This window comes from Staurois parvus, unplaced genomic scaffold (assembly GCF_062004578.1).
Source record: "Staurois parvus isolate SC_StPar_1 unplaced genomic scaffold, SC_StPar_1.0 ptg000813l, whole genome shotgun sequence".
NCBI lineage: Eukaryota > Metazoa > Chordata > Amphibia > Anura > Ranidae > Staurois > Staurois parvus.
The window spans coordinates 4,375,837-4,447,925 of NW_028318609.1; positions in this window are offsets into that span (position 1 = coordinate 4,375,837).

The following is a 72,089-nucleotide window of genomic DNA, read 5'->3' on the forward strand; positions in this document are numbered from 1 at the left end:
GTACGATTTTCGTATAGTGTATACGGGCCATAAGTCACCGGTCACACCTCTGCAATTTAAAATCACACAATTTGTGTGTGATTTCAGAAGACTTTATTGCTACTTGTGAAGATTTTCAACGATTTCTTGCAATTTGCAGTGCTATTTCCATTATATTCTATGTATGTGTAATCGCAACAAAACTGCCGAAAAAGTAATGCAAGAACTACTTTAGAAATTGCGCTGCAGAAATCGCAAATGTTAAGACACTGACATTCACATTTATTAGATGCAATTTCAATTCCCAAATCACACAGGTATGATCGGGCACAAGGTTGGACTGACAACTCATGGGGCCCCCGGGTAATAGGGGATCATGGGGCCCCTGTGTCCTTGCCCAAACTCAAAAAAGCCTATGAAAAAGGTACCAGGCTCCCCGTTTTGTTGGTCCTTTCCGCATCCTCCACAGGGTGAACCCGGTTGCCTATGCCCTTGCTCTTCCTCCTGGGATGCGTATCTCCATTGTCTTCCACGTATCCCTGTTGAAGCCTCTGGTCTGTAATCGCTTTACTGCCTCTCCGCCTCGGCCTCGTCCTATCCGGGTTGACGGTCATGAGGAGTATGAAGTGAGCCGCATCCTGGACTCTCGGTTGGTCCCTGGTCGGGTGCAGTTCCTGGTCCATTGGCATGGTTATGGCACCGAGGAGCGTTCCTGGGTTCCTTCCGCAGATGTTCATGCTCCTGCCCTCCTCCACGCTTTTCATTCCCGATTTCCTCAGAAGCCTTTTGTGGAGCCGTGGAGGGGGAGGGGTCCTTGAGGAGGAGGTACTGTCAAGGTCCTACCTTTCCTCAGAGATTGTGTTGCTCCATGTGCTGGCATCCATCTTACGTTCCTGCAAAGCATGGTGGGAGCCTTTATGCTTTCAGGCCTTTGCGGCTCCTCCTCCAGAAGGGTGTGGCTGATCACATTTAAGCCTACTGTCTGCAGTTGCTCTTTGCATTCGTGTCCTGTATGTTCCTTTGCAGCAAGCTCTTGTTCTGTTCTCGTTGCTCTCCTGGTAACCGACTCGGCTTGGACAAGACTATTCTCTGCTTTATCCCATTACCTGACCTCCCATTGCTGAACCCGGCCCCTGACCTGAGTATTCTTGTCTACCGTCTTGTACTGTTTGCTCCGTTATTATCGACCCGACCTGTCCGACCATGCTATACGTTTTCCATCTGGCTCCCACCAGCTGTACGCCATTGGCGGCAGTCGTTACCGCAGCTGCGGTTACTCGGGGGCCGCGACCTGGTCTCAGGCTGCGTCAAGTCCATCCCCACCATCAGGGGCACTGGTGAAAGGCAGCCTGGGGCTTAGACTCCACGCCCTGAGGGACTCTGGTCTGTGAGTAGCGGCTTTTGTCAGTCGCTGCGTGACCCTACCATTAGGCCTGCCTGCCCATTCCACCGCTCCTGCCCTGACACCCCTACTGACCCCGGGCCCTTGGGCAGTGTCCAAGTTTCCAAATGGTCAGTCCGCCCCTGACCGGGCACTAAAAAGAGGAGAGTAATCATGACCACCCTGAGCAATGCTACACAAAGCCAACTCTGAACAGATTTGAATGAGTGGCTGGATTTCTCCGAACTAAACTCTGCCCTGGCCAACAAGAGAGTGAGCCAGATGGATGCATTCCAGCAATTGTTTCCTAGTCTGCCCTTTCAAAATTTGGTGGCAATATCCCCTGTCCTCTGTTACAAGCGGTGCATAGTACAAAATCTCCTCAGAATGCATCTTGCAGCAATTAGCAAATGCTGAGACCAATTCCCAGGTGCAGCCAATCTGATCGTTAGTGCCTTCAGTATTATGTCAGGGATACCACAGGCATCTAGCAAGGATGATCAGATCAGAGGGCTGCTCCTTAAGGAATCAGGAATCAAGCCAAAAAAGCTTAAAATAAGTTTATCAACAGGAAAAATGACATACTTCCAACACCAGTAAATCATAAACAATGCAAGTGATGTTTAAATGTGACAGGTCTCGGGCTTGGGCACGGACACGGCTGGCAGGAAGAATACTGAAGCACTGATCTTCAGTCAAGGGCAGGCTTTTATACCTCCCAGCAGCCCATTTAAGGTGCAGCCTAATTACTTGGACAGACCATCTGCTGGGAGACACCTGCTGGTGACCACCTGAACTGCGCTCTTTTACTATGGAAATAACAGTGCCACCAGCTGGTGACCCAGGTAATAACATAAGTCCTGACATTTAGCAAACAAACAGTGAGAGGTAATGATGTACAGAAACCTTTAGCAACCTATAAGTGGTAATAATGCACAGTAACCTATAGCAAGCAATCAGTGAGTGGTAAGGATGTGCAGTAACCTCTAGCAACCAATCAGTGAGTGGTATGGATGTGCAGTAACCTCTAGCAACCAATCAGTGGGCCATAGTGTGTGCTGTAACCTCTAGAAACCAGTCAGTGAGCAATAAGGATATGCTGTAACCTATAGAAACCAGCCACAATTGCTGCCTGATCTGCTGCAGAAAACTGATTTTGAGTCTAGCTCCTATTTATTGTTTGTCTCAGTGCAGGTGGAGAGTGAAATTGCATGGGGTGGGGGTCAAGAAAATGTTTGCCCAGGGTCCAGTCAATATTAAAGACGGTCCTTAAGCCTGCACCTTATGCGTGGTGGGGTTTCATGCTGCTGCCCGGACTGGTAGTGGGAAATGCTGGACAGATGGTTCAGCATGTCCCGCCTAATTGCAAGGTACAATTGAAAAATGTACAGTTACACCGGGACCCGAGAATAACTGGAGAACAGTTGTTGTGTACATGGTGTAACGTCAGAAGCTTGCCTTAAGGTAGAGTATCTCCCCATGGGTGCCTCAGCCTTGTCTCAAGCCATTGATGAAACGCCACTAAAGCAAAGGTACACCACGTGTAGGAGAGTGACCCTGTCTCAGGCGCCCAACGTAGCCCAGAAGAACCCACCCGGGGGGGGTAGTCCTCTTATGTGACCCAGACTTGGCACCCAACAATTTATTGGGAAACATGGAAGAAGAGTCACTATCACCCGTCTATCCACTTAAAAGCTCTCACAGACCCACTCCAAAATCCTGTGGAAGTCCTTCCCATAAGTGGGGACTGTTACAGCTGCAAAGAGGGGGGCAACTGCATATTGGTACCCAAGCTTTGTCCTTGTCCAACATGCTCCTATAGGTGTAATAGGTGTGCACAAAAGTTTGACATTTCTGAGACATAAGTAGCATGGTCCTTCCTTCTTCCTGACCATTGCTGTTAGAAACAGGAAGCAATTGGAATAAATCAAATTGCCATACTGACCGATATGTTCATGCAAATATATGGTATTAAACAGTGTTATTTTTTACTTGTAAAACTGACATGCCTTTGTTTTTTGCCATGTGGTTGGGCAGCTTCAAATCACAAAGTTTTTAGTACTTAAGCATTGGTTTTACTAAGTGCCTTTCTAAGGCTGATATAAGTCTATGTGGCTTGCCCTATTCCATCTATATGTCAGTTTCAGTGTAGTAAAACACTTACTGCCACTGGTAATTTCATCAAGGTAAGGTTACCCTAAGATGTTAAACAATGCTCAGCACATTTGAAAAAGATCTTTTCCTTGAAATATTGTCCCATATACAATCATAGCTAATGAAAAAAATGTCTGTATAGAAAAAACAATACATAAATATTTTTTGTGAAAATACACATTATTTTAGGCCACTATCATCTGATCAATGTGCCTCCTGGGTCAGTTGATGGATCCCAGAACTTTAGGGACTGCTAGTCCCTAAAGCATTTTCTGGGATGTTTTGTTTACAAGTATAAATCCGTATTTTTTGCTAGAAAATTAACTATAACCCTATAAAAATATACTTTAGTGAATTAAAAAAAACCAAAACACAATATATACCCCAATTTTTTGTAAAATATGAAAGAGGATGTTACAACGAGTAAATAGATACCTAACATGTCACACTTTAAAATTACTCACGCTTATGGAATGGTGACAAACTACGTTAGTTAAATATCTCCATAGGCGATGCTTTAAAAATGTTTACAGGTTACCTGTTTAGAGTTGAAGAGGAAGTCTAGTGCTAGAATTATTGCTGGTGCTCTAAAGTTCACAGTGATACCTCACACACAATACTGGGGTTATGACTGATTTCTTCTTCTAAATGCAACCTTTACATACGTATTGCAGAATTCAAGTGGTATGTAAACCCAACATTTCATATTCCTTCCTTTGTGTGATCCTGCCAGTCCTTCTGCTTTCCTATAAAGAACTGACTACATTAGGCAAGGCAGGACTACATAAGGCAGGACAGCACAGTGTGGTCAGTTATCTAGGTGTGCTTTCCTCCAATGATCAGACTTCTGATCACACGCCCTGCCCTGCACAACCGTTCACTGGGAAGTCCAGTGGTGTTCTGCTGTTTCTCCTCCCCCAGCTCTCTGTTCTCAGCTGCATAAGAATTTAGAGGATATGTGATCGATTATAAAACAGAGAAAAAGGGTATTTATAATGTTTTTTATATCTATACACAAATGTTTTGCCTTTCATTTATATTTTAAACTGAACGTTTTGTTTTACAAAGTGAGGGTTTACATATTCTTTAATGTTATAGTATCCAGTCTCCATAGTTCAAGTAAATATTCATCAAACAGTTCTGGGTGCCATGTACCATAGTACACAAAAGTAGTAGCACTTTTTCATGCGTATGTTTATAATTTCAGGTTTGGTGATGAGGTCTCTTAGAGGATGGTATCTACGATCATTTATTCCTATATTTCTGAAAATATTCTATGGATGAGCCTTTTTTTTTTTACCTTTTATACAATGTCAATTATTTGTGCATATGTGCCACCCCCATTGCATCTGTTTTTTGCACTTATATATATGTATTGCGTTTTCTGATTAATCTTGAGTGAGTTGCTCCAAAAACACTCAATGACATGATGAAGTAAATGCCACATCCAAATAAGTAGGCAGGTACTTGGTTTACTTTTTTCGATCCAAAAATGATATATAGATCATTAAATTGTGTCTGCTGTAAACGGTGATAGAGCATTTCCTGGTGTATGTGAGGCAGGACAACATTTCATGTGTTGGTACCTTACTGATCTTGGACAGATTTTCCCCTCTGTTCTTAAGAAGCTGCCACACTCCACTACTAAATCTTCTAATAGTCACTGCTCAGTCTACACTGACCCTGAGGGTGAATCATAAAAAGGATTTAGGTATCATTTCTCAAGCGGAATCACTTAAAGATGAACTGACAGTGTCTGCTCTCAGCAGAGTTCATTAACCATAGAATGGGAGGGAGAAGCTATTCCGCGATGGCCGGTGTCATCCGCCTGGCCAATATTTTATAACCTGATGCGGTATACTGGATCTATGAGCAATGAGTGATGACCCAGAGATCAAACAACCATCTTTATCTTGTGCTACGGGACAAAAAGTGAAAAACAAATAGTAAGAAGCAATGAACAAATATATACTGTAGGTTTAAATATTTGAAAACTAACTTATTAAGGAAAATATCTACAGTAGTTTTCTGTCAAATTGCACAAGCTAGCTCACTGTCTACCCAGAGCTGGTAAGTGTACAGTGAATAAGTATATGGCTGTGTAACAGCTAGTGAGTAGGGATGAGAATTTCACCAAACTCAATTTTCCTGACGAAGCTGAGTAAGATACGCCCAACAGCGAAGCGCGTTGATGTCACACGTCAGTGACATCACGGCTGGCCACGCACATCGCACTCACGCACCCATTTCCTGTGGGGAGAAGGAGCACCAAGCCTTTGCTCGGTGCAGACCAACCATCACATGTACTCTAAAGGAAGTGGAGCCTGGTCTTTGGAGGTCCTGACATGGAGGCTGCCTTGAGGACTCCAAAGTATGGAACCGAGCAACTAAGGGAAGGTCATACTATTTTCAACTGACGGAGGAGATGGTGAGAGGCACATTTACTCACACCTGGCAGATACGCCAGACAAACATGAAGGCAGGGCTCTGCCAATAGAAGTCCTTACATGGCGGTTGCCTCGCGTACTCCTTACAAGTCATTCTTCATTCCAGGATAGTGACTTTATATTTTGCATCCAGCTGGCAGTAAGCTGCAAATTTCTTTCATATTTGATGATACGGCACTAATTTTCAAGGACTTTATTGTAATATCTACTGCCCTATGCAGGCCTACAATTTTATCACCGCATGCTACACTTTGAGGCTTTGTCTCTTGGTCCTAGAAATCGGCCTTGTGGGCTATACAGTGTCTGGATAGCATTTAGTGACTTACTCACCACTACCTGGATGCAGTCATTTATATGTGGAATGTATCCAGTCATATGGGCATTCAGTCTATTTTCCTACTGTGTATCTTCCCCAACTGGGCTTCTATTTCCATGTCAGTAGAGGTTACACTTGCTCAATTTTGATGATTGGTCTATAGCATTGATATTGCCATTTTCATATGATACATGTATCCCCACTACAGTGGTGCACCCCGATGTATTTTGCTGTATGAGCAAAAGACCCTTGAGTCGTTGTCTCTACAGCATATTACATCGTATGGCCTAGCCATGATGTCTCTCTTTTTATTTTTATCTTTTGGTTTTTACGATGTTTTTTGTACTGTCTTATATTGAGGTGATGGCTACCAGCAGTCTTTACTCAATTGTCTCACATTGCAATTTTGCTAATAAAAGCATATTTTGATTACAAGTTTGAATATTGCATTGTCCTTTATGTAACTGCTTTTTTCTTGTGAATTTTCTGTTCACATTGTTCTTTTATGAGAATTTCACCAAACTCAATTTTGCCTCTAACCAGTTTCACCATGATCAAAATTGCTCTCTAATTTTGCCTTACAACAATGCAAGCAAGCAGATATTAGACAAAAACGAGCAAGCAATTTAAAGCTGCCTGCAATAAGCAGGTATTTTGCTTTGCATCTTCACCTCATGCACTCTAGACGTTTTTACAGCTGCTGTTTTTGGCTTTTGGCGTTTTTTTCTACAACCAGTAAACCCCCATGCACACATAGGCTTTAAAGCGATTCTAAAGGGTAATTTTTTTTTTTTGTAAAATAACAAACATGTCTATACTTACCTGCTGGGTGGAGTGGTTTTGCACAGAGCATCCTGGATCCTGCTTTTCTCGGGTCCCTTGCAGGCTCTACTGGCTCCTCCTATCTGTTGGGTGCCCCCATAGCAAGCAGCTTGCTATGGTGGCACCTGCTGCGCCGTGAGTCCATTCACAAACAGAGCCGTGGCTTGGCCCCGCCCCCTTTCTCCTCATTGGCTGACTAGTTGCGATTGACAGCAGTGGGAGTCCATGGCTCCCACTTGCTGTCTCAACCAATGAGGAGGCAGAGACCCGGAACAGCCAAAGCTGTTACTCACATCGCTGGGTCACGATGAGGCTCAGGAAAGTATTGAGGGGGCTGGAGGGACTGCTGCACGCAGAAAGTTTTTTACTTTCATGCCTCTCAGGGGATCAGGAAATAATTTTTTCCCTTCAGGAGTAAATTGGATCATGTTTTGCTGGTTTTTTTTGCCTTCCTCTGGATCAACTGTGAGTATAGGATTATAACGTTTTTTTTTTTTTTTAATTGCTGAACTGGATGGACTTTTTTCAGCCAGACTAACTATGTAACTATGCATAGAATGCATGAAGGTAAAAAACCTTCAGCCTTTCCAACCACTGTAATTAGCATATTTTGGCAGGGGTGTTTTTTGGCTGCAAAAAACCATAGAACTAATGGGTTTCTAGAGGATTTTTTTTTTTTAGCTGTAAAAACATTCTAACGCTGGTAAACACAGTAAAATGTGGCAAAACACTGCAAAACACTGCAAACTGGTGTTTTTAGGGCTAAATTTAGCAAAATGTAATTTTTTTTGTGTGTAAAATATGCTAAAAAAAGTACAAAAAACACAAACGCAGAAAAACTCGGCTAAACGCTAATGCAAAAATGCTAAAAAATTTGGAAAAACTTGTGTTTTTAATGTGACTTTATACAGCTAACGCTACCGGCATTTTTAAAATTGCCCAGTGTACATGAGGACTGAAGGTCACATTGTAGTAAAGCAAGGAAGCGTAAAGAAAACCCTCTGCAGGGTATTCATGTTTAGTTTACTAAACAGAAAAGCTGCATATAAAACTGTAGAAAAAATAATAGCACACTTGAAATGAACTCTGGACCTTTTATCTGCTCATTGTAATTGGGATAATGAGGGAATAACACACACCTGGCCATGGAACAGCTGAGAAGCCAATTGTCCCATTACTTTTGGTCCCTTAACAAGTGGGAGGCACATATGCAAACTGTTGTAATTCCTACACCGTTCACCTGATTTGGATGTAAATACCCTCAAATTAAAGCTGACAGTCTGCAGTTAAAGCACATCTTGTTAGTTTCATTTCAAATCCATTGTGGTGGTGTATAGAGCCAAAAATGTTATAATTGTGTCGATGTCCAATATTTATGGATATTTATGTATATGCGGTGCGGTATATCACATGTGATTTGCACAGGAACCGCACCGCATTCTTGTGCAAATCACATACGATTTGTGCGGTGTGATTGGAGCCATACATTTTGTATGGCTGTAATCACACCGTATCCGCACCAAAAAGGTGCAGGACCCTTTTTTTGGTCCACACTAGAATCAGATCGCATGGGTATTCACACCTATGAGATCCGATTCTGCACATCGCACCAAGTTTTGCGAACCGCTTTCGGGGTTTTGTTAACATATACACCCACAGCGGTTCACATGAACGGGTTCGATTCTGATGTGGAGTGGAATTTGCACTGAAAACGCTGGGAATTCCGCACTGCATCAGTGTGAACCAGGGCTCATTGAACAAGCTGAAGTTAGAAGCTGATTGGCTAGCATGCACAGCTGCATAAGATTTTGTACTCTTCAGTTGTAGTAAATCAACCCCCATGTGTCATTACTAAGACTACATGAAAAAAAACCTTTGTAAATCTGAAATGAATGTAATTAAGGTGCTGCTGTATGTAGGCTAAGCTAATTGGGACAAAAAAAATCCACAGCCAAATATTTGTTGTCGGAGTACACTGTCTCCCCACTGTGCAGTAATTTTTTGTAAAAAAAAAAAAAAGGCATTGTGCCTCATGGCAGTGCCCAGCTTCCCATGCCTTTTTGGCAATGCTCTGCTTATCAGTGCTAAAAAGGGCCAGAATTTATTACCAGGATACACCCCTCCATGTCAATGATCATATCAATAATAATCATATCAATGGGATTTGCCTCTAAGTTTAGGTTCCCATAACTTTAAACAGGATTCAGCTAATCAGATTTAGCCACATTCACTCATCCCTAGTTCTAAGGCCATGTTTGGTAGTGATTCTCCAACGCTCAGCCTCAGCACAGTCAATTACATCCTGCAGAGTGGACCAGGGAAGGAGCAGAAGGAAACCAGGAAGAATCCAACACACCCCACCTATAGCTTTGCAATACATTAATACGATTATTGCTTAGAGGGGAGTTTAGAGAACTATTATATTTATACATGTAGCACCTTCCGGTGGTGCTAGAGAACTAGGTAAATTTAATGGCTCACTCAATGTGGAGTAAGCATGTCTCAGTAGGGGTCAAATCCAGGTTAGGTTGGATGACTCAGCAGGTTGGGCCTCTATTGCCTCTACCTGGTTCTGGATGTCCATATAACTTTCCAGAAGCTAGTGGGTGGAGGGGTGGAGGCCTGAATATGCACATTCATGGTAGTCTGACCAATCCTAGGCTGGAGGTTCTGGTAGTGTGGCAGACTGCCCCTGGATATAAGGAGCCATCTCAGCAGTGGTCTGGAGTCAAGTAGAAGACGGATTACTATGGATGCTGCTGTGTTGCCTGGGAGGGGACCCCAGGGAAGGGGGGGGGGTAGGTCAGCCTTCAGGCTGGAGGCAAGGAAAGGAAGCTGACAGAGGAAGCTCCACTGCCCTACAGTCCATCAAGGAAGGACAGCCTGCAAGCGGGGCCAGAAATTGGCTCAGTAACAGGCCTTATATATTGGCAAATAATAGTGGCAGACTGTGGCACCCAGCCAGCTTATTGAGAGGCCAAAATATCATCATAGGTTGGTACAAAAAAAATCAAACCTCCCTCTCTTAAACTAATTAAACTGTGCTTAAATTAAAATAAAAATACGTTAAACATATAAGGAGGCTATTGAAGGAAAATTATGCAAATTAGGCAGGAATCTTGCTATGACCTATAACAGAGATACCATAAGGGTTCTGTATGAGTAAATAAATAGATATGTAAAAACAGAAATGTTAATACATAAACAGGTGATCCCATATTATTAAAAATGTGTATACAAGCATTCTAGAGGGTAATAATAATGCTACCTATGCCATTTGGGAAAATGAAAATAATGCAGAGCAAGAGAAAATAAAGAATAGAAAAATAATTAGAATTGTAGAAGGATCGCCAGCTGGGAAATGGATGCAGCTATGTATCAGCTAAAGCATTAGAGGTACCAAGTGAGTGGGTGTAATAGTACAATGTATGGTTATCACTAGCTGGCACAAACAAAGCCTATGGTGTATAAGCAAACATGTAACATGTGGATCAATTGTAATGCTGGGGAAATGAGTGCAAAAAATGATACTAAGAGATAGATGGGAGGGGCTAAAATATTGTCAGTTTGCCTACCAAAACAAGGGAAGAATAACAATGGAGGTAATACTAAGGAGACACATCTGTGGAATATTTAGAGAACTTTAAGTTCCTAATTCAATCCGCCAGGTATAGATCCAAAACATCTCTCCTTCACAGAGACATTTGAAATGTTCTACTGTTGGTAGGTCACGAGATATGGCCTCAATGACCCAGACTGAGTAGATTTTTGGTGAAATGCCTGGGGACACTGTGTTTGTCAATACCACCGTTGACAAATGATGGTGTTCCCCAAAGCTCTTCCTGAGGGTTCCATGGTATGGCCCACGTACAGCAAGCTGCATAGACAAGAGAGACGGTAGACCATGTATTCAGATGAACAGGTCTAACACTCAAAAATGAGGTAAGTTTTACCCTTCATGGTGAAGTCTCTCTGTCCATATCGGACATGCTTGGATATGAGACACCTGGGTTTACAGCACTGATAAATGCGTTTGATGGTAGAGAAGGTTATAGAGGGACCTATCTTGGCCTGAAAACCTTTGACCTTACTCAGGGCTATTTTACTTTTAATATTTCGGGCCTGCTTATGGGAAACTTTGGACATGGCTGTAAGTAATGATTTTAGGTGGGGATCCACAAACAATATCGACCACTGTTTTTAGAATATATGCTACATATTTCTGAATTGCGTATGGAACTGCGTAGTGAGCCTGAGAGGTTGCGGAGTACAAGTGGATGTCTTGAGTCTATCTACTTTGGCCTCATCAGTGAGATAAAGGGAGAAGGCTTCCTACACAAGTGTGCTGGGTAACCTTTCTCCAAGAATTTTTCTTTTAAAGAATTACCGTGAGCAATATAGTCCGTATCACAGGTACAATTGCGTCTGAGATAATAAAACTGGCTTTTCAATATGTTTTGTACCCGAGGTTGGCGGCAACTCTGAAAGTGTAGATAAGCATTGCCTGCTGTTTTTGTGCATCACAGACTGAAGTAAAGCAAGTGTACAATCCAAACGCACATGCTCCTGCGTTAAAAAATGCTGTGTGTATAAGAGGGTGCTGCAGCGACCGCTAGCGCACATTCCAAGCATCTACATGATAGCCTGCCTATTTCACAGGTCAAGAGGGTGTTCCGCATTTGCTCCTGTACGAATGACAGGATAGAACAACTTAAGGCCATATACAGGTATATAAAATTTGTGGAACAAGGTTATCATATTCTAATACTTGACCAGGCATTAGCCAGAGCTGCAGCAAATTTTGAAGGCAGCCCTAGGGCAACCAACAGGCTGCTATTTATACATGGCTTCAATCAGGAATCTGAGCGTATTAAACAAGTGGTCATGCGTAACATGAACATCCTTAGAGCTAATGACACTCTATCATCCAGCTTAAAAAATCCACCGTTGTTGGTACATAAGTGAGGTAGATCCCTATGTGACTTCATGTTGACGTGGACCCTAAGACCAAGTACGCTTAGGAAGTGTTCAAGTTCTCAAAAGACAGGGTTGTTCCAAGTGCTACAATTGTAATGTATGCAACTCATTGATCTGTGGGGAATATTTCACACATCCCCACAGTGGGAAACATTACCAAATACAGGGTTACCTGAACTGTAACACCGATTACTACGTTTATATTCTGAAATGCCCCTGCTCACTAGTTTATGTGGGAAAAAAAGGTCCCTTTAAGCGTAGGTTTCAGAAATACAGGAGTGGCATTAGAACAGCTCTAGTCAAGAGTATCAAGGGTGAACCTATTGATGTGAGCAAACCCGTAGAAGTCCATTTTATTTCAGCAGGACCGAAATATGAGGGGCATGACCATCGAACACATCAGTCGATCAGCGAGAGAAGGAGATCGTGACAACTTCCTCCTCCGTTATGAAGCTTATTGGATCCATACCCTCGACACAACACAACCGAGGGGACTTAATATCAGTACATCATATCTGTGCTTTTTGGATAGTATATGAACTTTGGTTAGGATGATTCCTCATAATTGAAGTATATATAGCTTTATAGATACCTTTTGGTTTAGATTTTTCACATTCGCACTATTCACAGTGGTCTCTCTTTCTCTCTTCAAGCAGGTGAGCTGTGCCACCCCTACACATTGTTTTTGCTTCCAGTTTCTTTTCCATTATTATTTATAATTTTTTTTTCCCTAGTTTCATTTAGTTTTTTTTCATTTCCTTTTTCCCGCTATTGTTTTTTTGTTTCCAGCATTTTTTCCATTTTTTCCTGCCTCTGCCTCGTCCTGCCCAGCGCCGACGTAATGGGTTTCCATGATAGGTAGGTGCCATTACCCTGTCAGCCGCTGCACCAATATCACCACTGTAGTTGTGTCAGGGATCTCCTCGATCCCTGCCGCGATGGTCCCGGCGCAGGCGCACTGCTCCACCTAGTACACGGGCACTAGGTCCGGGCCGGCCGCGGCGTTCGAGCTCGCGCATGCGCAGTAGAAGCCGCGGCCGCCCGCTGGGCACCAATGGCAGCGCAGGGTGGGATATTTAAAGGTCCCTGAGCTGTCATTTCGTTGCCTTCTGGTCTTACCTGCTTCCTGTGTTCCTGTACCTGTGCCTAGTAAGTTATTGACCCGGATTGCTCTTGACCTTGCTGATTTCTCCTGCCCAGACCCCTGCTTGCCTGACCTCTCTCCCTGGATGCCCCTTATTAGATCTGATCTCCTGTTGCTGACCTGGCGTGTGACCCGACGATTCTCTGCCTGCTCCCTTGTACCTTACCGTCCTCTACCTTACCGATTCGGCCTGTCTGACTACGCACTTGCTCAGCCATCCATCCATCCATCCATCCCATCGGGCTCACCCGACCTCCTCACATCTGGCTCTCCCTGGTTGGAACCCCTGGCGAACACCCCTACCACTGACAGGTGTGCTCAGTAGAGGCGACCTGGTCTCGGGGTACTACAAGTCCATCCCCACCATCAGGGGCCCTGGTGAACAAGTACCCTGGGGCTTAGACTCCACGCTCTGGGCACGCCTGACCAGTGGAGTGCTAGTGGTGCCGCTCGGCGGTCCCTCACAGTACCAGAAGGCCATGACTGAGCCTCGAGGAGGACTCTCCCCGTTGGACGAGGTTTGCAGGCACCTGGCCACCCTGACGCAAGCAGTAAACACATTACAGGACAGATGTCTGCAGATCGAGAATCGGTTTCAGGCCTGCACCATATCTGTTCCGGTTTCACAGGCCCCGGTTCCCGCACCACCGGTCGCAGCAGCCCACGAGCCGGCTCCTGGGCCTCCCACATCACTCCCTATGGCGGAACCCCGAGTACCCTTACCCGAGCGCTTCCATGGGGATCGCACACGCTTTCGGTCATTCCGGGACTCCTGTCTGCTCTATTTTGAACTGCAGCCACGGACCTTTTTGACAGAATCGGTGAAAGTGGGGTTTGTTGTCTCCCTGTTGCAGGGTGAACCCCAAGACTGGGCCCACCGACTAAGGGGAAACAATGACCCTCACCTGGTTACGGTCGACAGCTTCTTTAACGCCATGGCCATCTTATATGATGACCCACAACGGGCGGCCTCGGCCGAGGCCACACTATACGCACTCCGACAAGGTCGGCGTGCGGCTGAGGAATACGCCTCTGACTTTAGGCGCTGGATGGGTGACACCCGTTGGAACGAGTTTGCACTTGTGCACCAGTTCCGTATGGGCCTTTCTGAGGCCCTGAAAGACGAGCTCGCCCGGGTGGAGGTGCCCGAGACATTAGAGGACTTGATTGCACTCACCATTAAAATCGACCGTAGGCTACGGGAGCGCAGATTGGAGAGGTCTGGTCAGGGTCGCGGAAATCCCTGGGGGTCATTTCAGGGATCCAGTCAACATACTAGGCCAAGCATCCAGAACCTGCCGTTTGAAGATGCTCCCGAACCCATGCAGCTAGGCCTGGCTCGGCCTAAACTATCGCCTGAGGAACGCCAGCGCAGACGCTCCCAGAATCTGTGCCTGTACTGCGGCGAAGCTGGTCACATGGTGCGTTCCTGCCCGCAGAAGCTGAGTAAGTTCACCTCATCTTCTTTATCTGTTGGCAATATGAATCCGTCCCAGTACTTAGTTGTTCCCCTCTCCTTTCAGCTTTCAGAAAGGACCGTGGAGGTGACGGCCATAGTTGATTCGGGGGCATGCAGCTGTTTTGTGGATATCAATTTTGCTCACCAGCAGGGTATCCCCCTCCGCCCAAAGGAGAAGGGGTTTCACATCTTTTTGGCTGATGGTTCCCGGATAAAGTCAGGAGTTGTTAACCAGGAGACCCCTTCCATTGTGACTTCCATTGCCGGTCAGCACCGGGAACTCCTCCGCCTGGATGCTATTGCATCACCCCTTTTCCCAGTCATTCTGGGGCTCCCTTGGTTGCGGGCCCATAACCCCCAAATTGACTGGGAGACTGGGGTTGTCTCGTTCCCTTCCCCATATTGTCGGGAACTGTGTCGAACTTCGGGCCCGGAGGTCCCCCAGGTCCTCCTGTGCTCTGAAGGGGATGACAGCCTAAAACAAGTGATTCCTGCAGCCTATCATAAGTTTCTTGATGTGTTCAGTGAACGGGGAGCAGATGCTCTACCCCCCCACCGTCCATATGACTGTCCTATTGATCTGTTGCCCGGTTCTGAAATTCCGTTCGGGCGAATTTTTCCCCTTTCTGAGCTCGAATTAGGGGCCCTGAAGGACTATATTGAGGACAGCCTCCGAAAGGGATTCATCCGTCCTTCCACTTCCCCGGCAGGTGCAGGGATCTTCTTTGTAGAAAAGAAGGACAAGACTTTGAGGCCATGCATTGACTATCGGGAGCTGAATAGGGTCACCATTAAAAATCGTTACCCATTACCACTGGTACCTGAATTATTCCAGAGCTTAAAAGCTGCAGTAGTTTTTACCAAGCTGGACTTAAGGGGAGCCTACAATTTGGTTCGCATAAGGGAGGGGGATGAGTGGAAGACGGCCTTCCGCACCCGTTTCGGCCATTTTGAATACCTGGTCATGCTGTTCGGGTTGTGCAATGCGCCAGCCACCTTCCAGCACTTTGTAAACGACATCTTTAGGGACTTCCTGGACATCTTTGTCATCGTCAACTTAGACGACATTTTGATTTTCTCATCCTCCCTGGGGGAGCACAGGGTACATGTAACAAAGGTGTTGGGGCGGTTGCGGCAGCACGGGTTGTACGCTAAAGCAGAGAAATGCTGCTTTGAACAGGCTAGCGTTACATTTCTGGGTCTGATTATCTCCACCACGGGGGTCGCAATGGACCCTCAGAAGGTCTCAGCGATCCTAGATTGGCCTGAACCCACGGACAGGAAAAGTGTCCAACGTTTCATTGGGTTCGCAAATTTCTACCGGAAGTTCATCAAGAACTTCTCGGGTCTGGTCTCCCCCATCACTCAGTTAACTAAGCTTGGGACACGATTCAGATGGACGCCCGAGGCACAGGAAGCTTTTGAAGCACTAAAAAGGTTATTTACCTCGGCACCCATTCTGGGTCATCCCGACGCCTCCCTGCCCTACATCTTAGAAGTAGATGCATCAGAAAACGCAGTTGGCTCCATCCTTTCCCAGCGGAAGGGCGCCAAGGAATTACTTCACCCAGTAGCATTTTTCTCACGGAAACTTACCCCGGCGGAGAGGAACTACGACATTGGGGATCGCGAGCTACTGGCTATCAAAACCGCTTTAGAAGAATGGAGGTACCTGCTGGAAGGTGCCTCCCATCCCATCCTGATATTCACGGACCACAAGAACCTGGAATATCTGAGGACGGCCAAACGTCTACGTCCACGACAAGATGGGCATTGTTTTTCTCGAGGTTCCAGTTCCACATCACATACAGGCCCGGCTCGAAAAACACGAAGCCTGACGCGTTGTCGCGCATGTACGAGGACACCAAGGAGATCCCAGTACCCGACACTATTCTTCCTGCAGGAAATTTCTTGGCCCTTCAGACAAACCTTCGCTCCGAGATCCTGAGAGCGTCCACAGCGATGTCTACCTCCGATGGGGCCCCCCTCCAGAACAAGGGGGGACTCCTATGGAGGGAGGACCGGATTGTGGTGCCGGAGGATGCCCGAACCTTAGTCTTGGGACATTGCCATGACCATCCACTGGCAGGACATTTTGGGCCGGTCAAGACCCTGGAACTTCTCCGACGTTCCTTCTGGTGGCCGGACATGGCCAAGGATTGTAAGAACTACGTGGGCTGTGCCATCTGCCAGCGGAACAAGCCTTCAAGAAATAAGGCGTGGGGCCTGCTACGTCCATTGCCCATCCCTGAACGGCCCTGGCAGAAAATCTCTATGGACTTCATAGTCGAGCTTCCACCTTCACTGGACCACACAGCAATTCTCGTGGTCGTGGACCGCTTATCCAAGATGGCCCATTTCATCCCTTTACGGAAGACTCCATCAGCAGCCGAGACAGCGCAAGTCTTTATTCGAGAGATCGTAGACTACATGGGGTTCCCGAAGACATCGTCTCGGACCGAGGGGTGCAGTTTACCTCGCGGTTTTGGAGGGCGTTGTGCAAAGCCCTGGATATCAAGCTGTCCCTTTCCTCTGCATTTCACCCTCAGACCAATGGCCAGACCGAAAGGACCAATCAGACCCTGGAGCAGTACCTGCGATGCTACACATAATTCTCTCAGGACGACTGGGTACCACTCCTCCCTTTGGCAGAATTCGCGTACAACAACGCTTGCCATTCAGCAACTGGGCAGTCCCCGTTCTTCGCCAACTATGGGTTTCATCCTGTCTTCCTCCCGGACTTAGTCCCGGAATGCCCGATTCCAGCGACACAGGATGCACTGACCTTCTTCACCTCCAACAATAAGAAACTACAGGAAGCCATCCGTCAAGCCCAAGAAGACTACAAGAGGGCTTTTAATAGGAAGCGAAGAGGGGATCTGGTTTTGCAGCCCGGAGAGAAGGTTTGGCTGGCTACGTCTAACTTGAGGATGCTCTGCCCGTCAAAAAAGTTGGGACCTAAATTTATAGGCCCTTTCTGCATCAAACGGATGGTCAATGAGGTGGCCTATGAACTTGTTCTCCCCGAGACACTCAAGATCCACCCTGTCTTCCACGTGTCCCTGTTGAAACCAGTAGTCCCTGATGCCTTCCCGGAACGAGAATCCAGGCCCCCGGAGGCCGTAACAGTTGGCAAGCAGGGGTCTGGGCCGTAACAGTTGAAGAGGAAGAAGAATTCGAGGTGGAGGCAATCTTGAAGTGCCGACGAAGGGGGGGCCAGACCCAATTTCTCATCAAGTGGAAGGGCTACGGCCCTGAGGACAATTCCTGGGAACCAGCCCATAATGTCCATGCACCTAGGCTTGTCCGGAGGTTTCTTTGTGATCACCCGTGGTGGAGAGATTGGGTGGGCATCCGGAGGTTGCCCGTAGGGGGGGGGCAATGTCAGGGATCTCCTCGATCCCTGCCGCGATGGTCCCGGCGCAGGCGCACTGCTCCACCTAGTACACGGGCACTAGGTCCGGGCCGGCCACGGCGTTCGAGCTCGCGCATGCGCAGTAGAAGCCGCGGCCGCCCGCTGGGCACCAATGGCAGCGCAGGGCGGGATATTTAAAGGTCCCTGAGCTGTCATTTCGTTGCCTTCTGGTCTTACCTGCTTCCTGTGTTCCTGTACCTGTGCCTAGTAAGTTATTGACCCGGATTGCTCTTGACCTTGCTGATTTCTCCTGCCCAGACCCCTGCTTGCCTGACCTCTCTCCCTGGATGCCCCTTATTAGATCTGATCTCCTGTTGCTGACCTGGCGTGTGACCCGACGATTCTCTGCCTGCTCCCTTGTACCTTACCGTCCTCTACCTTACCGACTCGGCCTGTCTGACTACGCACTTGCTCAGCCATCCATCCATCCCATCGGGCTCACCCGACCTCCTCACATCTGGCTCTCCCTGGTTGGAACCCCTGGCGAACACCCCTACCACTGACAGGTGTGCTCAGTAGAGGCGACCTGGTCTCGGGGTACTACAAGTCCATCCCCACCATCAGGGGCCCTGGTGAACAAGTACCCTGGGGCTTAGACTCCGCGCTCTGGGCACGCCTGACCAGTGGAGTGCTAGTGGTGCCGCTCGGCGGTCCCTCACAAGTTGTGTCCTCATTGCATCTCACTTGACAATAGGAGACACACCCCCACATCTCTAGGCAACAGCTGTTAGCTTCTGTCAGGGACAGGGGAAGACTGACAACACATGGGGCCCCCGGGCAATAGGGGATCATGGGGCCCCTGTGTCCTTGCACAAACTCAAAAAAGCCTATGAAAAAGGTACCAGGGCCATCTCATGGGGCCCCCTACTGACCCCGGGCCCTCGGGCAGTGCCCGAGTTTCCAAATGGTCAGTCCACCCCTGGTCAGGGACTTATATGCTGCTGATTGTTCTTTACATAATCCAGCGCTGCTTTCAGCTGCCACTTTATTACAATCCGGGCAGTACTATGATACACATGTGACCACAATGTTTATATCCCTGGGAATGCAGTATATGCACATCTGATTATTGTTTTATGGTTTATTTATTTTCGCAGTTTATAATGTTTCTGTTTACATTTATTTGAATGTATTTTTGGAGGGAACATGTCATCTTTGGCAATTGGTGATTGGTGGATGGCTTTCTTAAATAGCTTTCCAGTTTATGCCACAATTTGTCACATGCCTGATGAAGGGGTCCTGCGAGACTCCGAAACGTTGCCTTGCTGTAACTATGTGATCTGTCATTAAAAGTTAAGGACTGTCCCATGTTGTTGTTGTTACAGTGTGCTACGAATTACTTCACTAATGTGGCTGAGCCATCCCAAATGACAATAATATCATCTATATAATGCCCATAAAAAATGACATAGGCTGCAAAAGGGTTTTCTCCCCAGATTGATTGATGTTCCCAAAGACCCATAGTGAGATTAGCATAGCTATGGGCAAAATTTGCCCCTGTATCTGTGCCCTGGGTCTGTAAGTAGCAATCCCCAATTGATGCAAAATAATTATAGGTCAAGCAAAACTCAGTGGCTTCTAAGATAAAATTCGCCTGTCTAGGGTTACGTAGGGAATCAATTGCCAAGAAGTGTTGTACTGCCTTCAAACCAACCTCATGGGGTATGGGTGTATAGAGGGAGTTCACAATGAATGGAAGCCATAGGTATGTGGGCTCCCAAGTGTAGTTCTCAAGCATGTCCAATAGTCGTATTTCATCATGAATGTATGATGGAAGACTGTGGGCCAATGGCTGTAAAAAATGGACAATATAGATCAAAAAATAGTTGATAATACTTTCCATGGCTACTACAATGGGACGCCCTGGTGGATAAGTAGCATCTTTATGAATCTTAGGTAGATGGTAAAAATGAGGTCTTTTGTAAAAATCATTTTGCAGAAAAGCTGTTTCACTTTTGCCAATTATACCCCTCTAGAAGCACAGCATGGGCCTCCTTTTAAAACTGTGGTAATGGGTCACATCTAAGCCTTTTGTATGTAATGGTGTAAGATAGTAGGCATGAGGATTGTTTTAGAAAGTTGGCTTTATTTTGAACTACGATGCCCCCCACCCTTATCAGCTGGTTGGATTATCAGTTCATGGTTCTGAGACATATTGTGGAGCACTTGAGTCTCCATAGTGGTAAGATTATACTGTGAATGTATGGGACTGTTACACATGTGTATGATATCTGCATATACCACCTTTTTAAAAAAAAATATGTTTATTAAGTTTTTTTTGTACAACATAAAAAAAAAGGAAAAAACACATTATCCCCAGGAGGGGGAAAGGAAAAAAGAACTTTCCTCAAAAAAATACAACCTCAATGAAGCCATCATACAAGTTATCATTCAGGATACAGAGTAGACAGCATAACAAATGTGGTGCTATCAAAACCATAAAGGTATCATAGGTTAATTGGGTAGCGATAATGAACAACTAGGGCTCTGGATCCATATGGGCAGCTGTATGAGGGCTGTCTCTCCAACATCCCCAGACATTCTTAAATTGCCTAGGGCATTTTCAAAGTTCATAAATTAGCCTATAGGCTATAGGCAAGCTACTACTGACCATAGCCTTTAAGGCTTCCAAGGTCAAGGGAGGAGCTCCCTTCCAAGACAGGAGTATAATTTTCTTTGCATAGAAATAGGGGAGCCGTAGTAGCCATTTGTTATGCTTAGAAATAAGTGCATCTCCAAAAATATCCAGGAGGCAATTCATAGGGTACATAATATTAGGCAGTCCCAGAGCAGAAAAAAGGAAAGTATTGTTTTCCAACCAGAATGCAGAGACTGTGGGACAGTCCATAGACAATGGAAGAAATCTGTGTCTGCTCCACATAACCAAAAACAAGCTGGGGAAAAATGCAGGCCCAGTCTGTGCACTCTGACAGGAGTGTAATAGCTATGGTGAAATAGCTTGACCTAAATAATACAATCTCTAGAGGCTATAACCGCCTTAGTGTAATACAATTCAAATTCAGACCAATCCGACTCTGAGCTGAGCTTGCACATAGGGATGACAAGCCTTTGCACATAACGCCAAATAGTAATCAGAAATTAGTCTATTTGGGCCTGAGAATCTAAGGAGCTTTTCTAAAGGAGATTTACTAGTGGGATTAGTCAAGGAGCCAAATTGTTTTTGGACAGCATGCGTGAGTTGATAATAATAGAATAAATGAGTATTTGGGAGACAGAAATCAGCTTGGAATTGGGCAAAAGATTTAAACGGTTGACTTGTATAGAGTTGGTGTAGACATTCAACTTCTTTGGTAGACCAGCATTGGGGGGGTCTGGGATACAAAATTATTCTGAAAGAGCTGGGTTATGCCATAGTGGAGTGTTTGGGGAAGTACGCCAGGTAGATTCCTGTAACCGTTTTTGAATCATGGACAGTAACATAAAGGGAAGTTGTGAGATTGGTGGTGCCCTCAGAATCTCCTATATGCCAGATTATGCTGCGTTTCATAGGAGGAGACAATGGCTGCCTCTATTTCAGTAGAGGCATGCTGGGGGAGGGGATGTCAGTAATGGATATACACTAATTGAGAGGCTAAGTAATAGTAATAAAAATCTGGGAAGGCCGAAACGGCCATATGTGTGGGAAGTTTAGGGATCTCTAATGCCACTCTGGGACAGTTACGTTTCCACAAAAAGTCCCGACAAATAGAGTCCAGCTGTGTAAAAACACTCAGAGGGACTCTACATGGGGAATTAGCTACAGCATAGAGAAATTTGGGGAGAAAAATCATTGTAAGGAGCTTCACCCTCCCCCAACAGGAGATCCATCCACTGCCCAACCTTAGCCAGCAGGAGGGACACCAGAGGAAGAATATTGTTAGCAAGATAGGACCACAACGGCAATTGCACAGTCACTCCTAAGTATTGGAAACAGTCTACTATTTGTAGATAGGAGTTTGGATGGACATGGTCTATTGCTGCTGGGTCCAGGGGAAACAAGCTAGATGTGTCCCAGTTGACCCAAAAGCCAGAGAAATTGCGAAAGTACTCCACAATAGTCAATAAGTATTTAAGAGATTCACCAGGGCAGCCAGGTAAACTAACGTGCCATCGGTGTAAAGAGAGAAATGTTTCTCCAGGGTCCCATCCGGCGGGCCAAGCAGGCCAGGGGCCGATCTTTTTGCGGGCTGAAAGGGCTGGTTGCTCTATATATGGGGAAGGAATCCAATATATAACCATTAATGCGGACCCTGGCCTCGGGTTCTACATAAAGTAATCAAATCCAGGCTATGATGCTGGGGCCAAAGCCAAAAAGCCGATGGACCTGAAAAAGATAAGGCCATTCTATACTGTCAAAAGCTTTTCGTGTATCAAGGGACAAAACAACCCTCATGGTCAGGAACTGCATGAGGGTGCTGAAGATTATGTAAGAGGCATCTGACATTCATCCTAGTGGCACCGCCAGGAATAAAGCCTCCCTGATCACTTCCAACCAATTTAGCAATTACCTTATTTATATGGTTAGCCAGGACCTTAGCCAATATCTTTACATCGACATTGATAAGTGAGATGGTCTGTTTGAATCGCATTTGGTTGGGTCCTTTTGAGTTTCAAAGACAATACAACGAGAGCCTCCTGCAGAGAAGGCAGCAACACACCACTATCTAAGGCTTATTGATATATTTGAAGGAGGTAAGGACTTAACATATGTTTATATTTAACATACCATTCAGCTGGGACACCATCTAAGCCGAGGGTTTTGTGACAGGGAAGGTGGGAAATAGCCAATTCTATTTCCATGGTTGAAATAGGGGCATGTAGCATCTATATATAATGGTCCATAAGCTTAGACAGAGAGACCAGCAGATCCTGGTCCAGCTCGTCTGTGGTAATCTGGTTATTTTTTCTTAGGATAGCTGTAATGGACATAAAACTATCTCTAGATGAGGACTTAAAGGCATCCCATACCATGTGCAGGGAGAACAATTTAAGATTAGTTGTCCAGTAGGCTGCTATATCATTGGCACTGGTCATAATAACGGTAGGGTCCTCCAGTCATTGTACATTCATATGCCAGACACCCTTACCAGCAGGTGGAAGATGGGAAGGGTCAATAACCAGTGGGGCATGGTCAGATACACCACATGGTACAAATTAAATTTGGGATACTAAATCAAACGAGCAGGGCGTTGTAAAGGCTAGGTCTATCTGGGACATCGTTTGGCAGGAGTCTGACTGACAACAGAATTGACACACCTCTGGATGCCTCCATCTCCACACATTAGTGAGATCATAGGTTTGTATCCAATCAAGAAATGAAGCTGGTGTCCTGCCCACCCCTCTTAAGCGGTCCCCGGAAGGATCCGGTACTGCATTGAAATCCCCAACCAGGAGGAAGGGGCCAGTGGCAAAAACAAGGAGATGTATGGTCAAGATATGAAGGATTTTGTTGTCATGTGATGATAAGGATTGATAATTATTGTTATTGTTGTTGAGGTTCTATGGAATGTAAAACTCCTCTATCCCAGAAACGTATTTTTCCGCAGCAACAAGTTCAACGGTTCTTTTCCAGGGAGAGCTGCAATTATTCAGATAAAGATACTTGTAACAGATGACAAAAATCCAGCTGAATAATTGTAAATATTACAACGAACAACAGCCCTTAGAGTCCCATTTAAGATGCTTCATATCAAGCATGGAGATACTACACCGTCTAGCATATGTTCAATCTATAATATGCACCTAGGTAGCTTCCACGAGTGCAATAATGCGAGTTATGATCTATACCTGTGCTTCCATATTAATGAAAGAAGCTCTACTGACAGCCAAAAAACTTCCCTTCATATACAGTTTACTATCAGTAAGCAAAGTTGGAGGGGTTTCTGATTGGCTGACAAAACACTTTTCATCTTAACATGAAAAGACTTCACTTGCCATTATGTCACTATAGTGTTTACCAGGTAAACAAGTCACCCTTTCACCATTTCCCATGAATACCCCCTCCAGTCTAATTACCATCAATAAATACTTCTTGTGTGGTCAAATCACATTCTTTATCATCCTTAAATATGTAAACAATGTACCCTTTGAAATGTCTAATTAGATAAACAGGCTATTTCCCAAATACCAAGGTGACCTTGCAAAAAATTAAAATAGCAAAGAGTTCTTTTGATGTGTAAAGTGGTCTTGTCACTGGTCTGTGTGTGTTCATTCAATATCTATCTATCTATCTATTCATTTATGTATTACATACAATATACTACATATTCCTCCACTTGGATCGGTTCTGTCTGGAAAGGATCCATAAACATCAACACAAAATAGTAAACATATATTAGCAACTAGAAGGCTTGCATTGTGATTTGAGGTATTCAATGCTTCATAATGGCTCATATAAAGTATGACATTGAAACTGGGTACATCTCTCTATACCAGTCTCTAAAATATTCCCATGAAACAGTTATAAGATAATATGACTTTAGACCATGACAAGCAAAGGATTTGGTGAATATCCTTGGCCCATATAGCTGTAAGGCCTTATTTCATGGCTTGTAGTTTCTTCACTATATCACACTAAGATTTTAAGTATTGCAGCATGACCAGCTGACATCACAGTCCAGTCATGTGTTTGACTTTATTAAAAAAGTCATCTTTCACTATCTCACTGAAAGTAATGCTTGGTCCACTGAAAGTAATTGCTCCAATCCACATAAATCCAAGATTTTCTCCATTCAAGGCCCAGGGGTTTTCATTTTTAACGATGAATTGTTCGGTTATAGCAATTTTCATCACAAATCCAAAATTAAACTTCCACCAGCAGTGCTTTGCTTTCATCATTTTGCTGTAGGCCGACCCCCCATTGCCTTCAATACAGCAGTTACTGTGATCATTCAGTAAGTAATTCCACTGAACAGAACTCCAAGATGGTTTAGGTAGCATCAGCTTGACAATAATGCTTATCAGATCATCTGTCCAGACAAAGCAGCAGTAGAAATTCTTGCCAGTATCTTTGCCATGAAAGTAGAAAGTGCTTTACATCCATATATGTCATAGCCTTCAGCATATTATAAACAACTGATTCAATAAAATTCAAATTCTGACTGGAGTGATAACTTTCACTCACTCCTCTGATAAATTTAGAGAAATCCACCCAAAGTATTATATCCTCAATGTACATTATTCTACCCAGCCTAAAGACCAGTATGCAAATACCCAGACGCCCAATAAGCTATGCTATGCAAAGCCATTGTGTAGCATCTCAACTCAGGAGTTACATATATACAGATAGTTTGAATATGATTATTGGGTTTAAATGCCTCTTTCTGGTTTTAAGATAAAGATCAAGAGATAAAACATAATGAAAATAAGATAAAAATGAAAGATAATAGAAAAAAGTAGGATGGTAGAAAATAAAATCACAATGTTAAGTTCAGTGCTTGATAAATACTTAGAGTCCCTTATTTTAAAGTCTTTGCCATTCATTGTATGGTGGGATCAACACAAAATAGCATTTCAGGGCATTCTGTTCTCCCCCGCAAGCCAAGAGGTTCAGGAGACTTCTGTGTTTCTGTAATTTACTTGTAAATGAGTATTTCTGGTCACACAGATTCACACCTCTTCAACATCTGAAAGACAAGAAATTCTCAAACAAAGATTAATTAGCCAAGTCCTTAAACACTGTGTTTGAAGATAAGACAAGGTACTATTTACATTTTTACTGTTTCAAGCTAATTCACAATCACTGTCATAGAGGTCTAATTTGCATTCAAGGACAGATCTGAAGGACCCCCGCCTCCTGCTGTCCCTGGCATCCTCTAACCACTTGCCTACAGGGCACTTATACCCCCTTCCTTCCCAGGCCAACTTTCAGCTTTCAACAATGTGCACTTTGACTGACAATTGCACATCATGCAACACTGTACCCATATGAAATTGTTAACATTTTTTCAACACAAATAAAGCTTTCTTTTGGTGGTATTTACTCGCCGCTGGGTGTTTTATTTTTTGCGCTATAAACAAAAAAAAGCAAAAAAATGTGAAAAAAAAGTTTCTTTGTTTCTATTATAACATTTTGCAAACAGGTAATTTTTCTCCTTCACTGATGTGTGTTGATGAGGCTGCACTGATAGGCAGCACTGATGGGCACTGATAGGTAGCACTAATGGGCACTGATAGGCGGCACTGATGAGGTGGCACGGATAGGGAGCACTGATGGGCACTGATAGGCAGCACTGATAGGTGGCACTGATGAGGTGGCACGGATAGGGAGCACTGATGGACACTGATAGGCAGCACTGATAGGTGGCACTGATGAGCTGGCACTGATGAGGTGGCACTGATATGCAATAATGGGCACTGATAGGCAGCACTGATGGGCACTGATAGGCAGCACTGATGGGCAGCACTGATGGGCGGCACTGACTGATGGCACTGACTGGCGGCACTGCTGGGCACTGATGGGTGGCACTGCTGGGCAGCACTGGTGGGTGGAACTGGTGGGCACTGGTAGGTGGCACTGCTAGGCACTGATGGGCACTTGTGGGCAGGGGCGGACTGACCATTTGGAAACTCTGGCACTGCCCGAGGGCCCAGGGTCAGTAGGGGGCCCCATGAGATGCCCCTGGTACCTTTTTCATAGGCTTTTTTGAGTTTGGGCAAGGACATAGGGGCCCCATGATCCCCTATTGCCCAGGGGCCCCATGAGTTGTCAGCCCGCCCCTACTTGCGGGTGGCAGTATTTGGCACAGGTGGGCGGAACTGGTGGGTGGCACTGCTGGTCACCGATCATCAGAGCACTGATCAATTACTGGAAGGGGCTAGGCATGACTCAGCTGTCTTGGTTCATGTTGGAACCAATGTCAGAATACATGGAAGGTGGAGACTCCTTATGAATCAATTTAAAGAACTAGGCTGCAAGTTGAAGGGAAGGACCTCCAAGGTTATATTCTCTGAAATATTACCTGTGCCATGTGCAATTCAGGAAAGACGGGGAGATTAGAGAACTCAATGCATGGCTGAAGACCTGGTGTAAGAGGGAAGGATTTGGGTTTCTAGAGCACTGGGCTGACTTTTCACTGGGGTGCAGGGGTGGACTTTGCACTGGGGTGCAGGGGCGGACTGACAACTCATGGGGCCTCTGGGCAATAGGGGATCATGGGGCCCCTGTGTCCTTGCCCAAAGTTTCCAAATGGTTTCCAAATGGTCAGTCCACCCCTGCTGGAGTGCAACTTATATACTAGAGATGTTCTGCACCTAAATAAAAGGGGGTCTGCTGTGCTAGGGGAGATGTTTATGGGGAGGCTGGAGGAGTATTTAAACTAGAATCGAGGGGGGAGGGAGAATTAGATTATAACAGGGTAGACAGAGCAGACAGGGGTGAGTACTTATTGGTGGGTGGAATGGGGAAAGATGGGGGGAGGGCTATGGCAGATGATAAAAAGGTTCCCATGTTACAAACAACCAGTGGAATTGGTACCATTTGTAAGAAAATAAAAAATATGCAATATACATGTGAACAAGGTGTCAATGAATTAAAGTTTTTGTTCACCAATGCCAGAAGTCAGCCAAGCAAAATAGGTGAGTTGTAAACTTTGTTGCATGAAGAGAACTACGATTTAATTGGTATTGCTGAATCTTGGCTTCATTCTTCGCATGACTGGGCCATTAATATTCCTGGCTATGTTCTCTTTCGGAGAGACAGTAAATAGGAAAGGTGGTGGTGTCTGTCTCTATGTGAGAAGTGATCTCAGAGCGAGTGTGAAAGAGGACATAGTTGATGGAGAGTGTGATGAGGCAGAAGTATTATGGGTGGAACTGCACATGGGGGTGCGTACTACAAAGGTAATCATTGGAGTTTGTTATAGGCCTCCCAGTGTTAATGAGGAAGTGGAAACTCAGCTCCTTGCACAGACAGAAAGGGCTGTAAGGGCTGGGACAGTGATAATAATGGGGGATTTTAACTACTCAGAAATTGACTGGAGTAATGGTACTGCAGAAACAGTTAAAGGGCAAACATTTTTAAACCTACTACAGGACAATTTTATGGTACAGTTCATAGAAGCCACTACTAGGAATGATGCTCTGCTTGACCTGGTAATCTCAAACCATGCAGAGCTTATTATGAATGTCCATATAAAAAAACATCTGGGTAGCAGATAGAATTATTTCATTTATTGTTAGCTGTAAACAGCGAGCACATACGGGAAAAATAAAAATGCTCAATTTCAAGAGAGCTAATTTTCCAAGGCTGAGAGCTACTCTAAAAGACTTAGACTGGGAGAGAATATTGTCATCGATAAACAACACACAGAAATGGGAGTTCTTCAAAAAGCCTGTATGTGAACACACTGCAAAATATATTCCCATGGGCAACAAGTTTAAAAGGCTAAAAATCAAACCTATATGGCTTACGGCCAAAGTTAAAAAAGCTATAGATAATAAGAAAAGAGCTTTTATTAAATATAAAAATGAAGGAATGCTATCATCGTTTAAACATTACAAAGAATATAACAGAATATGCAAAAAGGAGATAAAGGCTGCTAAAATTGAAAATGAACAACAGATTTCAAAAGATAGCAGGACCAACCCCAAAAAATTCTTCAAATATATTAATAGTAAAAAGGTCCGGTCCGAGCATGTAGGTCCTTTACAAAATAATCTAGAGTGGGTGACTGGGGACAAAGAGAAGAGAAATTTATTTAATACCTTCTTCAGCTCTGTGTTTACAAAAGAGCATGGGGGAGCTCTTGTCCATAAAGGACATGGTATTGACACAGCTCCAGATAATCCACATTGACTTACAATTGACATGATCCAAAAATATTTAGACAGTATAAAGGTGAATAAAGCACCTGGACTAGATGGCATATACCGACGGGCCCTTGAACAATTGAGCTCTGTCATTTCAAAGCCATTGTTTCTAATTTTTAGCGACTCTTTAATGACTGGCATAGTACCACTGGATTGGCGTAAGGCCAATGTGGTGCCAATATTTAAAAAGGGGTCAAAATATTTGCAAGTAATTATAGACCTGTTAATTTAACTTCTATAGTTGGGAAGATATTGCAGAGTTAAAAGACCACATATATGAGTTCTTGCTGGAAAAAAATATTTTAAGCAACAGACAGCATGGATTCATGAAAGACAGAAGTTGTCAAACAAATCTGATTTCTTTTTATGAAGGGGTGCGCAAAACCCTGGACAGAGGGGTGGCGGTGGACGTGGTATACTTGGATTTTGCAAAAGCGGTTGACACAGTTCCCCACACACGGCTAATGCGTAAAGTAAAGTCTAGGGGCTTGCAAAAATCTGTATGTAAATGGATAGAAAACTGCCTTATTCAAAGAGTAGTGGTTAATGATTCATACTCTGAATGGTCTAGAGTTGTCAGTGGTGTACCCCATGGTTCAGTGTTAGGACCCTTACTTTTTAATATATTTATAAACGATATAGGGTCGGGTCTGAGATTAAAAATCCAATTTCAGTCTTTGCAGATCACACCAAGCTGTGCAGTGGAATAACATACTTACAGGATGTCTTCAATTTACAAGCTGACCTCAATGAACTGTTTAATTGGGTAACTATGTGGCAAATGAGGTTTAATGTTGATAAATGTAAGGTTATGCACTTGGGGGCTAAGAATATACATGCATCATACATACTAGGGGGGTACAACTGGGGGAATCAATGGTGGAGAAGGATCTGGTAGTTCTGGTAGATCACAAGCTTAATAATGGCATGCAATGCCAAGCTGTGGTTTCTAAAGGGAGCAAAATCCTCTCTTGTATTAAAAGAGGTATAGACTCCAGAGAGAGAGATATCATATTACTCCGGTACAAATCATTAGTAACACCTCATCTGGAATATGCAGTTCAGTTTTGGGCACCAAGTCACAAAAAGAACATTGGGGAATTGGAGAAAGTACAGAGAAGGGCAACTAAACTGATACGAGGCATGGAGGAGCTCAGCTATGCGGAAAGATTAGAGGAACTGAATTTATTCTCTCTTGAGAAGAGGAGATTAAGGGGGGATATGATCAACATGTATAAATACATCAGTGGTTCATATAGTGAACTCAGTGTAGAGTTAGTCACCCTGAGGTCATCACAGAGGACAAGGGGGCACTCTTTACGTCTGGAGGAAAAGAAATTTAATCTCCAGATACAGAAAGGTTTCTTCACAGTGAAAGCTGTGAAAATGTGGAATAGACTCCCTCAAGAGTTGGCTCTGGCCAGCTCAGTGGATTGCTTCAAAAAAGGCATGGATTGTAATAGATACACAGAATATAACTGGATACTAACATTTATAGGTAAAGTTGATCCAGGGAATATCTGATTGCCTCTTGGGGGATCAGGAAGAAATTTGTTTTTCCAGCAGGAGCAAATTGGATCATGCTTTGCTGGGTTTTTTTGCCTTCCTCTGGATTAACTGTGGGTATAAGATTATACTTTTTTTTTTTTTTTTGGTTGAACTGGATGGGCTTTTGCCTTTTTTAGTCAGACTAGCTATGTAACTATAATAAATGTTAAAATGGAACACAAAGGGGAAAAAAAGCTTTTAAAAGCTTAAAATACATATATTTGAGTTCTGCTACACATCCAAGGATTTCTAATTCTGTTTAGCCAGTCTTTTTGATAGACACACTTCTTTTTGCCTTTCTCTAGATCAACTGTGGGTATAGGAATATAACTTTTTTTTTTTCTATGGTTGAACTGGATGGACTTTTGTCTTTTTTCAGCCAGACTAACTATACAGTTGCAAGAAAAAGTATGTGAACCCCTTGGGATTACGTGGAGTTTTGCATGAATTGGGCATAAAATGTGCTCTGAACGTCATCTAAGTCACAACAATAGAAGAACACAGTCTGCTGAACATAATACTACACAAACATTAGATGTTGCCATGGTTTAATTGCACATAACATGTAAACATTCACAGTGCACGGAGGAAAAAGTATGTGAGGCCCTAGCTTAATGACTTCTCCCAGAGCTAATTGGAGCCAGGAGTGAGCCAACCTTGACTCCAATCAGTGTGATGATATTGGACGTGTTGCTGACAGCTGTCCTGCCCTTAAAAAACACACACCTGTTTTGGGTTTCAAGAAGCACTGTCTGATGTGAACCATGCCTCGCAGAAAAAAGCTCTCAGAAGACCTACGATCAAGAATTATTGACTTGCATGAAGCTGGAAAGGGTTACAAAAGTATCTCCAAAAGCCTTGATGTTCATGTGTCCACGGTAAGACAGACTGTCTAGAAATGGAGAAAGTTTAGCACTGTTGCTACTCTCCCTAGGCGTGGTCATCCTGTAAAAATGACTGCAAGAGCACAGCGCAGAGTGCTGCATGAGGTAAAGAAGAATCCCAGAGTGTCAGCTAAAGACCTACAGAAATCTCTGGCACATGCTAACATTTTTGTTGACACATCTACAATAAGGAAAACATTAAACAAGAATGGAGTACATGGGAGGACACCACGGAGGAAGCCATTGCTGTCCAAAAAGAATATTGCAGCACGTTTGAAGTTTGCAAAAGAGCACCTGGATGTTCCACTGCACTACTGGCAAAATATACTGTGGACAGATGAAACCAAGATTGAGTTGTTTGGGAAGAACACACAACACTATGTGTGGAGAAAAAAAGGCACAGCACACCAACATCAAAACCTCATCCCCACTGTAAAACATGGCGGAGGGAGCATCATGGTTTGGGGCTGCTTTGCTGCCTCAGGGCCTGGACGGATTGTTTTCATTGATAGGAAAATGAAATCCAGAGTTTATCAAGACATTTTGAAGGAAAACGTACGACCATCTGTCCGCCAACTGAAGCTCCGCAGAGGATGGGTGATGCAACAGGACAATGACCCAAAGCATACAAGTAATTCAACAAAACAATGGCTGCAACAGCACAAAATACGCCTTCTGGAGTGGCCCAGTCTGAGTCCTGACCTCAACCCGATTGAAATGCTGTGGCATGACCTTAAGAGAGCGATTCACATCAGACATCCCAAGAATATTGCTACACTGAAACAGTTTTGTGAAAAGGAGTGGTCCAAAATTACTCCAGATCGTTGTGCAGGTCTGATCTGCAACTACAGGAAACGTTTGGTTAAGGATATTGCTGCCAAAGGAGGGTCAACCAGTTATTAAGTCCAAAGGTTCAAGGTTCACATACTTTTTCCTCCCTGCACTGTTAATGTTTTCATGTTATGTGCAATTAAACCATGGCAACATCTAATGTTTGTGTAGTATTATGTTCAGCAGACTGTGTTCTTCTATTGTTTTGACTTAGATGACGTTCAGAGCACATTTTATGCCAAATTCATGCAAAACTCCACGTAATCCCAAGGGGTTCACATACTTTTTCTTGCAACTGTATAACTATGTAACTATGTATTCCTAATAGGCACATATGATAGATACACATCCACTACTCAGTCCTCTTACTCTTCGACCTCTCCGCGGCCAAAGACACAGTTGACCACCCCCTCCTCCTCGATAAACTACACTCCCTCGGCATCAGAGACTCTGCTCTCTCCTGGCTCTCCTCCTATTTCTCCCAACGCTCCTTCAGCGTTACCTATAACGCTACTACCTCCCCCTCTCTGTTGGGGTCCCCCAAGGCTCTGTCCTCGGGCCCCTTCTCTTCTCCATCTATACCTCCTCCCTTGGCAAACTGATACACTCCCACAGCTTCAACTTTCACCTCTACGCCGATAAAACGCAAATTTACCTCTCCACCCCTCAACTCACCCCTTCTCTGCCCGTATCACCCACCTTCTGAACGACATATCAGACTGGATGTCGCTCCACTTCCTCAAACTGAACCTTTCAAAAACCGAGTTCCTAATTTTCCCCCCAGCCCACGCAACCCCCCCCCCCCAACCTCTCCATCACGACCAACAATGCCACCATCAGTCCCACCCCGCAAGCCAAAGTCCTAGGTGTCACTCTAGATTCAATCCTGTCCTTCCAACCCCATGTCCAATCGCTAGCAAGCTCATGCAGGCACCACCTCCGTAACATCTCCAAAATACGTACGTTCCTAACCCCAGACACTACTAAACAACTCGTTCACTCCCTCATTATCTCACGACTCGACTACTGCAACTCCCTCCTCACCGGCCTACCTCATCACAGACTATCCCCGCTTCAGTCAATCCTGAACTCAGCGGCCAGACTCATCCACCTTACCAACCGCTCCTCTTCTGCCACCCCCCTCTGTCATTCCCTCCACTGGCTCCCAATTGCCCAACGCATCAAATTCAAACTACTAACACTGACATACAAAGCCATTCATAACGCTGCCCCAAACTACCTCACCGACCTGATACCCAAATACCACCCAACCCGTAATCTTCACTCCTCGCAAGACCTCCTACTTTCTAGATCCCTGGTCTCCACCTCCCACACCCGACTGCAGGAATTCCCCAGGACTTCCCCCATCTTCTGGAACTCACTACCCCAATCCATCGGACTGTCACCTACCCTCCTCACCTTTAGGCGCACCCTGAAAACCCATCTCTTTAGGGAAGCCTACCCCACCCTCACCTAACTGTCAATCTTCTCCACTCCTCCTACCACTCCTCCCCCACAGCCACTTCCTCCTGTGCCATTATCCCCTCCCTCCTAGATTGTAAGCTCGAAAGAGCAGGGCCCTCGAACCCCTCGTGTATTGTTTTGTTACTGCACTGTCTCATGTACTGTCCCCCACTATAATGTACAGCGCTGAGCAAACCTTTTGGCGCTATATAAATACTGTATAATAATAATAATATGCCATTAACCAGAACGTAAAAGCAATTATAAGGGAATTATTATTAGGATCACTACCAGCGTTGGTTTTGAGGGCTTGGATGTTGTAATAGCATTTGACTGTTAATTTCCTGATAAATCTATTTAAATTGACAAAAAGGGTAAACAGGCTAGGTGGTGCAGAAGGAGCAGAGCTTAGTCCCCGACAGAGAAAAGAAATTTCAGAACTTGAAAGAAAGAATTTGATTGGACAGATTAAAGATTTTTACAGTCTGTGGACCTTTCCTCTCCTTTTTATATCGTCTAACTCCCCCTCTCCTGCCTCTTCTCTGAACTTTTTTTTGGGGCTGGACAGGGGGCATTTCACTAAAAAACACACTGTCTGTGGAGGTGCTGTATGATCTGCTGTTGTGACTGATTCTGAACATGTTGTAACACCTATATTGTTCATGGGTAGACCATTACATGTGACATCATTGTTGTCATGACAAACAAGGCTATTGGCTATAATAATTGCTGGTACTGCAGGTGTAAGAATAGGGTTATTGGGGTCACACTCGATGGTGAACTAACTTTAGGTCTAGGCTCAATCAATGTGGGGCCACAGTAAATAGACTCAAGTCATCCACTTGTACTCCATAAACTCTCAGGTTCACTACTCCAAACGCAGTTCAGAAATATGGAACATATATTACAAAATCACTGGTCCATATTGCTTGAGGATCCCCACCTAAAATCATCACTTACAGCCAAGCCCAAAGTTTCCTATAGAGGGGCTTGAAATATTAAAAGTAAAATAGCCCCCAGTAAGGCCAAAGGTATTCAGGCCAAGATAGGTCCCTCTCTAACCTTCTTTTTCATCAAAGGCATTCAGTGCCGTAAACTCAGGTGTCTTATGTGGAAGCATGTCCGAGAAACTTCACCATGAAGGGTAAAACGTACCCCATTTCTGAGTTCTACACCTGTTCATCTGAAAATGTGGTCTACTGTCTCTCTTGCCATGCGGCTTGCTGTACATGGGCCATACCACCCAGACCCTCAGGAAGAGGTTTGGGGAACACCATCATTTTGTCGAGGATGGCACTGACAAACAAGTCCCCAGGCACTTCCTGGAATTTCATCAAAAATCTTCTCTGGGTTTGATGATCTGGGCCATTGAGGCCATATCTCGTGAACTACCAACAGTAGAATGTTTCAAACGTCTCTGTGAAAGCGATGTTTTGGATCTATACCTTGGACACTATGTCCTGGCGGATTGAATGAGGAACTTGAAACCAGCCCAGTTCTCTAAATAGTCCACAGATGTGTCTCCTTAGTATTGCTTTCATTGTTATTCTTCCCTTTTTTAGGAGGCAAACTGACAATTTTTTAGTAATAGAGTTATATGGAGGTTCCACTATCCCTCCCATCTGTCTCTTAGGACCGTTTTTTGCACTCATTTCCCCAGCATTACAATTTATCCACATGTTACATGTTTGTTTATACACCATAGGCTTTGTTTGTGCCAGCTAGTGATAGCCATACATTGTACTATTACACCCACTCACTTGGTACCTCTAATGCTTTAGCTGATACATAGCTCCATCCATTTCCCAATATCTCCGAAACCTGGCGATCCTTCTACAATTCTAATTATTTTTCTATTCTTTATTTGTTTTCTCTTGCTCTACATTATTTTAATTTTTCCAAATGGCATAGGTATTACCTCTAGAATGTTTGTATACACATTTTTAATAGTATGGGATCATCTGTTTATTTATTAACATTTTTATTTTTACATCTATTTATTTGCTCATAGAGGACCCTTATGGTCTCTCTAGTATACTGCATAGATACATGTCTAACTTGCATACTTTCCCCTCAATAGCCTCCTTATCTGTTAATTGTATTTTATTTATTTTAATTTAATTTAGCAGCGCTTAGTTTAATTAGTTTAGGAGAGGGAGGCTTGATATTTTTTTGTACTAACCTATCATGATACTTGGACCTCTCCATAAATTGTCTGGATGCCTCAGTCTGCCACTACCATTTGCCAATATATGCCTCTTCTATGGCTTGATGAAGGAGCATGCATGTTCTGAATGTGTGCCTTGCCTACTGCTGCTGTATCTGGAGCTGATGTCACTCCTGCCTGCCCTATGGATTCACACCGACCAGGAAGTGCTTGGAGCCAGCAGGACAGCCAAGGACAGTGCATTGGAGACCTGCCTGCAGCCGCACCAGTCAGGAGTTGCACAGCAGTTGACAACAGTTTAACAAGCACTCATTTGACTACTGTTGTGAGTTGCCAATTTTGTGGAATACATTTTTTTGTTTTTATTGCTGCACTTAATGGGCGTTGCTTCCATCCTTTTTGGTTCACACAGTCTCTTCTAGCTCTTTTTGAATAGGCTGCCATCTGGTCCTTTTCCTCTTAGTGCCTCAAATATCTCTCTTTTTCGTGGTATGAAGAGAGTTCCCTTAGAGGGGACCAGATGTTCCTTACAGAGACCATGCTATTGATTCATTAAGTGACTGTGCCACTCTGGCTGGAGTAGAAAGTTCAGGCTCTAACTTTTTGTACAGAATTATGAAGTTTGTCCTCAAAATTATTGCTGCAAGTTAAGTTGGGCATCCCATATACCCCTAAACCTAAAACCTATCCAAATTTTTAACCCCCTAAATAAAACAACAAAAACAAGCTCATGGACTGGTTACTGGCTCTGAGTGGAAGTCTGAAAATGCGTGTTGCCTAGCTGTGCAGGATATAGGGAGATCTAATACTCAGCGGCTCCAATACTCAGAGCTACAAGGATAAAAATGTTTGCCCTGGTGACATGGTCCCTTTATTTGCCTAAAAGAGATCCTGCCAGCATTTTGTAAATATAAAAAGAAAAACTGCCCCTGTAAAAAAAGAATGTAAATAATTACCTCCCCTGCTCTTGCTTATTCTGTTTGCATAAAGTTACCCTTACCCTTTTAAAATGTGATTATAACATACATGGGATATCAAAAAATGTTATGGCCCATTTTAGAGTCTTGGCCTTGAAAAGGTTGAGTTCCACTTGGATAGACCGTGATGCATTTTGTAATGTTAGAGAAATACAAATGTTAATTCATTAAAAGTACATAAAAAGCACATGACATTGGATTCTCCCTGGGATATATGGCATCTTGCTCCCGATAAATTACATCCAGCAAATGCATTGATATTGTTTTAAGGGCATAACACTACTTACATTAACTATAATAAATCTGTTTTGAACTCTGTACAGTTGCATGTGGGATTACATTTCACCTTGTAATTTCTGTAACTCTACATGTGTAACAGGTTCAACATGGAAAGAATAGAAATAGAGGAGGTATGTCTATTTTAAAACATTTTTGCATTAATGAATTTTATCAAGATTTTATTTCTCCATTCCCTGTGGATACACATTTTCAGACAGAGCTTCTGCTGAGGTTATCTATACTAGGCATTTCCTGTGGGTATTATTTTTTTTTTGCTGCTTACAGATACAATTAGATGGTTTATTATTATCTATTAGCACTCAAAGATTATCATGACTGGAATCTTGATACTCAAACTTGTTTGCAGGTAAATATATATAGTGTTTTCTTCACCACCTGTAAAGGTGAGCATTGTACATTCATTACACTTTTCAACTGAACCTGTCTTTTTATTTTTTCCAGTATATATTCTCTTGTGAAGATTAACCGTCAGCTGCTTGAAGAAGAAATAATACATACAGGACATTTGGCTTTGGATCTCTTGGCTACCCTAGTTTAGAAGGGGTATTGAGGATTGGATTGTTTTAGCACATGACAGATTTGTGATTGAATTAAGGTTGTTCTGCTTCAAATGCTGATATATTCAATGCCATGCATCCTAGACCCAATCTATGGCCACTTGGCATTGGATGACTTTGCCACTTGGGATGACTTGGCAGAATTCACAGGCAGTTTAACTCTTCAATCATACACAGAAGTTGAACACAACATACTTTTACTTTAGTTAAGGGCGATACAGAGGATGTGTTTTTCTTCCTTTGAAATATAAGAAAACAATCAGGGAAATTCATAAAGAGTGTCTAAGACACCTTTTAGGACACTGATGTGGCTCCAAGTGACAAATGTCGGTGCAAGTAGCAGATTCATGTACCTATTGTAGACAGGACAATGCGGTCAGAGTGTCCATGCAGAACTCCAGCCTCATGCAGTCATGCTTCCTTTTGCTGCTGCAGCTGTCACACATACAGCACAGTTGCAGTGAGTTTTGTGTAAGGGTGACGGAGTCTAATGGGGATTCAAAGACATTAGTTCCCCTATCAGGTCTATTCCCCTTGTGATTGACAGCAGGCAGTGGGTGGATCCAACAGCCAGCCTGCTATTGATAATGGAATCCACCCACTGCCTGCCGTCAATTACAAGGATAGAGTGGATCTGATGGGTATCTAATGTCTTAGATTCCCCATCAGGCTCTGTTATTTATAACAGCCAGCTACGACAGCAAGCACCTGCACCTGGATGTTGCACTGAAATTCACATTCACACCATAGCTAGATGAGAGATTACAAAGGTTCCCTGCATACATAGCGCAGAACTCTAATCCATAGAAAAAATGGAGCCTGACAGCCCTCTGTAGTGTAACACACTGCATTAATACTAGTTGCAGGATGTTAATTAAACACAAGACGGCAGTGTTCAGTTATTCAGACTCTATTGAAGAAAAGCCTTGTTGAACTTGTAGGCTGGTAGCGGTACTTCTGCACTCAGACAAGGAGTGAACAGACTACATTTCCCAGAAGAGCTGGGAAAGGGGCGGGAGCATATATATTGAGAAGCTCGGGAACTTTACAGGAAGTAGATGGTGAGAGGTGAAGGATGGGTGAGTGTGGGTGTGGAAAAGGCCATGCTGGACTCCGGAGATAAGAGCTGGATTGGGCCGTTGAATGAAGGAGGAAAGAAGAACTGCCGACTGCTGATATCGCTGATAAGCAGGACAGCCAATCCTGCGGGCAGGAAGTGCTGTCATTGGCAAGGCTCTTTAACAGAGGGACCAAAAGGACACAGGGGTCCCCAACTGAGAGACTACCTCTTGTGCTACAGACCGGGTGAGAGGGTTCTCTACCCAGACCATCACAAGGTACAAGTGACTGTGTTAAATTTCAATTGGTCAGTTCAGTACACCTTACACCACAGCTTATCACACTGAGGCCCAGACTGCCTAGCCCACTCTGTATTACAGCCTACTATTTAGTGTCTGACTAACATCCTGAAGCCACAGGACTCTGGCTACAGCACATGCCCCCTGCAGACAGGATTACATTAGTATCTCATTTCAAGCCTCTTCCAACTCCAAAGGAAACTGCTTCACCAGCCTAGTTCACCATCTTTAGGGGTTCAACCACTGTTAAAGTTTCCTTCCACCCCTTTCTACAATCTTAGCTACATTTGCCTTCATTATTGATACATTTGTACAGTGCCTCTTTTCTAGGCAGAATATTTTCCTATTTCAATAATCTTTACTCATAACTAAGGCCCCCTAGCCCTCTTAAAGTGATTCTAAAAGATTGTTTTTTTAAAGAAAAAATAACATATGCCATACTTATCTGCTGTGTGCAGTGGCTTTGCACAGAGCAGCATGGATCCTCCTCTTCTTGGGTCCCCCACAGGTTGTCCTTGCTCCTCCCTCCTGTTGGGTGCTCCCCACAGCAACCAGCGTGCTATGGGGGCACCCGCTGCTCTATGTGTCCATTCACCCACAGAGTCACGGCTTGGCCCCACCCCCTCTCTTCTCATTGGCTCACTGGCTGTGATTGACAGCAGTGGGAGCCAATGGCTCCCGCTACTGTCTCAGCCAATGAGAAGAGGAAGTCCTGGGATAGCCGAGACTCCAGTGCACATCGCTGGATCGAGAGGGGGCTTAGGTGAGTATTAGGAGGGCTGTTGGTGATGCTGCACACAGAAAGCTTTTTACCTTCATCCATTCTAAAAACCTTGAGCCTTTTTCATTTTTCATTCCTAATTTCCCCAGAAGAGCACCTCCTAATGAGTATCTTGTTACATATTACATAATACATATTTTTAGCTCCCAAGTGCACTACTTTACATTTTTCTATATTAAACATCATCTGCCATATAGATGCCCACACTTCTATTTTCTTGTGGTCTTCTTGTAAAGTTTCTATATCCTGTTGTAAAGTTATTGCCCTACTTTACTTTGTATTATCAAACACTGAGCTCAAGCTATTTATTCCAAGGTCTACATATATCTTTTATGAATGAGATAAACAGAACTGGTCCGAAGACCGAATCCTAGGGCACTCCGCTCACTACTTTAGACCATTTAGAAAATAAGCCCTTTATCATTACCCTCTGGATGTGTAACTAGTTTTTTGCCTATGTACATACAATTCCTTCAGTGTCAATGGACCTTAGCTTGGAAATTCTTTGTATGGAATTGTATCAAATGCTTTAGCAAAGGCCAGATAACGATGTTTAATGGTTGCTTCATTTGTATAGGACTCTGTTCTGAAAAGTATAAATGAAAAACATGGGGCTCCAGCCTTCCCACTAACATAAAGTAAATGAAAATGATATTAAGAGTCTATCTCCTTAGTAGCGAGGTGCACATAGATCTATAAATCAGGCATAACAAGTACTGGAAAAAGACAGGTTCACTTGTATAAATTCCAAATGATTTCTGTACTCACAGTTGCTGCTGCAGTCTTCAAAAAATGTATTGATCGAATACAAAGGTCAGTACGGATGGTGACTGTTTTCTAATAGAATGTCTGTGTTTGCTGATACGATCTTTCAATTTCTGGGTCATTTCCCCAACATAGGTGAGCTTGCACAGACAAACTAATGTGATAACATGTGCGTAGAAGAAAGTCAGATGGCGGCTAATCCGATATTCTATCTCAGTACTGGGGTGTGAAAAGTTCCTGCCCTTTATCATCAAATTGCATTGAACTAGTTTATTTTGTACCCAGGAATATATGTTTTATCGCCCTATTTATTGGTTGGAGATCAGATAAAAAAGAGCTAGTCTCTCAAGCTCTGACTATGGTGGGAAGCTTGTAGCAGGACCATGTGTAATTCTGCAATGTCTGGATATGCATTGACTAAAAAGTGCCAATGTTTTTTAACACAGGACAAGACTCTCCTAGCAAAGGGATGATGTTGCATAGAGAACAAAATCCTTCTTATTTTTGTTTTTTTTTATATCATATATCATGGGAATTTTTCTCTATAGCTTTTTTTTTTATCTTTCTCTAATACCTCAAGAAGATACATCCTATCCAAAAATTTGGATGTCATTTCTTGTAATCTTGGTGTTCTTTTTTCATGGTCAGAAAAAAGTGACTGCATACCATTAATGAAACAGTTGGTATTTATCCATAGGCTTTAAACAGGGATCTGTTTTTACAAGTTCTTTTCTCTATAGGCACTAGGGAATCCTAAAAAAGATTTTTTTTGTATCAAAAGACACGTTCAATTTGATGCATGGGTCACACAAATTTAAGAAGCAATCAAATTCGGGAAAAGGACTTATTGTCACCCCTCCAAAGGACAAAGGCTTTATGTTATGGATACATTGTAGCTCTTTGGATGCTTTGATCTATGACAGATATGTTGTGTTTATGTGGGCAGTCCTATATATATATATATATATATATATATATATATATATATATATATATGACATGGGTAGTGTCTAGCTCACTCAGTGGTAGATGCCTTGTTAAGTGACGGCCACGTCAGACGGAACTGTTTTAAGGGCCAAGTAGGCCACTTTTAATAGAAGAAAAATGGAAAGTCCACATGAAACATAACATTTCCCACACAGGGGGAAATGCACGTTTGCTGCAGCAAAAGATATAAATGAAAAATGCTAGCCCACCTAACTATTGAGTTTTCACTCAGCTTTGATTGCAGAAAGCTTCACTCTAAAGCACATAGCTCCTCTGGACTTAGTCCTCAGGCCTTTATCTGCCTCTCACTCTACCACACACAGCTCCTCTCAGGCTCTGGGACTCTGGGAAAGAGCGTGCGTCCTCCCGACTCCTGGACAATAAACCCTCCAGTCTCTTTTGGGTGGAACCCTGAGGTATAACCAAACCTTCATTTTAAGGCCTGTGTGCACCTGAGCACACACCCTGCTGGTCCTCCACAAAATCCAGACACTGGGTTGGAGATTCTGTCACCGCCCAAGACACTATGGAATCTCCAAACTATGAAGTCCCATCCAGGAATACCAAAACTTGGAGAAAGCTGCAAAAGCAGATTTCTGCTCTCAAAACAATCACTCCTTAGTCCTGCACTCAGCAAACGTGCAAACTCTATGTCCTTTTCTAGACCAATTCCACAGTGGCATTCATACTGTTACATATCTCCCCCCTTGCTTTGACACAGAAGGAGGTGGAACACAACAGCCCAAATTCTTGATTGGGGCACCTCTGTGCCAGCTGTCAGCTGAGTAGTCCCAGTCCTTTTTCTGGGTACTTTCCAGGCTCGCCCTACCCTTAATCTCAACAGAGTCCTACTGTTCCATATACTCAGCCTTCTCCCTTTATCCCTGGGGTTCCTGAGCTCATATTTATTTTTTGGGGGCCCTCTGCCTTCCCTGCTACTTCCTTTCAACTCACTTTCCTGGTTCTGTAGGGAACCTGCTCCTGACAATATGCCTATAGAAGAACCACCTTTTCCCTCATGGGTACCAGTTTTAATGAAGAACTCCGAGATAGGAAAAAAAATCCCCCATTAGTACAACCCCCTACAAAAAAACACTAAACAGTTAATACATTTGTAAAATTCCTTACCATTGAAAAGAAAACTCTAACTGAATTGAAAAAAAATGAAAAACAAAACAAAAAACAACAGCATCTGCTCTGCAAAGGAGGAGATGTAACAGCAGGGATTATATCCTCTCCTCTCTCTGCAGTAAAAAGAAACTACATTTTCCATCAACCTCTGGGAATTGCATTGAATGTGGGTGGGTACATTAGGACTCTACAAGTTGAATGTGTACTCGCCCACTTCAATATAAATCACACCCCCTCATTTCCCAGCCACACTGCTCAGCACCACACTGCTCAGCAGGACAGTTCACCAACAATCTTATAAATATAAAGCATGCATGTGCAAAATGTTTAGTTCATTCTATGTAGGCAACTTTGATTAAATATTTTATTCTCCCTCCTCTAGGTTTTCTGTTAATGGCAGTGGCTGCTATTTTCACATGTCATCTCCCCCCGTTGCAGCCACAACAGCGGATAAACTAATTGAACAGAGACTGAAGCCATACTACAGGAGATTACTTGAAATATATTCCATGGGGTCATAGACAATAACACATTTATAGTACAGCAAGGAAGGCAATGAAGATTTGACAATGTTTTTATGGCTGTTCCTGTGCCAGGGTCAGGAATTGAGGGGAAGTCTCCCTCCAGTGGGGTCACAGAAACAGGAAGCCTCCCTTCAGTGGGAGCACAGGAATTGTTGGGAAGACTTCTTCCATTGGTATCACTGAAACACAAAGTGAGGGGAAGACTCCTTCCAGTGGTGTAACAGAAACAGGAAGTGAGGGGAAGTCCCCCCTCAGCGGGGTTACAGAAACAGGAAATTTCCCTCCAGTGGGGTCAAAGAGTCAGGAAATGAGAGTAAGTCTCAATCCAGTGGTGTCACAAAAAAGAAGTCTCCCTCCAGTGGTGTTACAGGGACAGGAAGTGAGGGGAAATCTCTGTCCAGTAGGGTTACAGAAACAGGAAGTCTCCCTCCAGTGGGATCACAGAAAAAGGAAAAAAGAAGTTTCCCTCCAGTGGTGTCACATAAACAGGAGGTCTCCCTCCAGTGGGGTCACAGAAACAGGAAGCCTCCCTTTAGTGGGGTCACAGAAACAGGAAGTCTCCCTTCTGTGGGGTCACAGAAACAGGAAGTTGCCATCCAGTAGGGTCACAGAAACAGGAAGTCTCCCTCCAGTAGGGTCAGAGAGTCAGAAAGTGAGGGGAAGTCTCCCTCCAGTGATATCACAGGGACAGGAGGTGAGGGGAAGTCTCCCTCCAGTGGTGTCACAAAAACAGGAAGTCTCCCTCCAGTGTTGTCACAGGGACAGGAAGTGAGGGGAAGTCTCCCTCCAGTAATGAATCACAGAAACTGGAAGTCTCTCTCCAGTGGGGTCACTAAAGACTGTTCTAGGTAGCAGCAGTTGTAGTAACTAAACATTGGCTGGGTAACTAAGCATGGGTTAGCATGCATGGTGGCACGGTATAAATTGGCAGGGTCAGCTTGACTTGTAGAGCTACAGTACCTGGAGAGGCAGCTGCCCTATGCTATATCACTTATATATTTTGAAGCAGTTCTTCTCAATATTTTACCCCACAGGAATCCCTAAAATAATTTTCAGGTCTCAGGGTAACCCTCACTAAAACCAATTCATTGGGAGTCAGTAGGAACAATGTCCCCCTTATGCCGGTCACCTTATGTCAATAGTAAGTGGGAAGAATGTCTCCCTTACACTGGTGGTCAGTGGGAAGAATGTCCCTGTTCCACCATCACTGCACTCTCCCTGCACACATGATCCACTACCACTGTACACCTGTTTTGTTACCACTACACTATCTGCACACGTTCTACCACTGTACCCCCTCTGCACACATGTTTCATTGCTGTCCCCCCTCTGCACACGTTTCATCACTGTACCCCCCGTGCATCTATGTTCCATTGCTGTACACCATCTGCACACATTCCATTGCTGTAACCCTTCTGCACACGTTCCATCACTGTACTCTCTTTGCACACATGTTCCATCGCTGTACTCTCTCTGCACACATGTTCCATCCCCATATCTCCTCTGCACATGTTTTCCATCGCTGTACACCCTCTGCACACATGTTCCATTGCTGTACTCTCTCTGCACACATGTTCTATCCCTGTATCTTCTCAGCACACATGTTCCATCACCGTACCCTCTCTACACATGTTCCATCGCCGTACTCTCTGTGCACACATGTTCCATCGCCGTACTCTCTCTGCACACGTTCTATCACCGTATTCTCTCTGCACACATGTTCCATGGCCGTACTCTCTCTGCACACATGTTCCATCGCTGTACTCTCTCTGCACACATGTTCCATCACTGGACTCTCTTTGCACACATATTCCATCGCTGGACTCTCTCTGTACACATGTTCTATCGCTGGACCCTCCCTGTGCACATGTTCCATCCCCATATCTCCTCTGCACACATGTTCCATTGCTGTACTCCCTCTGCACACATGTTCCTTCCCTGTATCTTCTATGCATACATGTTCCATTACTGTACTCTCTCGGCACACATGTTCCATCCCTGTATCTCTTCTGCACACATGTTCCATCTCTGTATCCCCTCTGTACACATGTTCCATCCTTGTATCCCCTCTGTGCACATGTTCCATTGCTGTACTCTCTCTGAACACATGTTTCATTGCTGTACTCTCTCTCTGCACACATGTTCCATTGCTGTACTCTCTCTGTACACATTTTCCATTGCTGTACTCTCTCTGCACACGTTTTTTCACTGTATCTCCTCTGCACACGTTTCATCACTGTACCATCTCTGCACACATTTTCCATCGCCTTACTCTCTCTGCAAACGTTCCATCAGCGTACTCTATCTGCATATGTGTTTCACTGCTGTACTCTCTTTGCACACATGTTCTATCCCTGTACACCATCTGCACACATGTTCCATTGCTTTAACCCCTCTGCACATGTTCTATTACTGTACTCTCTCTGCACACATGTTCCATCCCTGTATTCCCTCTGCAAACATGTTCCGTTCCATCCCTGTATCTCCTCTGCACACATATTCCATTGCTGTACTCTCTGCACACGTGTTCCATCGCTGTACTCTCACTGCACACGTTCCATCGCTGTATCCCTTCTGTACACATGTTCCATTGCTGTACTCTCTCTGCACACATGTTTTTTTCCCTGTATCTACTCTGCATACATATTCCATTACTGTACTCTCTCTGCACACATGTTCCAACCTTGTATCTCCTCTGCACACATGTTCCATCCTTGTATCTCCTCTGTACACATGTTCCAACCTTGTACCTCCTCTGCACACGTTTAATCACTGTACCATCTCTGCACACATTTTCCATCGCCTTACTCTCTCTGCAAACGTTCCATCAGCATACTCTATCTGCATATGTATTTCACTGCTGTACTCTCTTTGCACACATGTTCCATCCCTGTACCCCATCTGCACACATGTTCCATCCCTGTACCCCATCTGCACATATGTTGTATTGCCCTATTGCTGCCAGGGAGGAAGTTGAGTCTGTGGCCAACAGTTAATCCCTCAATTGCCAGACAGTTGAGTTGATCAGTGCGTGCTTTTAGTAGTACAATGTAAAGATGTGTGGCAACTGAAAAGTCAACTGTTAGCCACAGGCTCAGCTCCCTCCCCAGCAGCTATGGGGTTAAGTCTATATAGCAGCTCAGCTCCCTCCACCATTCTCCTCTGCTTATACATAGTGGCCATAAAACCCCTTCTCTCTCCCTGTGTTTCCCTGGATCAGCACAGTTAAAAGTGATGACAGATGTCTGTCTCCCTGCTGGGCTGTCACAGTGCCTTCTGAATCCCCAGTGAAATCCTATACCCCAGCTTGCCTGAGTTGTTGTCAGGAATGTATGGAGTTAAATGCTTTCGGCTCCAGGCTTGCTGAGAGCTGTCACTATTGGATGGACAGAAGAGCACACTGCCTCTGGGCAGTTCAGACTAGGAGTTTCAGTCTGCTACAACAAGCAGGAATTGCATCACTGCTTACTGACGGGAACTACAGGAGGGATGTGCCAAGACCACTGGCTGGGGGAATGCAAGGCATAGCAGCCACCGCTCTTACAAGCAGGAAGACACAGGGTATTACCCCATGATTTAAAAAAATGCACATACTGTTTCTCAGAAACTACAGAGTCAACCAGAAGACAGATTACATATTCTAGGAAGGTAGGAAAGCAGCAATAAAACTATGTATAGAAATTTTTGCCTGGAGTTCTGCTTTAACCATCACAGAAGGTATTTTCAGTGTATCAACCCTTTTGTGGTTACCCTGAGCAACCAAAACCGTATTCAAAGGATCTCTCATTAATGTTTCATATTTTCCAAAATCGTCAATACCACTAGTTCTTTCTTTCTCAGTGTTTGTTAGGGCCAGGCCCAAAGAGAGACCACACACAAGTGAGCAACTATCTCCCACAGTACCTTCGCAAGGCTTCAACTCGCCTGTTGTCCAAAGTTGCTTGAGCAGTTGGCTCAATAACTGACACTGATCAACGCAAAAAAAATTGCCTAATACCTTACTTCCCACTGGTTTACTCATCACAACATCACAGTCACTAAAACCCTTGTTAGCAGTACCAATCCTTGAAAGATCACACTTTTCAATGTCACAATTTTTGATGCCATCAGTACTATATTTCAGAGTGTGTCCGGGTACTTCAACTTGTACCCCCTTGCATGTGACAGACAGAATCTGCTTTTGTTGCTTCCATATCAGGCCCTTTCTTCCTATGAGATCTAGTGGGTGAGGCAGTATCTGCTCCATTTACTAACCCCTGCTCAGTTAATTCTTAAACTGCACTAACAGGAGTGTCCATCACCACATCAGGCGGAGAGACCTATGATATCTCCAACAGCTCTCCAGAGCGCCTTCCATACCAACCAGTTACTGGAAGCACCCTCACAGGGAACTGTGAGATCACTTACCACACTATTAGTAAGCATTATACCAACCAGTTCCACTGGTGAGTAATGTTACCCAGCACATCCTGCACTACCTGGTTTCACTAATTGGTACTCCACAGTACCACCTTGTTTGACTGCGGCAGAGACACCCAAGTGTACAGTGAATGACTTTTTACCAACTTCAGTATTTCTAGTAAGGTGTCTGTCATCTCTGTACATCCCACATCTAAATGTGTGACCTCATAAGGGACCCTTCCCTTGTCAGAAATGTGGAGGGGCTCATCCACTTCAGCTTGAGAGATTGAGACATTTGAAGAGACCTCCACCTCCTTGGAGGTACCCATCATCACAGCCTGGTGCTCCCCTAGAGCACTGTCAGGGACATGTCTCCTACTCATCCCTTCTAACTGAACAACAATGGGCCTCTTTAAGTCAACATCAGTTACATGGTCACCTTAAAGTGTTACTAAACCTAGGACCCTGCATTCACTATATCTGGTCTCCCACATTACACAGAATATGGAAATGCAATTGTTTTAGTAAAAATAAACTGCTAAATACTTTTTCTCAGCAGTTAGAGCGGTCTTGTGACTTCTATCAGTGTTCAGCAGAGCACGGATTACTGCTTGTAGGAGGAGTTTTCATTGTCCTGTAGTAGGATGCAAGACCCCGACCTCTGGACAGTGCTGATTGGCCCTGTACTGATCACATGCACTCTCCCAAGAAAAAAAAAATAAAAAAAACTTTCCAGCAATATACACCAAACTGAGCATGTGCAGCTTGACCCCGAGCCTCTGTTCTATCAGGAGATATTTAGGAGACACTGGAAGAAGGGAATAACAGAGGAGACAGGATCAGACATCCTTTTACACAATGTGGATGATTAACCCCTTAGGTTCCACAGTGAGTATAACAAGCATGCTTTCCTGCACATACAGACTGATTTTACTGTTGTGGGTTTAGTAACACTTTAAAACTTGACATTATTCAGCTGTTGGGCTGTGGACAACAACATTTGCCATGCAAATGCCCTTATCCAGACCTTTTGACTTGAAGGGACCAATCTCAGTAGGGCCCACGCGCCTCGATCACCAGCTACTCTGCAAACCCTTCATTGGGCACAGCAAATGAAGTGTCCACCATAATGTTACACGTTAGACACTTTGTCCAGTAACAGTACTTTCTTGCACCCATCATCCCAGTCCATGGTGTCTTCATCAGGGGCACTCCACAGCATCATATCACTTTCTATAGGAGGCATCTGGGACTCTGCAGCACACACAGAGGTTGATTAACTATAACTGGAGAATCTGGTGCAGCTCTGGATAGAAACCAATCAGCTTCCAGGTTTTATTGTCAAAGCTTAATTGAACAAGCTAAAAATAGTCTCAAAATGCAAATGGCGAGCGCTAAACAAATGGGAGCAGCTAGCATCAGAGATAGAGACATAAAAACTCAATAAACATATTTATAAGGTGCAGCGCATGAAGCATAAAAAGTGAAAGTAATAACATATCAAAAAAGCAGAGGCATCCGTAGGGTAGGTATCACCCGGTATGGTAACACTTGTTGACACCTCCTCCGACGATCCCTGCAGAATGGATAGGATCTGCAGATTGTGCATAATGGATTGGACTCCAATCCATTATACTCAATCCACAGACCCAATGCATCCTGCGGGGATCGTCGGCTTTCTTTACAACTTACCTTTTCTTGGAGCGGGTCCAGTGTCATCCCGTATAGGTTGCATGCCGACGAGGATTGCACCTCCAGCACCTGCCTTGGGACGCCACTGCAAAAAAGTAAAAAATTTTTTATATATATATATATATATATATATATATATATATATATATATATATATCAGTGCGACCCATATGAAATTAAACAATGAGTCCTTCCAGAATAAATCCGTATATCAGTGATGTGATAAAATAATCACAGCAAATCGTGTTCGGTTCCACACAGTGCTCTGGAGTCCAGTGTGCAATCCACCACCACTATTCACTCACCAGAGGGCTACTTGTTATGTAGCAAATATGACAAAAGATCAATGTTGTCCACTCTCCGACCTTGGCTGGTCCGATTAGGTCCTAAGAGGAAATGCTCACCACAGGGAGCCTGGAAAATGGTATATGTATTGTAGTATTTATTAAAATATATGCATAAAAGCATTCCACGTGGAAAACAATAAAATATAACATATGTCACATACCAAGATGGCCACCGTTCCGAAGCACGGACCAGGCGATGTGACGTCAGCACAAGCTGATTGGCTACCATGCACAGCTGCACCAGATTTTTCACTCTCCAGTTTTAGTAAATCAACCCCACAGTACCTTCATCATCATCATCATCATTACATTCATCAACATTAATACCTGTATCAGTATTTTCATCAACATTCATAGACATACTGTATCAAAAGTGTTATAAGCTTTAGCAAGCTGTCTTTGCCCATTACCAACTGCAATCTGTGTGCCACTCAGTACACCCCCTTTCCTCTCCAAAGGGTTCTTCTTGCCCACTAGGGTGGCTCCAGAGTTGTCCTGGGAATTCATGCACCTAGCCACTCCCTGGACATCTCTGCAGCACCTGTCACTACAGTACCAGGACTGCTTGGTCACCCCTAGTTCAGCTCTCCTAGCACTCTGCTGGATTACCTCAGGCACATACAGGGTTCTCAAATCCTTTCAAGTCCTTAACCTTGCTGCAGGTTGAGCTTCAACCTGTGTCTCCCCACTGCTTAGGGTAGCACACCACAGCAATTCTGGCCTGGCTGGGGCTTGTGGTGAAGTACAACACATGCAACACACAATACCTTTTTCCTGGCTGCACTTCCATACACAGCCAAGAGTTCCTGACATGAACTCACCATTGCAGTGAAGACCTGGATTCCACCATCAGCTGCCAGCATCTGACAACCACTTGTGACATGGGGGATGTTTAGCTCGGTGGCAGATGCTTTGTTTAGTGAAGTCCACGTCAGACCACGTTGTCATTTAAGCAACTCAAAATGGTACTCAGTAGTTTTTATGGCCCCCATGTGCTTGTATGCATACCTGACAACATTGAGGCATGCTCCTAATGAGAGGACAACGGATGGTGTACTGGGGTATTTCCTTCCAGATCTGGACCAGGACATCACTGAGCTCCTGGACAGTCTAAGGTGCAACCTGGTGGTGTCGGATGCACTGAAACATGATATCCCAGAGGTGTTCTATTGGATTTAAGTCAGATGAGCGTGGGGGCCATTCAATGGTATCAATTCCTTCATCCTCCAGGAACTACCTGCATACTCTTGCCATATGAGGCCAGGCATTGTTGTGCACCAGGAGGACCCAGGACCCACTGCACCAGCGTAGGGTCTGACAATGGGTCCAAGGATTTCATCCCAATACCTAATGGCAGTCAGGGTGCCATTGCCTAGCCTATAGAGGTCTGTGCGCCCCTCCATGGATATGCCTTCCTAGACCATCACTGACCCACCACCATAACAGTCATGCTGAATGATGTTACAAGCAGCATAACATTCTCCACGGCTTCTCCAGACCCTTTCACGTCTGTCATATGTGCTCAGGGTGAACCTGCTCTCATCTGTGAAGAGCACAGGGCACCAGTGGCAAACCTGTCAATTCTGGTGTTCAATGGCAAATGCCAATCGAGCTCTACGATGCCGGGCAGTGAGCACAGGGCCTACTAGAGGACTTTGGGCCCTCAGGCCACCCTCATGAAGTCTGTTTCTGATTGTTTGGGCCGAGACATTCACACCAGTGGCCTGCTGGAGGTAATTTTGTAGGGCTTTTGGCAGTGCTCATCCTAAGGAGCAGATACTGGTCTTGCTGATGGGTTAAGGACCTATTACGGCTCTGTCCAGCTCTCCTAGAGTAACTGCCTGTCTCCTGGAATCTCCTCCATGCTCTTGAGACTGTGCTTGGAGACACAACAAACCTTCCGACAATGGTACATATTAATGTGCCATCCTGTAGGAGTTGGACTGCCTGTGCAACCTCTGTAGAGTCCAGGTATCTCCTCATGCTACCAGTAGTGACACTGACCCTAATCATATGCAAAACTAGTGAAAAACAGTCAGAAAAGATGTGTAGGGAAAAAAATGTCAGTGGCCTCCACCTGTAAAACCATTCCTGTTTTGGGGGTCATCTCATTGTTCTCCATCTAGTGCACCCGCTGTTAATTTCAGCGGGTGCACTAGATGGAGAACAAAGCAGCTGGAATTGATTAACGACCCCCTCTACTACTTAACTGACCAGATCAATATCCCAGGAGTTTAATTGATGATACTCTAATTAAAAAGTGTTACTTTAATTTTTTTGAGCAATATATATATCTCATAGAAGTGTGTACACCCCACATTTTTGTAAATATTTTATTATATCTTTTCATGTGACAACACTGAAGAAATTACACTTTGCTATAATGTAAAGTAGTGAGTGTACAGCTTGTATAACAGTGCAAATTTGCTGTCCCCTCAAAATAACTCAACACACAGCCATTAATGTCTAAACTGCTGGCAACAAAAGTAAGTACACCCCTAAGTGAAAATTTTCTAATTGGGCTCAGTTAGCCGTTTTCCCTCCCCAGTGTCATGTGACTTGTTAGTGTTACAAGGTCTCAGGTGTGAATGGGGAGCAGGTGTTTTAAATTTGGTGTTATCACTCTCAATCTCTCATACTGGTCACTGGAAGTTCAACATGGCACCTCATGGCAAAGAACTGTCTGCGGCTCTGAAAAAAAGAATTGTTGCTCTACATAAAGATGGCCTAGGCTATAAGAAGATTGCTAAGACCCTGAAACTGAGCTGCAGCACGGTGGCCAAGGCCATACAGTGGTTTAACAGGACAGGTTCCACTCAAAACAGGCCTTGCCATGGTCGACCAAAGAAGTTGAGTGCACGTGCTCAGCGTCATATCCAGAGGTTGTCTTTGTGAAATAGATGTATGAGTGCTGCCAGCATTTCTGCAGAAGTTGAAGAGGTGGGGTTCAGCCTGTCATTTCTCAGACCATATGTCGCACACTGCATCAAATTGGTCCGCATGGCTGTCGTCCCAGAAGGAAGCCTCTTCTAAAGATGATGCACAAGAAAGCCCACAAACAGTTTACTGAAGACAAGCAGACTAAGGACATGGATTACTGGAAACATGTCCTGTGGTCTGATGAGACCAAGATAAACTTATTTGGTTCAGATAGTGTCAAGTGTGTGTGGTGGCAACCAAGTGAGGAGTACAAAGACAAGGGTGTCTTGCCTACAGTCAAGCATGGTGGTGGGAGAGTCATGGTCTGTAGCTGCAAGAGTGCTGCCGATAATGGGGAGCTACAGTTAACTGAGGGAACCGGGAATGCCAACATGTACTGTGACATACTGAAGCAGAGCATGATCCCCTCCCTTTGGAGACTGGGCTGCAGGGCAGTATTCCAACATGATAATGACCCCAAACACACCTCTAAGCTGACCACTGCCTTGCTAAAGTAGCTGAGGGTAAAGGTGATGGACTGGCCAAGCATGTCCCCAAACCTAAGCCCTATTGAGCATCTGTGGGGCATCCTCAAACGGAAGGTGGAAGAGCACAAGGTCTCTAACATCCACCAGCTCCATGATGTCGTCATGGAGGAGTGGAAGAGGACTCCAGTGGCAATCTGTGAAGCTCTGGTGAACTCCATGCCCAAGAGGGTTAAGGCAGTGCTGGAAAATAATGGTGGCCACACAAAATATTGACACTTTGGGCCCAATTTGGACATTTTCATTTAGGGATGTACTCACTTTTGTTGCTAGCGGTTTAGACATTAATGGCTGTGTGTTGAGTTATTTTGAGGGGACACAAAATTTACACTGTTATACAAGCTGTACACTCACTACGTCACATTGTAGCAAAGTGTAATTTCTTCAGTGTTGTCACATGAAAAGATATAATAAAATATTTACAAAAATGCGAGGGGTGTACTCACTTCTGTGAGATACTGTATATACACTAATTGGCATTTTCTTTTTTGGTTTGGTACACTTAGGGTTACTGCATTTATTTCTGAAGAAACATTTCTTGCTTTATGTTAGAAGCGCGTGTATTTCCTCCTGCTCGGTTCATTACCTTGTGAAAATTTACATTGTTATGCTTACTATATAATGGTGCACAGCCACCTTGCAGGTTTGCATATATTGTCCTTGGAACCCCCAATTTGTAGCCTATGCTCTTATGCACAGTCTCTTCAGAGTACTTTCTCTAGTTTTATGGAGGAACACAGAGTCTCTTCTGGTGTTGACTTTAAGCTTCACACCTTATTTTTTTAAATTGGATTCTTTGTGAACTTTTGTTGGTAGTCTATGTGAGTCCACCCCCATTGAATTAATTTATTAATTTTTCTCATCTCAGTCAAACTGGTTCATAAATATCTGGCAATATGTATAGTAGTATATGCTTTACAACCTTGGAAAAGATCAAGGTTATTCCGAATTCATAGTGCTGTCTTTTGGAAATGTGATGTTTTATTTCAGACTAAATGCCAAGTGGTGTACAGATGAAGAAAACGGAAAATGTGTCATACACTGTTGTCACAGAACCTTCATTCAAGTAATAAACTGTTCTATAACTTATATAGTACAACCATAAGTGTTGGATTTGATAGGTTTGTGGGTAGATACCACACAGCGAAGAAATAACAGGTATGCAGTGCCATTAACCACAAGATGACGAAGTAATGCATATATGCAGTGGCAGGGAAGGTGGGCTTTAACTATATATATATATATACACACACACACACAGGTGAAACTCCAAAAATTTGAATATCGTGCAAAAGTTCATTTATTTCAGTAATGCAACGTAAAAGGTGAAACTAATATATGAGAGAAACTCATTACATGCAAAGCAAGATAGTTCAAGCTGTGATTTATCATAATTGTGATGATTATGGCTTACAGCTTATGAAAACCCCAAATCCATAATCTCAGAAAATTAGAATATTACATGCAATCAATAAAACAAGGATTGTACATAGAACAATATCAGACCTCTGAAAAGTATAAGCATGCATATGTACTCAGTACTTGGTTTGGGTCCTTTTTGCAGCAATTACTGCCTCAATGCGGCTTGGCATGGAAGCTATCAGCCTGTGGCACTGCTGAGGTGTTATGGAAGACCAGGATGCTTCAATAGTGGCCTTCAGCTCTTCTGCATTGTTCGGTCTCATGTCTCTCATCTTTCTCTTGGCAATGCCCCATAGATTCTCTATGGGGTTCAGGTCAGGCGAGTTTGCTGGCCAATCAAGCACAGTAATCCCACTGTCATTGAACCAGGTTTTGGTGCTTTTGGCAGTGTGGGCAGGTGCCAAGTCCTGCTGTAAAATGAAGTCAGCATCCCCATAAAGCTCCTCTGCGAAAGGAAGCATGAAGTGCTCCAAAACCTCCTGGTAGATGGCTGCGTTGACCCTGGACTTAATGAAGCACAGTGGACCAACACCAGCAGATGACATGGCTCCCCAAATCAACACAGACTGTGGAAACTTCACACTGGACTTCAAGCATCTTGCAGTGTGTGCCTCTCCATCCTTCCTCCATACTCTGGGTCCTTGGTTTCCAAATGAGATGCAAAAGTTGCTCTCATCAGAAAAGAGGACTTTGCAGCACTGAGCAACAGACCAGGACTGTTTTTCTTTAGCCCAGGTAAGATGCTTCTGACGTTGTTTGTTGTTCAGGAGCGGCTTGACAAGAGGAATACGACATTTGAAGCTCGTGTCCAGGATCCGTCTGTGTGTGGTGGCCCTTGATGCAGTGACTCCAGCCTCAGTCCACTTCTTGTGAAAGTCCCCAACACTTTTGAATGGCCTTTTCCTGACAATCCTCTCCAGGCTGTGGTCATCCCTGCTGCTTGTGCACCTTTTTCTTCCACACTTTTCCCTTCCACATAACTTCCCATTAATGTGCTTTGATACAGCACTTTGGGAACATCCAACTTCTTTTGCTTTCCCTCCTTATGGAGGGTGTCAATGATGGTTTTCTGCACAACTGACAGGTCAGCAGTCTTTCCCATGATTGTGATTCCTACTGAACCAGACTGAGAGACCGTTTAAAGGCTCAGGAACCCTTTGCAGGTGTTATGGCTTAATTAACTGATTAGAGTGGGACACTTTGAGCCTAGAATATTGCACCTTTTCACAATATTCTAATTTTCTGAGATTGTGGATTTGGGGTTTTCATGAGCTGTAAGCCATAATCATCACAATTATGACAAATCACAGCTTGAACTATCTTGCTCTGCCTGTAATTAGTCTATCTCATATATTAGTTTCACCTTTTAAGTTGCATTACTGAAATAAATGAACTTTTGCACGATATTCTAATTTTTTGAGTTTTACTTGTATATAGGCTTTGATATTTTCATTTTGGATAGAGCTGTAACCCCTGTCAAATTTTTTGCCATCTGTGTCTTATTGAGAAGAAGTTTCCTTACATCCTGTCCCATAGCCTCGACAGGCAGTGAGAGGAAAATCCTCCAAAATAAGGGAATCCCTGGTTGTCATCAAAACTAGTGTCCCCACTCAACCAATGAAAGAGAAAAAAAAATTATACAATCCTATATACACAATCCTATACCCACAGTTGATCCAGAAGAAAGCAAAAAAAAAATAAAGTTTAACCCAATTTGCTCTAGCAAGGGAAAATATTCCTTCCTGGTCCTCCAAGAGGCAATCAAATATTCCTTGGATCAACTTTACCTATAAATATTAGTATCCAGTTATATTCTGTGTATCTAGGAAAGAATCCAGGACTTTTTTAAAACAATCCACTGAACTGGCCAGAACCAACTCTTGAGGGAGTCTATTCCACATTTTCACAGCTCTCACTGTGAAGAAACCATACATGTACATTTAGGAAAGAATCCAGGCCTTTTAAAAAACAGTCTACTGAGCTGGCCAGAGCCAACTCTTGATGGAGTCTATTCCATATGTTCACAGTTCTTATTGTGAAAAAGCCTTTCCCTATTTGGAAATTAAATCTCATTTCCTCCAGACGTAAAGAGTGCCCCCTTGTCCTCTGTAATGACCTCAGGGTGAATAACTCTACACCGAGTTCACTATATGAACCACGGATGTATTTATACATGTTGATCATATCCCCCCTTAATCTCCTTTTCTCAAGAGAGAATAAATTCAGTCCCTCTAATCTTTCCTCATAGCTGAGCTCCTCCATGCCTCTTATCAGTTTGGTTGCCCTTCTCTGCACATTCTCCAGTTCCCCAATATCGTTTTTGTGAATTGGTGCCTAAAAGTGAACTGCATATTCCAGATGAGGTCTTTCTAATGATTTGTACAGGGGTAGAATGATATCTCTCTCTCTGGAGTCTATACCTCTTTTAATACAAGAGAGGATTTTGCTTACTTTAGAAATTGCAGCTTGGCATTGCATGCCATTATTAAGCTTGTGATCTACCAGAACTACCAGATCCTTCTCCACCATTGATTCCCCCAGTTGTACTCCCCCTAGTATGTTTGATACATAACTTAAAAACAAAAAGGTTGCGCTTAAAGACATGCATACTGTGAGGACGTTGATGATGAAAAGCTTAGGGCGGTGCCTTTGGATGTGAGGTTCAGAATACTCCTGGTTTGTCTGCACGTTGCATGTGCATGCTTGGCTGGGTCTGAGTCGCCTATATTCATTATACATGCTGTTTACACTGGTGTCAGTCTGGACACCTTGCTTGTAAGTGAATTTATTAAAGTTTGATGCTTTTTAAAACATACTGCACCATGATTTTCGCTTTTTTCTTTTGAGTGACGGTCTGATCATCTCTCAGTTTGGATACTAAATCACCTTTGGAGTGGATTTTCAACTTTTCAGCACATCATCTGTTGGAGTTCATCCCTCATTTCTTCAGTGTTGTTGTCACCATATTATTCATTTCTCCCAGAATAACAAGTACTATATGCTGGTTTTTCAACAATCAGCATATTACTCTGGTGAGTTCTATTTAACCATTTTTGGTGGTGGATTTACTTGGTGATGAATTATTTTGGACATTATTATTTGAACTTTTGGACTTTTTCGTTTTTGCTGGATTTTATTTTGATTTATAATATTGTTTCATATTGTTTTGTTATTTATTTTCTTGTTTTACTTTTGCATGTATTTTAGCGCAACCTTTTTTTTGAAGTTTTGTATATCCTATAAGTTTATAGGCTAGGTTTTGAAGCTTACTGTGTTATATAATTTCCGTGGCGCTGGTTCTTTATTTATATATGCTTGATACATGCATATTCTTATTCCCCAAGTGCATAACTTTACATTTATCAACATTATTCCTCATTTGGCATATAGTTGCCCAATTAAACAGTACATTGAGGGAGGCTGAATCTTTCTAACAGGAGCACAGACAGTAATAAAAACCTGACAGGGGGCTGTAATACCTCTCCACTCAATCCAAAACAAAAAAAAGTTTAGTTATACAGTACTTTATAATCATCCACCTTGAAGAAAATCTCTTTTCTCAGTTTACTTTATTTAGCAGACACTACAGTAAAGCAATTTTCTATATTTATCTTCTGTATGTAGCTGAATAGTCTATCCATGACAATGCAATACAGTCTATTACACTAGCTTCTGATGAGATCAAACAGATAGCTGAAGATTTGACAGTACCATGTTGTAACAGAATAATGCAATTCTAGAAATCTGACAGATAGTCACTGGAGCACAAGGAATGTCTTTGCAGAGACCATGTAACATAGTAATGCAACAGTCAGCTCTCCTCAGTCCTTTTAGGTGGACAGAAGAAATTGGAGGAATCTCCAACTTCTCTGCACTGTTCTCTAGCCACCAAACAGCAATCTGACTGCAGGTTCCAGCAAGATGTCTCCTTGAGGTCTCTCAGCTACACCTTTCCAGAAAGTTCATACAACAATCTCCTCCCAGACAGCGTTGCAGAACATTCTTCCCTCTGAAGTCACATCCACACTCCAGGTTGGCATATGTGTCCCTCATTCCTGTAATCATCACAGTGATCTCAAGGCACAGAACCACTCTGATTAACTCTGTGAATTTGGTCTTAGATTTGTGCTGACTAATGACAGTGCGATCAGAGGCATTACTTACCCTCCGAATGCATGCACAAGAGCCCCAAGCCATTTCTGGCACTCTTTGTTTACATTTTGAAATCAGTACTTTTTGCTACAAAATGGGAGATCTGCTGAACAAGGGTAGTAATGAGCTAGGGATCTGCTGTGAGGAGGTAATAATGAGATGGGGATCTGCTGTGTGGGTGTAATAATGAGATGGGGATCTGCTGTGCAGGGGTAATAATGAGATGGGGATCTGCTGTGTGGAGGTAATAATGAGATGGGGATCTGCTGTGCGGCGGTAATAATGAGATGGGGATCTGCTGTGCAGGGGTAATAATGAGATGGGGATCTGCTGTGTGGGGGTAATAATGAGATGGGGATCTGCTATGCGGGGGTAATAATGAGATGGGGATCTGCTATGCGGGGGTAATAATGAGATGGGATCTGCTGGGCCCCTTTAAAACAAACAGAAATTCAACACACACAGGGAATTTGATATGCTTCATTAAAGCTTCAAAAAGCAATACAGAAACGTCAAAACACATGTATGTTGAAGCGGTAGGCACTTTAATGTGTGTTAAAATCAAAGCAAGCCAAAAAACATACAATTATGAAGTGGCTAAAAAATATGCATTAAACAATACACTGTTTTTATTGTTTTTACAAAGTGCCCTGTGCTTTCTTCTTTCCCCAATTCTTCATTACTTTATTTATCCCAGTGCAAGAAGCAGACATCTGTTCAGTGTTTGCACTTTCACTCGATCACTTGCTGACCCTCTCCTGCCTGAAGCACAGAGCTGGGACATGCAATATTGCACAGAATGGAGAGAATGGCCAAAGGTACCCTGCACCTCTGTCGTCAGCTAATGAAGCACAGCTGAGGACTCCGGGAGAGCAGAGAGGAAGGAATGAACATTAAATCATTATTATTCACCCTCAGGGTCAATGTCAGTCACCCTATAGCTATGAGATTTACTAGCTGACGGTATATTAAAATGTGAATTATGTGTTACAGGATCTGCAATTTGGTAGATATTGGTGGCAGTGAGCCACCAGAATGAAGGATGATGTAGTGTCACATACATACAGACAATATAAGTATCATTTGCAGCAATCATTGACTAGAAGAAAAGTTCTCATTGTACTTCAGGCTAATTTAATGATGAAAGCAGCGATGTTTGACCACTCAAGCTCCAGAAGATTTTACCACCTTCATGACCAAGGCATTTTTTTTCCATTTAGCACTGTGCTACTTTAACTGGCAATTGCGCAGTCATGAAACGCTGTACCCAATTGAAAGTTATATAATTGTTTCCCCACAAATAGAGTTTTTTTTTGGTGGTATTTTATCCCCACTGGGTTTTTTACTTTTTATTATATAAACGAAAAAGACCTTAAATATTGAAAAAAAAACAATAGCATCTAGAACACAGGTACATCATGAGACTAGCCAGAAAACTGCTCAATTTAAAGTATGTATAAGGGTTATTTTTAAAAAGGCATGTGCATGGGATCTTTGTTTTTATTTTTATGGGACCTTGGCTTTAATACAGGATGAATTAACCGCTTCCTGTCCGCCCTATAGCAGAAATACTGCTACAGGGCAGCACGGTGTGCAAAATCACATACATACACATGATTTTGCAGTTCCATGTAGGGGGTGCAAGGCCCTACCCGCGTCGCCATTCGCAGCCTCGGCTGTCAATTACGGGGTCCCGGCCAGTGATTAGTCGCCTGCACCCGGTCATCGCCAAGTATTACTGACGGGGAGAGAACTGTATGTAAACAACACTGTTATCTCATCTGTCAGCTCCAGCACGCTGCTTTGTATGGCTCTGCATAGTTCTGCATATAAGACTATAGTCTTATAGTTGAAAGCACACACACAGCATACTGTGAACAGCACATAGTTAACCCTTTGATCACCCCACATGGTAACCCCTTCCTGTCCAGTGCCATTAGTACAGAGTCAGTGCTTTTTATTAGCACTGATCACTGTATTGGTGTCACTGGGGATGTCAGTGACACCAAGTCAGTTCCCCTCAGTGTCAGAATATCCACCGCAGTCCCGCTATAAGTTGCTGATCGCGGCCATTACGGGTTAAAAAAAAAAAAAAAATTCCAGTATCTATACCGCCATTTGTAAAAACTATACCTTTCACGTAAACCAATTAATTTACACATATTGGGATTTTTTTTTTTAGCAAAGACATGTCGCAGAATACATTTTGCCCTAAATTTATGCCGAAATATTATTTAAATTTTTTTTTATTGGACATATTTAAGAGCAAAAAGTCACAAATAGTGTTTTTTCCTTAAAATTGTCGGTCTTTTTTTGCTTATTGCACAAAAAATAAAAATCACACAGGCGATCAAATACCACTGAAAAAAAGCTCTATTTGTGGGAAAAAAAGGACGTAAATTTCATCTGGGTGCAGCATTGCATGACCGCTCAATTGTCAGCTAAAATAACACAGCGCCGTAATGCAAAAAAATGGCCTGGTCAGGAAGGGGGGGGGGGGGGGTTAAATCCATTGGAGGGCAAGTGTTTGTTTTGAACATCTTATACGGGTGGGAGACCTTACTGCCAGTATCCCTGGTTCTGCTGCTCACCAATGCAATAACAAGGATAAGTGATGGAGTTTTATTTCAACTTGGCTTCATTCTTTGTAGTGTAAAATAAATTTGGAAAACAAACTTGGAAAACGTTGTACCACTTTCTTTAACCACTTACCTACTGGACACTTCTACCCCCTTCCTGCCCAGGCCAATTTTCAGCATTCAGCGCTGTCAAGCTTTGAATGACAATTGCGTGGTCATGCAACACTGTACCCATGTGACATTTTTAGCATTTTTTTTCACACAAATAGAGCTTTCTTTTGGTGGTATTTAATCGCCGATGGGTGTTTTATTTTTTGCACTATAAACAAAAAAAAGCAAAAAATTAGAAAAAAATAAGTTTTTCTTTGTTTCTATTTGAAAATTTTGCAAACAGGTAATTTTTCTCCTTCACTGATGTGCGTTGATGAGGCTGCACTGATAGGCAGCACTGATAGGCGGCATTGATAGGCATCACTGATGAGCTGGTACTGATGATGCTGGACTGATAGACAGGACTGATGGACAGCACTGATGGGCGGCAGTGCTGGGAGGCACTGCTGTGCACAGGTGGGTGGCACTGATGGGTACAGGTGGGTGGCAATGCAAGACACAGGTGGGTGGCACTGCAAGACACAGGTGGGTGGCACTGCAGGACACAGGTGGGTGGCACTGATGATCAGTGCTGAACCCTTCGCTGACAATTGCCAGTTCTCCTCAGTACTTTCCCACGCTGTGGCAGTGTGAGGAAAGTGCAGCCGATAAGCAGCAACTGTATTACTGTTGATCTGCTGTGTCATTGTACACAGCTGATCACGTAGTAAAAGGCCGCCATGATTGGCCGTTTACCATTACCGTATGACATGATCAGCTATGTCCATAGGACACAGAAATCACCGGCGGCATCCATGGACGTCATTCCAGTACCAGACAACCACGCTGTAGCCGTCCTTCGGCTACAGCACGGTTGTGAACTGGTTAAAGCTCATTTACCATCAGTATCAGGCCATTTTTGTTCTGTAGACATATTAGTAATGGAACCAACATTATTGTATACAGAGGGGTCAATTAATACTGACTTGGCCTAGATGGATTTTTCCAAATAATTTTATTTGCCAAATCAAAAATCCACTTGTGTTTATTGAAAACCAGATGTCAATGTTAGTTTTCACAAGCCCAGGTACTTCAAATGTTACATTAGACACCTGTCTAGCAGTGGAATTACCTGTATTATTAAAACCCATTATATTACACATGGGAGAATTAGGTTTCACAGGTACTTTTCTCTGGTTAGACTAATCACAGAGCCACTGTGGACCAAAAATGTAATCTTTTTTATCATTCCGTAAACCTTGTACATATAGTCTTCCACTGTCACCCATTACAATTGGAACAACATATTCTAATGGCAGAGGGGATGAATCTCAATGTGATTCCAATTTTGTCAATGGCAATAAACCATCTCTGTCAGTGACAACTCTTTTCAGCATATTGTCTGAACTGTTGTTGCCAGTCAAATTACTAATCTGTTTGACTGCTGAGACATAAGGCAATTCAGTCAAACCTTTATAATCACATAATAAAACAGGTTGTACAAAAGCTGCTTTTTCATTTTCCATTTCCATAGGTTTTATTTGTGAGTCTCTTTTAAATGATAGACTTTCCTTGACTTATTTACCTGGACCTGTAGCTCCTTGCATGACTGCGTCCTGTCTACTTTTGTCACATTGAATCACGGCTACCTCATACGTGAGATTGCTCTGTGTCAACTGTCTCCTAATTTTATCAATGAAACTTGCTATCTCGTTCAAATTTTGTCATTCCTGTGCTATGGCTAATGAAGTTGGGTCAAGGTACTTAAATTTCGTTACAAAAGCTTTAATCATACCTGAGTCTTCCTCATTTTTTACTTCAAATATAATTTTATATGCTTTGGAAAATGTAATGTAATTTTAAACTCAAAAAGGGTCATCTTCTGCAGTACTCTGTAATAAGTCTAACATTTCTATGGAAGGTACTTCCTCACCAGTTGTACATAACAGCAATTGTCGAAGTGTCGAAGTCTATCTGTCACGTCACTTTGCCTCTCTTGTCCTTTGTCATGAATAACAGGTGACTTCATTCATTTAGCAATTGAAATATATGATTCATTTGATTATTTGAAAGATTGTAACGATATGCATAGGACTCGAATACATCTACCTTGCAAAACACATCTGTCCTGAGTCATAAGCAGGGATGTCTTGGATTTGCAACTTTAGTTTTGCAGTTTTATGTAATAATTCCTTATGTTTAATTTCTGTTTTGTCATCAGCATCAACACCCTCTTTTTCCGAAGTTTCGGGAATAAAAGAAGGTTGTGGTTTTGACCTTGAACCACTCTGTTTGTCATCTTTGTTTGTTATCATAGCAAACTGTTTACTGTCATTCTGTATTTTTAACAAAAAATTTGTTATAGAGTCAATGTATTCCTCAAGATCCTCTATTATTATTATACAATTTTTATGTAGCGCCAACAGTTTGCTCAGCGCTTTACAATATAACGGGAGACAATACAGCAACAATACAGTTCAATACAAGAGGGTTAGGAGGGCCCTGCTCCTTGGAGCATACAAACAATTTCACAGTTTGGGCAACTAAGAGAATCTTGGGACAAGTTTTCGTGCATTCCTGTGTTCTGTATAGTGTTACATTCTTTCTGCTTTAATGTACAAACATTTTTAGTACGTAAATCAACATTAATAATCATTTTGTTAAATATTCTTACCAAATGTCAGATATCAGATATCTTTTTACATTGTTTGCTTACAGTAAATCTATATTTGTCTATCTGAACATGTAAACATTCGACGTACATATATTGCCATAAACATCCATCATCAGGATATAAAGAAACTCTAACTTGCTTTCTCTATCTAATTCATCACTAAATTCCATAATATTTACTCACTGTAATCAGACTATTTTCTCGTTTGATGCGGCTCAGTCACTGGGCCTCTTATCCACGTCTGGTCAATTGCTTTAGTTTCTTCCTTTCCTAGGTTCTCAATCGTGCTTTTCCCAAGACTTGAATATTCACAGAATTGCTATGATTAGAGAAGAGCGAATCGAACTTGGCGAAGTGGAATTCGTTTCGAATATCAGGAAAATTTCGATTGCGACGAATCCGAAAATAAGCAGACTTCGGATGCGCGAATCGAAATTTTTCCAAAAATGGCGGCGACATGTGCGGCGACGGAGCAGGGATCTCTGGGAAGGCGCGCAGACAAGGCGCGCTGACCCATAATGCATTCATTCATGACATGTGATCGCATTAGCCAATCAGCAGCCAGCCAGCCAGCACTGTGTAATGGTCGAGCTATAAATTGCAGCCATTTTAGAATTCTCCATTTGCCTCCAGTCATTCAAGATAGGCAGACCTGGCTGTATTGAGGGAGAGAGTTAGGGACACAGAAACGTTACTTAGGGCCACAGAAACGTTACTTAGGGCCACAGAATCGTTACTTAGGGACACAGAAACGTTACTTAGGGCCACAGAAACGTTACTTAGGGCCACAGAATCGTTACTTAGGGACACAGAAACGTTACTTAGGGACACAGAATTGTTACTTAGGGACACAGAATTGTTACTGAGGGACACAGAATTGTTACTCAGGGACAGACACAGAATTGTTACTCAGGGACAGACACAGAATTGTTACTGAGGGACACAGAATTGTTACTGAGGGACACAGAATTGTTACTCAGGGACAGACACAGAATTGTTACTCAGGGACAGACACAGAATTGTTACTCAGGGACAGACACAGAATTGTTACTCAGGGACAGACACAGAATTGTTACTCAGGGACAGACACAGAATTGTTACTCAGGGACAGACACAGAATTGTTACTGAGGGACACAGAATTGTTACTCAGGGACAGACACAGAATTGTTACTCAGGGACAGACACAGAATTGTTACTCAGGGACAGACACAGAATTGTTACTGAGGGACACAGAATTGTTACTGAGGGACACAGAATTGTTACTCAGGGACAGACACAGAATTGTTACTGAGGGACACAGAATTATTACTGAGGGACACAGAATTGTTACTGAGGGACACAGAATTGTTACTCAGGGACAGACACAGAATTGTTACTCAGGGACAGACAGAATTGTTACTCAGGGACAGACACAGAATTGTTACTCAGGGACAGACACAGAATTGTTACTGAGGGACACAGAATTGTTACTCAGGGACAGACACAGAATTGTTACTCAGGGACAGACACAGAATTGTTACTCAGGGACAGACACAGAATTGTTACTCAGGGACAGACACAGAATTGTTACTCAGGGACAGACACAGAATTGTTACTGAGGGACACAGAATTGTTACTGAGGGACACAGAATTGTTACTGAGGGACAGACACAGAATTGTTACTCAGGGACAGACACAGAATTGTTACTGAAGGACACAGAATTGTTACTGAGGGACACAGAATTGTTACTCAGGGACAGACACAGAATTGTTACTGAGGGACACAGAATTGTTACTGAGGGACACAGAGTTGTTACTCAGGGACAGACACAGAATTGTTACTCAGGGACAGACACAGAATTGTTACTGAGGGACACAGAATTGTTACTGAGGGACACAGAATTGTTACTCAGGGACAGACACAGAATTGTTACTGAGGGACACAGAATTGTTACTGAGGGACACAGAATTGTTACTCAGGGACAGACACAGAATTGTTACTCAGGGACAGACACAGAATTGTTACTGAGGGACACAGAATTGTTACTGAGGGACACAGAATTGTTACTGAGGGACACAGAATTGTTACTCAGGGACAGACACAGAATTGTTACTCAGGGACAGACACAGAATTGTTACTCAGGGACAGACACAGAATTGTTACTGAGGGACACAGAATTGTTACTCAGGGACACAGAATTGTTACTGAGGGACACAGAATTGTTACTCAGGGACAGACACAGAATTGTTACTGAGGGACACAGAATTGTTACTGAGGGACACAGAATTGTTACTCAGGGACAGACACAGAATTGTTACTGAGGGACACAGAATTGTTACTCAGGGACACAGAATTGTTACTCAGGGACACAGAATTGTTACTCAGGGACAGACACAGAATTGTTACTGAGGGACACAGAATTGTTACTCAGGGACACAGAATTGTTACTCAGGGACAGACACAGAATTGTTACTGAGGGACAAAGAATTGTTACTGAGGGACACAGAATTGTTACTCAGGGACAGACACAGAATTGTTACTGAGGGACACAGAATTGTTACTCAGGGACACAGAATTGTTACTCAGGGACAGACACAGAATTGTTACTGAGGGACACAGAATTGTTACTCAGGGACACAGAATTGTTACTCAGGGACAGACACAGAATTGTTACTGAGGGACACAGAATTGTTACTCAGGGACAGACACAGAATTGTTACTGAGGGACACAGAATTGTTACTCAGGGACACAGAATTGTTACTGAGGGACACAGAATTGTTACTCAGGGACACAGAATTGTTACTTAGGGACAGACACAGAATTGTTACTGAGGGACACAGAATTGTTACTGAGGGACACAGAATTGTTACTGAGGGACACAGAATTGTTACTCAGGGACAGACACAGAATTGTTACTGAGGGACACAGAATTGTTACTGAGGGACACAGAATTGTTACTCAGGGACAGACACAGAATTGTTACTGAGGGACACAGAATTATTACTGAGGGACACAGAATTGTTACTCAGGGACAGACACAGAATTGTTACTCAGGGACAGACACAGAATTGTTACTGAGGGACACAGAATTGTTACTGAGGGACACAGAATTGTTACTGAGGGACACAGAATTGTTACTCAGGGACAGACACAGAATTGTTACTGAGGGACACAGAATTGTTACTGAGGGACACAGAATTGTTACTCAGGGACAGACACAGAATTGTTACTGAGGGACACAGAATTATTACTGAGGGACACAGAATTGTTACTCAGGGACAGACACAGAATTGTTACTCAGGGACAGACACAGAATTGTTACTGAGGGACACAGAATTGTTACTGAGGGACACAGAATTGTTACTCAGGGACACAGAATTGTTACTCAGGGACAGACACAGAATTGTTACTCAGGGACACAGAATTGTTACTCAGGGACACAGAATCGTTGAATTAAAGAGTATGTCAGACAACATGCAGAGGAGTGGCAGAGGAGGCAATGTTTTAGGAGCGAGCAGACGTGGCAGCAGAGGAAGGGGTCGAGGCAGCACTAGTCGCAGCCAGAGGCCAGTGCTCCCGGTGTCATCCAGCGGTCGTGTCTCCACCGATAACCCTGCCGTCATCGATTGGTTGGCTCGGTCGTCTTCCTCTTCCCAGGTCACCTCTGACACCTACAGCCAACGGTCGGTGGGTACGTCAGACACAACCGTTAGTTGGCATGGCCCGGGAGCAAGCCCACTGAAATCACGTGTCCTCTACCTGCCCCTGTCCTTTGGTGTTCCCTCACCAAGCGAAGTATCGCATGCTGTGGGCTCAGCCCCACTGTACAGTGAGGAAGAGCTTACAGAGGGCGGTCAGGAACGGGGGGAGACATCCGCCTCTTCAGCAGCCAGGCGAAGAAGTAGTGGCGAGGAGAGTGGCTCGGTAGCCGGTCTAGAGACAGGTCTGTCTCCTGACCCACACGCAGCCGAGGGGGCTAGTAGTGAGGCGGAGACCCTAATTGATGAGGATGAGGCTGATCGCACTTGGCAGCCTCGTCGTCATCAGGCTATTGCTTCCGCATCATCAGGAGAAGAGGGTGGCAGCTTGGCAGTGAGCAAAACAGTCGGTGGGTTGCCCAGGAGGCAGCAGGGTCGCAGCAGTGTCAGTGGAGGCAAACGGCCACGGAGTAGAGCACCAGCTCCACTGCAGCCTACCACCACGGCCAGTAGTGGTGCCGGTGTGCACGGAGGAAGCAGCAGTCAGCCAGTGAGGAGTATCGGGGGCAAAGTTTCCTACTCGGCGGTGGGGCAATTTTTCGTCAAGCCGCCCGAGGAAGTAAACGTAGCCGTATGTCGACTATGTGGCCAGAAAGTCAAGCGTGGCCAGGGGGCCCATGTTGGGACTACAGCGTTGCGTCAGCATATGCAGCGTCGCCATTTGGTGGCCTGGGAAAACCGTGATAAAGATACGGCGGTTCTGCCTGCCCCAGCCCCCGCTCCATCACCCGCTCCGTTACTTGCTCCGTCACCCGACGTCAATCGCCCTCTATCAGCCAGTCAAGGCTCCAACACCTCTGCTGAGGGGAGTTGTCGCTCGTTGGCATCTTCCGCTCGTTCAGATGCTCCTTCTCCTGCTACTCCTCTTCACGGATTCCGTCAGCAGTCTTTCTTGGAATCCGTTTCCAAGAGACAACAGTTTGCGAGCACGCACCCGACGGTGCAAAAGCTGAACGTCCTCCTGTCCAAGTTGCTGGTGCTGCAGTCCCTCCCTTTCCAAGTGGTGGACTCAGCACCTTTCCGAGAAATGATGGCTTGTGCCGCGCCGCGGTGGAGAGTGCCAAGCCGTCATTTCTTCGCCAAAAAGGCAGTGCCAGCCCTGCATTCACATGTAGAAGAGATGGTGGGCCAGTCTTTGAGCATGTCGGTCTCTGCCAAAGTGCACGGCAGCGCCGACGTGTGGAGCTGTAACTACGTTCAGGGACAGTACATGTCATTTACGGCCCACTGGGTGAACGTGGTGCCGGCACAGCCGCACCAGCAACTTGGACAGGTCACGCCGCTTTTGCCTCCACGTTTGCACGTCCTTGGTCCAGCAAAGATGTCCGCCTCTACCACCTCTTCTTCCGCCGTGTCCTCAGCCGCCACCCCCGTGCCAAGTCCCATTACCCGACCGGCATATCACATGTGCAGGGCGCAACGGTGTCACGCTGTGCTGCACCTGGTATGCCTTGGCGAACGTAGTCACACAGGGGAGGAACTTCTGAGTGTAATGAACAGAGAAATCGACAGATGGCTGTCTCCGCGCAAACTGAAAATCGGAACCATGTTGACCGACAACGGAAAGAACATGGTGTCTGCTCTGCGTCAAGGAAGGTTGTGCCATGCGCCATGCATGGCTCACGTGTTCAATCTGGTTGTCAAGCGGTTCCTAAAATCCACCATCCCACTGCAAGACATCCTTAAAATGTCACGTAAACTTTGCATGCATTTCAGCCATTCCTACACCGCAAAACACACCCTCCTTGAGCTGCAGCGGCAGAACGGAATTCCACAGCATCGCCTGATCTGCGACGTTGCAACAAGGTGGAATTCAACCCTACACATGTTAGACCGCCTTTACGAACAGCGAAAGGCCATCACCGATTTCCTGATGTTACAAGCGGATAAAGGTACTCCCCTGTGTAACTTTGATGTCAGCCATTGGCAGCTCATGCGTGACACCTGCCGCTTGCTCAGGCCCTTTGAGGAGGCCACGCTATTCGTGAGTCGGCAGGACTATGGGATGAACGACGTCATTCCTCTGTTGCACGTCCTGGAACAAATGCTGTTAACAATGGCTGGTCAGGGTGCGGTAGACGTGGCGCACAGATCTCAACGCCACATGACCCCTGTGGGGGCAGGACAGGAAGAAGAGGAGGAGGTAGAGGAGGACATTTGTGCTCAGGAATTATTGAGTGAAATGGGTGGTTTTTCCACTCAGCGGACAGGAGTGGAGGAGCAGGAGCATCTGGTAGAGGAGGAGGAGACAGAGGACCCAGACGCACCGTGGCAGTATGCTGTGGAGATGGAGGCAGGGAGTCCCTCGCATTCCTTGGCACAAATGGCCCATAGCATGCTCGGTTGCTTGCGTAGCGACAGCCGAATAATAACCATCAGACAGAGGGATGACTTTTGGCTGTCCACCTTGTTGGACCCTCGCTACCGTTCCAAAATGGTGGCCTTTTTCACACCTGCTGAGAGGGAGGCCAAAATAACGTACTATAAAAACCACCTATGTAGTCAGTTGGTCTCTGCCTTTCTGCGCCAACGTCCATCCTCAGACACTGTGGGCCCTGTGCGCTCGCGTTCCGCTGCCATGGCAGCAGGGGAGGGGTGGGGTGGTAGGAGCAGTGGCAGCTCCACCAGCAGCGGCTGCCTCAGTCTGCAGTCGATGATGAGTAGCTTTCTTCACCAGCGCAGTGAGGAAACTACTAACCAGCCGCAGCAGCATCAGGTGGACCTGGAGCAGGACCTCAAACAACAGGCTTGGGCCTACTTGGACAGCACCCTGCCAACCGAGGTAGACAATCCCCTTGACTACTGGGCAACGAAACTTGACCTTTGGCCCCAACTAGCTGAATTTGCCCTTGAAAGGCTGTCATGCCCGGCCAGTAGCGTGGCATCGGAGCGCGTGTTTAGTGCGGCAGGAGGTATTGTAACTTCGCGGAGGACACGACTGTCCACCCAAAGTGTGGAGAGACTCACGTTTGTGAAAATGAATCAGGCGTGGATTAGTCTGGATTTCAAACCACCAGTTCCTGACACAACTGACTAAATCCGCCATGAATCATGCCCCAAACATGTGCCACTTTCAGGTCTCCTCACACTGCTGGTGTGTTCCATTTTTTGTCATAGGGTGCTGGCAGATTACGGGCCTCCCATTGCTGCTGCCAGGCCCGTAATCTGCCATGAGCCCCAGTACCGCCTCCTCATGCTGCTGCCAGGTCCAGAGTGTCTCATGGGTCCCTGTACGGCCTCCCATTGCTGCTGTCTCCATCGCCACACTCTGCCATGTGCCACTTTCAGGTCTCCTCACACTGCTGGTGTGTTCCATTTTTTGTCATAGGGTGCTGGCAGATTACGGGCCTCCCATTGCTGCTGCCAGGCCTGTAATCTGCCATGGGCCCCTGTACCGCCTCTTCATGCTGCTGCCAGGTCCACAGTGTCTCATGGGTCCCTGTACGGCCTCCCATTGCTGCTGCCAGGCCCGTAATCTGCCATGGGCCCCTGCACCGCCTCCTCATGCTGCTGCCAGGTCCACAGTGTCTCATGGGTCCCTGTACGGCCTCCCATTGCTGCTGTCTCCATCGCCACACTCTGCCATGTGCCACTTTCAGGTCTCCTCACACTGCTGGTGTGTTCCATTTTTTGTCATAGGGTGCTGGCAGATTACGGGCCTCCCATTGCTGCTGCCAGGCCCGTAATCTGCCATGGGCCCCTGTACCGCCTCCTCATGCTGCTGCCAGGTCCACAGTGTCTCATGGGTCCCTGTACGGCCTCCCATTGCTGCTGTCTCCATCGCCACACTCTGCCATGTGCCACTTTCAGGTCTCCTCACACTGCTGGTGTGTTCCATTTTTTGTCATAGGGTGCTGGCAGATTACGGGCCTCCCATTGCTGCTGCCAGGCCTGTAATCTGCCATGGGCCCCTGTACCGCCTCTTCATGCTGCTGCCAGGTCCACAGTGTCTCATGGGTCCCTGTACGGCCTCCCATTGCTGCTGTCTCCATCGCCACACTCTGCCATGTGCCACTTTCAGGTCTCCTCACACTGCTGGTGTGTTCCATATTTTGTCATAGGGTGCTGGCAGATTACGGGCCTCCCATTGCTGCTGCCAGGCCCGTAATCTGCCATGGGCCCCTGTACCGCCTCCTCATGCTGCTGCCAGGTCCACAGTGTCTCATGGGTCCCTGTACGGCCTCCCATTGCTGCTGTCTCCATCGCCACACTCTGCCATGTGCCACTTTCAGGTCTCCTCACACTGCTGGTGTGTTCCATTTTTTGTCATAGGGTGCTGGCAGATTACGGGCCTCCCATTGCTGCTGCCAGGCCTGTAATCTGCCATGGGCCCCTGTACCGCCTCTTCATG